Source organism: Urocitellus parryii, chromosome 15 (assembly GCF_045843805.1).
Source record: "Urocitellus parryii isolate mUroPar1 chromosome 15, mUroPar1.hap1, whole genome shotgun sequence".
Classification (NCBI taxonomy): Eukaryota; Metazoa; Chordata; class Mammalia; order Rodentia; family Sciuridae; genus Urocitellus; species Urocitellus parryii.
This window is the reverse complement of record NC_135545.1, coordinates 5,580,854-5,650,344: the sequence shown is the minus strand read 5'-3', so window position 1 is coordinate 5,650,344 and position 69,491 is coordinate 5,580,854. Positions and strand designations below refer to the sequence as shown.

The 69,491-nt window shown below is 52.1% G+C and overlaps 3 protein-coding genes and 1 pseudogene across 3 annotated transcripts; all 4 read left to right on the top strand.

Annotated features, from left to right (window-relative positions):
* Positions 1-16,562: 16,562 nt before the first annotated feature.
* LOC144250498 (sialic acid-binding Ig-like lectin 8) lies at positions 16,563-25,406 on the top strand. The gene is made up of 7 exons (XM_077793331.1): positions 16,563-17,034; positions 17,219-17,491; positions 17,709-17,756; positions 18,644-18,901; positions 19,496-19,592; positions 19,969-20,050; positions 25,221-25,406. The coding sequence occupies exons 1-7, from the start codon at positions 16,599-16,601 to the stop codon at positions 25,404-25,406; spliced, it is 1,380 nt and encodes a 459-aa protein (XP_077649457.1). The 5' UTR covers positions 16,563-16,598.
* A 1,785-nt stretch (positions 25,407-27,191) lies between these two features.
* LOC144250497 (myeloid cell surface antigen CD33-like) lies at positions 27,192-30,082 on the top strand (annotated as a pseudogene).
* A 2,925-nt stretch (positions 30,083-33,007) lies between these two features.
* Positions 33,008-37,964, top strand: LOC144250413 (myeloid cell surface antigen CD33-like). The gene is made up of 5 exons (XM_077793220.1): positions 33,008-33,518; positions 33,704-33,982; positions 35,490-35,592; positions 35,924-36,005; positions 37,561-37,964. Exons 1-5 carry the CDS (start codon positions 33,044-33,046, stop codon positions 37,804-37,806), a joined length of 1,185 nt encoding a protein of 394 aa, XP_077649346.1. The 5' UTR covers positions 33,008-33,043; the 3' UTR covers positions 37,807-37,964.
* A 21,575-nt stretch (positions 37,965-59,539) lies between these two features.
* On the top strand, positions 59,540-63,877 carry LOC113177705 (SIGLEC family-like protein 1). Its single transcript, XM_026382238.2, has 4 exons — positions 59,540-59,945; positions 60,093-60,198; positions 61,797-61,950; positions 63,812-63,877. Exons 1-4 carry the CDS (start codon positions 59,540-59,542, stop codon positions 63,875-63,877), a joined length of 732 nt encoding a protein of 243 aa, XP_026238023.2.
* Positions 63,878-69,491: the final 5,614 nt, after the last annotated feature.

Here is a 69,491-nt window from a genome sequence, read left to right as displayed (position 1 = left end):
GCTCCTACCGCACCTTTCCTGTGACCTCCCTGGAGCGGAGGTGACGGTGGAGAGAGCTGTCAGGCTAAATGTGTCCTGTGAGTGCCAGGTCAGGGTGCCCAGGTCCCTAAAAGCCAGGGCTGAGGAGGAAGGGGGAGCATCACAGACCCCATCGCCTTCCCCTTCCTAAATCTCTGGGGACAGGTATCCACAGCCACCTTCCTGTGACTTGAGAGGAACAGTCCTGTCTCCACAGAACCCGGCCATGTGAGATGGCACAGGGGGGCACAGCCACCCTCCCCGGGGTGTGATGGAGGTGGGGACTGTGTCAGCTTCAGACAAGACCTGGGTTTCACAGCTCAGGAGGAGGTCAGACCAGGTGCAGGAGCAGCACAGGCAGGAACCACCCACTTTCACCTTCCAACTCCATCCTCCTGCTGTCCCCAAGGATCCCAAGGCCACTTCCCCTCTCACCTGTCCCAGGGCTACATTCTTTTTTTTTTTAAAGTTTGGTGGTTATTTATTCATTCAATTAATAGCCACTTCTACACATTTTGCTCATGAGGATTCAAAGGTGCTCCTTTTCCTCCAAACCTTACTATTTTTTAAAAATATTACTTAGTTGTCAATGGACCTGTATTTTATTTATTTATTTTTATGTGCTGCAGAGAATCAAACCCAGTGCCTTCCACATCCTAGGGAAGCTCTCTACCACTGAGCCACAACCCCATCCTCCAGGGCTACATTCTTGTCCCACACTCTGCCCTCATTCTCCTTAGGGTCCAACCCAGCCTGCTCCCCTTCAATCTTGCAATGCTATTGTTTTATAATAGTAAGCACACAGTGTGTCTTGGTCTGTTTGAGCTGCTGTAACAAAACACTGTGCACTGGGCGACTTAACAGAAATTTACTTCTCCAGTTCTGTGGGCTAAAAGTCCAGGTTCCAGGTGCTGGCCCATCTGTTTCCTGGTGAGGGATTTCCCCCTGGATTTTAGATGACCATCTTCTCCTCTTCCTGTCTCACACTGTGGAGAAAGAGGACCAAGCTCTTTGGTGTTTGGAGGATGGCCTGAGGCCTGAGCCTAAGCAACTCCATTTAAAAACTCCAGTTGGAAACCTGCAGTGTCAGTGGCTCACCTAAGGGGGCCCTCCAGTTGGGCTCAGACAAGTCACCTCCCCTCACCTGATAACAGTGTGCAGCCCTGGCAGGCTGTCCTGGCCTGATAAGAGGGAAGGGGAGAAGCTCAGGTGGAGACCAGCAGACCAGATGTTTCTGACCCCAGGGTAAATGACGTCATGGAGAAATCCAGTGGTAGATGATAAGGGTTGAAGGGGGGGTCAAAAGCCCCAAAATTTAGTATAAATAATAGAGCTAATGAACAGGGATTCAGCCAGCGGAAACAAGGATGCACTCAGCTGGAGGGCCTGACAAGGACCTGGACTGAGGTCCATCACTTGTCATCCTTTTCCTGATCCTCAGCACCCTCTAACTCTTCATCTTGTCTGGACCCTGTGAGAGCCGCAACTTCTCCCCGTACCCTCTCCTCCACTGGTCGTCCACTCCACACCAGGAGGAGCCTGCCTTGGGTGAGGACCTGCTCACCGTGGTCTGAGTGAGTGGGCATCTGCTGGACGGAAAGCCTAAGGCCTGAGACTTTAGAACTTAGCACCCAGAGGGGATGTCTGCCCTGAGCCTGGTGATGAAGTGTGTTTGCAGAGCCTAGAATTAATTATCTAGAATTGTTTGCTGTGAATTGATTATGTCTATTGCAGTGCCTGGCATTAAGGATTGTCCTTTTCTTGGTGAAGAATCTACAGAGTGAAATTGTATTGAGTGATTTGAGGGAATAAAGCATTTAAAAGTGCAGAAGTGTGTGGACATTCTTTAATTCTCCCCTCGCCTGCATACATCGCACCTCTGCCCCCTGGTGACAGTGTTTCCTCTTACTAGTCCTCTGTGAGGGCTCTGCTCCCATGACCTCAGTGACACCAGTCACCTCCCAAAGGCCTGTATCCAAATACCACTGTATTGGGGGTTAGGGATTCAACACCTGGATTTTAGGAAAACAGAATTCAACATGCAGTAAAATTGAGTAAGAATAAGGTAATCCTCACATCTTGTGTCTATCCCTGCTTGACTATCCTTTCATAGGGAACCTCTGTGTGTACATTCCAGTACACACATGTGTACACACACACACACACACACACACACACACACACACACACACTCTTTCTATGTATGCTACCTTGATGATGATGGTGATGATGATGGTGATGGTAATGGTGATAGTTATGATGGTGGTGATGGTGGTGCTGGTGATGATGGTGATGGTTATGAGGCTAATGATGGTGATGATGGTGATGATGGTGATGGTGATGCTGATGATGGTGATGGTTATGAGGCTAATGATGGTGATGATGGTGATGATGGTGATGGTGATGATGGTGATGGGGATGGAAACTTGAAGTCAGAGCTCCAGGACTCTAATGCCTGCTTCACAGCTCCATCTCTTCCTTCTTCCCTTTGCACATCTGTAAATGGGGATAACAGGACCACTTAGCTCAGAGCTCATCTTGAGGATTCAGGAAGTGGCCCAGCAGTCTGGTGCATGTCTGGGGTGCGGTAAGTGTCCAGCAGCAGTCAGCTTTGGGGGACTGGTCAAAGTGCATTCAGTTGAGTGCCACATGCTGCTGAGGTCATTGTTCAATTTTCTAATTGACTGTGTCAGCTTTTCACTGATGTGGCCCAAACACCTGGTGAGAACAGCTCAGAGGAAGAGAAGTTTATCTGGGAATCACAGTCAGAGGTTCAGTCTGTGGTGGGCAGACTCCATTGCTCTGGGGCCAAGGGGAGGTGGGACATCCTGGCAGAGGGGCGTGGTGGAGGACAGCTGCTCATCCCAGGGCAGAGGAGAGCACATGAGAGGGCAGAGCCAGGGACAAGTAAAAGCCCCAAAGGCACACCCCAGGGACTGCTTCTTCAGCCATCCCCACCTGCCTCCCATCACCACCCAGTAATCCCTCAAATTATTATCCATCACGTGGACTAATCCACAGATCAGGTGACAGTGTCACAGTCTCTTCATTTCACCTGTGACATTCCTGCATTGGCACAGGAGATTTCCAGGGAACACCTCATACCAACCATAACAGTCCCCTAAGGGACCAGCTGTATGCTGCTCTCAACCTGCCCCTGGTCCAGTGGGTGTCCCTGTGGTCACAGGGAAAACCCCCTGAAGTCCCAGTTAGCAGATAGGAAGTGTTAGATCATGTTTCTATAAGGAGAAGTTTCCCACGTGCCTGGCCAGGGTTTTGGTTCACTTCTCCCTCTCTCTCCGTGGCCCCTTCCCACAGTCCCCAAGTTCTGATCTGTGCCCTCTTCCCCACCTCCAGGTCCACTTTGTGACCTCTGTTCCCCAGACCATTCCTACAGCCTTCTCCCCACCTCTGGGCTGCCCTCAGCCTCCAGCCCATCAGCCACAGCATCAGCAAAGGGAGCTTCCTAATGGTCCCCACCAGCCCTGTCCTTCCCCCACCCCCCTGCAGTGAGCCCCTGGGGGACTCTCCATCTCCCCTCCACCCCAGAGCCCTGTCTCAGCCCCGCCCTGCTCAGCCCACCTGGTCCTTCCTGGGACTCTCAGGGAGCCTCTCCAGCCTCCATCCAGTTCTGTCCCCTGCAGTCCCCTCCCTGTCTCCATCTTGGCAGGACATGCTCACCTGTGGCTCCAATCCCACCTCCACCAAGTGCTCCCCACCCCGCACTTTCCCACGGGGTGGCCTGGAGCCGGGCTCAGCCCCCTCAGCATCCTTCCACTTGGGCATTTGGGGCTGGTGACTCTGTGGGGTGGTGGGCTGTCCTGGGCACTGTGGGGGCTGAGCCGCCTCCCTGGCCTCCACCTACAGGACATGGCAGTGTCCTCTGTCCAGCTGACAAGCAGAATTGTCTCCACTCTGTGCAGACATTCCTCCAGTGTCAAAAAGAAGCCTGTGCTGAGAGCCTCCTGCATCACTTCCTACTTGTTCCTTTCAAGGTCACCACAGGGGACATCACTCCTCTCCCTGTCTGGTTTGCACACAGTAAAACAGTGAAGTGCATTTGGTTCCTCCTCGTCACACCTGTGAAGGAAACCCTGGGGGTGGCTGGTTCTCCTGTTTCTCTGCTCTCATGCTCTGCCACATGCATGGATCTGCCACCCCAGGAACCTCGGAGGAAGGAGCACAGTGCTTCCCTCACCTTAAGACACCAGCTTAGGGGACACACCCCTGTTACCCAGTAACTTGGGAGGCTGGGACACGAGGATCATGAGTTCACCACCAGCCTCAGCAACCTAGCAAGGCCCTCAGCAACTGCACAAGAGCTGGTCTCAAAATTAAAAAAATAAAGAAAAGGCTCAGTGGTCAAAGCACACCTGGCTTCAATCCCAGTGGCTGGGGAGGCTGAGGCAGGAGGACTGCAAGTTGAAAGTCAGCCTCAGCAACTTAACAAGATCCTGTCTCTAAAAGAAAAAAGAAATGAAAAGAAGAAAGAAAGAAAGAAAGAAAGAAAGAAAGAAAGAAAGAAAGAAAGAAAGAAAGAAAGAAAGAAAGAAGGAAAGAAAAAGGAAAAAATGTTCCAGGGATGTGGCGTGTGGCTCAGTGGTTAAGGAGAGTTGGTTTGTTCAATCCCTAGTATCATTTTTTTAAAGAAGACATTTGGTGTCTTCTGGAAAGTCCCAGTTTGAGGTTAGCTGACAGTGTCTGGTGGTTGACCTCAAGCTTACTGACCTGGAGATGACCAGTCACTATGAGTCCATGTTCATTTTCTTTACCTTGAAACCCAAGGTGCCAGAGCCAAGAGCCAGATCTGGGAACTCTAATGGTTTCCTAGTGAATTACTTCTACCAATGGGTGGGGCTCAAGTCCATGAGTGGTTGGGGTGTGGGAAGGGACAGAAATAGGTGACTTCCTAAGACACAATGTGACAGGTTCCTGTAAATAGGAGCCCAAGATATTGAACAGGTCACTAGGGCCCAGGTCTGGGGCCAAGGGCATGAGCTCTTGGGGAGGGGAGTTGTGCAGCTTTGAGACTAAGAGGTGTCTGAAGGAAAGGGCTGGTGAGCAGCACGGATGCTGGCCCAGGGGAGACCTGGTCCTGAGACCAGTCCCCTGGGCCACCAGCAGGGTGGCCAGATGGCAGCTGGGAAAACACCCACCAGAGTTAAGGGACCAGGAGGGTTTGAATGACATTATGGGGAGAGGAAATGTAAACCATCTCCCCTGAACTTACACTGGCTGTAGGTATAAGGGACAAGGTGACACAGAGCGAGCAGGATCCTGGGACAGGGGCAGTCCAGGGAGGGAAGGTGTTGCTGCTCCTTGATTGGTTGGATCTAAGAGCAGAAGGATGTCACCTTGATGGGGGGTCTCCAATCTGCAGGGTTTTTTTTGTTTTGTTTTTTATTTAGCTTGAAACTGTCATCATCACAAATGAACCCTTGTCTCTTTCCTCCTCCGTTCTCCAGCCTGTGACTAGTGACAACATCTCAGAGTCCTTTCCTGGCAGTGGAGGTTGGAGACCTTCCCTGGAAGAAGCTCCTTCCAGCTGCACCTGGAGGGGAGGCAGGAGGTGGCCAAGAGAGAGGAGCCAAGGAGCAGCCGGGTCCTGTACATCAGGGTCCCCCAGAGTCACCTGAGTCTGTGCCCAAGAGCCAGGCAGCCAGGATGAGGGCAGACGTCACCCTGCAGTCTCACGGAAAGGACAAACCTGGACTCAGAAGGAGATTTATCCACAGGATAATCTGGGGGGGCAGGAGGACCCCTGGGCCATCCACAGGTCGTCATGGATTTTATAAGGTTGGAATCGCGCGGCATCTTTTCCTATCATGATGGAACGAGACCAGAAATCCATCCCAAGAGGAGAGCAGAGAGCCACAGGGATGTGGAAATCCTACACCAACCGTGAACACCCCGTGGGCAAGAAGAACTCCCCAGGGAGACCGACAATTCCTGGAGATGAGGAGCAGGGGACACAGCGTGAGGATCCAGGGTCCAGGGGGCAGAGCTGGAGAGAAATGTGAGCATCAGAGCTGACCTGGGAGGAAAGGTCTCCAACCAGCCACCTGACGTCAGGCAAAGACCAAAGTACAAACCTAACAGAGGGAACCACGGTCACACAGACACCATGACACCGGGACAGAAAAGTCACAGAAAATCAGGCAACAAGAAACTGCTTCTTAAAAAATCAACAGAATTGACCAACGTGTAGCTAGACTGACCAAGTAGAGAGCCTCACATCATGAAAGTCGTAAGTGAAAATGAGGATACCCCATGACTTTAGAGAAATGAAGAGGATTAACTGAGCCCATGGGACAATCCTAGCTAATGAGTGGCCCCACCTGGGTGAGGGGACAGATTCCTGGAACCTGCAACCTACACAGGCTGAGCCATGAGCAGGCAGAGCCTCTGAGCAGACTCACACTGGCAAGAAGATGAGTCCCTCACCCCAGACCTCCACCAGGACAGTCCTGGCCAGATGGCCTCACTGGTCACCTCTACTGATCACGTGGGGCTAACAGGAACCTCAATCTCCCCATAAAGTGTGGAGAGAGGAGCACCAGCTCATTCTGGAGGCCAGCATCGTGCTGAGGATGTGCCAGATACCAGGACCACAGGGAAATGGAGCTGCCCACCAGCAGGAACGTCCACGCCAGGGTCCCCACCGTGACACTCCAAACTGAGACCTCTGTCTTTAATGACACTGACAATTACACCTTAAAATGGTTAAAACCATAATTATTATTTCATGTTTATTTTCTCAAAAACAATTAAAAGAATATTATATCACATTTGTATTCAATTCACCCCAAACCTTTCCTAAGTTCAATAGATTCCAATCAAAATTTATTTAATCAGGGGCAAGAACGTGGGGCAGGCCTCGAAGTTTCACAGGTTAGACATACAGTTCCCTTTGTAAGATGTGGCTGGATAAACAGGTGACACTCCCTGTCACCTGTGTGGAGTGGGGTTCACAAGCTGTTTCAAAGTTATAAGAAAATGCAAAACAGGTGAAAAGTCAAGACATTCTTGAAGTCGTAGAAAGCTGGAAGCCTGCAGATGCCTGACTTTCAGACTTGGATGAAGTTAGAGCAACTAAGACACTGGTTTTGGTGGAGGCAGAGATAAACAGGCCACTGGGTCAGAACAGGGCACCTAAATAAAGACCTGCTACACAGAGAACTGGGGGTGATTAAGGGCCACAGGGATTCAGGGGAGAAATGGTGTTTTCAATAACTGGTGCTAAAGTTATTAGAAATCTAAGAAAAAAGAGGATTAACCTGGATCCACATTTCATATCACACCCAAATATCAATTTGGTATATATAATAGACTTCAGTGTGACTGTAAAACATGAAGCTCCTAGAAGAAGCAAAGAGGAATAATTTACCACCTTGTGGGGCTCATATTTCTTAACCAGTATCAAAAATCATTAGCCATATTTAAAAAAAATTAATTTTTAGTTGTAGATGGACATACTACCTTAATTTTGTTTATTTTTATGTGGTGCTGAGGATCAAACCCAGTGCCTCATAGGTGTGAGGCAAGCACTCTACAGCTGAGTCACAAATCCAGCCCCTAATGTTTAAAAAATGTTAAATTAAATTTCACTAAAAATTCTAACAACTTTTCTCAATATTAAAAGTGTTAAGTCAGGTGTGGTGGCACATATCTGTAATCCAAGTGACTCAGGAGGCTGAGGCAAGAGGATTGCAGGTATGAGGCCAGCCTCAGCAACATTAGGAAGGCCCTAAGCAACTTAGCAAAAGTCTCAATAAATAAATAAATAAATAAATAAATAAATAAATAAATAAATAAATAAATAAAAGTGGCTGGGGATTTAGCTCAGTAGTGAAGCACGCTTAGTTCAATTCCTAATAAATAATAATAATAAATATTTAGAAAAACAACACTAAGATAGTGAAAGGCATGCAAAAACTTGAAGATATTTGAATAGTGTGTACCTAAGAAAAGTATTCCTATCCAAATGCACAACTGCTATAAAACAAGAAAAATAAAAATACAAAACAACTAAATTTTATTTTAATGAATATAGACTTTACACTGGTACCCCGCAACACAGAGACGTTTCCAAATGGTTTACACGAATAGAAAATAACATTACCTGTCTGGGAAATGCAAATTAAAATCATGGTAAGGCCCTAACACACACACACACACACAGGCCTTCATCACCTTGGCAGGGATGTGGGGCACATGGGACTGTCCTGCTCTGGTGGTGCGAGTGTCACCTGTTTGTCCACATCAGCCACATCTTACAAAGTGATCTCTATGTCTAACCTGTGAAACTCCGAGGCCCGCCCCACGTGCTTGTCCCTGATTAAATGACCACTCATGGGCGAATATGATGCCCTCAATATTTCAAGCCTGGAGGACAGAGCCAGGAAACGTAGTGACAACAATTTCTGCCCACTCGAGCTTGTGGCCTAGTGGGACAGTCAGGAGATAAAAGCAGAACTGATCGGCATAATGTTTTGAAGGGGGTCAGAAAGCATGCAGTGGGGGAAGCATGGGAGATTAGGAGGATCGACCAAGGGGAAGGGAGGGTCTGGGTTGGAGGGTGGGTGGGCTTTCAAGAGTGTGGTCAAGAGAAGCCTCCCCAAGTAAAAACTGCCCCCTGCCAACTCCCAAGCCCCCGCCCCCCCCCAGCCCCAGTCCCCCCCCCACACCCACCCCCCAGCCCACAGGTGAGCGTACCTGTACACTAGCAGAGGGGCCTAGCTTTTCCGCTAGCACACAGCTAACTAGGATTCACACTGTGGGAGGCGCCATGCCATGTGACCAGCATTTTCCTCTCCTGATTGGTTTGAGGTCCTGTTGGTCACGTCCAGTGATCTGGCCACTTTCAAGTGGCTGCAGACCCCTGTCTTGAGAGGAGTAAAAATGCCGCCAAATGTGTCTTCATGCCCAGGTGTGCCTTCCTGCAGCCTCATGGGTGGAGCTACGCTCACCTGTTCCTTTGTGATGTTACCCCCTTGCCCTGTTTGGGATGGAATGTTCCATAGAAACTCCCTTTGTGTGTCCCTTCTCTTGCTCTGTCCTTGGGTGTGGCCTTCCTAGATGTCAGTCAACCTTTGACAGTGGACATCACAGAGCTAGACTCAGCCCCTGAAACCTGACCCCTGGCCTCATTTGAATGGTTTCTCCTTAATAAAAGGGGTCAGCACTCCCTGGCTCTCTCTCTCTTTCTGTGGACCTTTAAGGTCAGAGGAGTCGTCACAGCACCCCCAAAGAAAAAGGTATCTCTGTCCCTTGTGTGGTTATTTCACGCTGCCCAGTTCACTTAAGTGACCCTGAGTGTTTTTTCGCCAAGAATGTGACACACAATCAGGCAGTTCATTTGAATTTTTTTTTTTTTTAACAAAAGAGAAGTAGTGAGTTCCCAGCGTGGGTACCACTGGTTGCCACTCTTGGGAGAGTCCAATAGTGAGGGAAGTGACTTTACTGAGACTCACCCAGGAAGTAAGGACAAAGATCAGGCCTTCTGACTTCCAGTTTCTGATGAGGAAGAATCTAGATCCCTTTGCTGGCACACTGTGTGGGTCATCTCAGGTCACAGCTGAAAATGTCTGAAACTCGTCTTGCTGTGCATTTTACAGCTCTTTCCTGGAATGTCTTACCCACCTTATAAGGTGGTCAGGACCAGCTTCTACCACGCGGCCTGCGCAGTGGTTTCATTAATGAGGTTCTAGGCATAAAGTTAGTTAGACGAGACCGAAATAAAAACACAAGACTCAATTACCTTAATTCTATTGCTAGGTCTGAGACAGCTCCCCTCTCTGGTTCGCTCCTCTAGCCGCCCAGCAGGGCAGCAGGGATTACTCAGGGCTAGCAGGAGAGAGAGAGAGCGAGCACGCTGGGGAGTAGCCTTTTATTAGGGAACCAGAGATTCAGGGGAGAATTCCATCCAATGAAGGTTGAGGGGTGGCTGCACTCCAAGGTCAGGGTCAGCGATTGGGTCCCCGGGGTCAGTGGTCAGGCACACCCCCACACGGATGGGCTCTCTCATCAGGAGAGGGCCGGGAAAAACTTCGACTTTTGCCAAAGTGCCTCAGACCCTCAACGGGAGGCACCCGATCACGTGTGAGAATGGCGCCCCACACCAGCTGATTTAGTCTCATAGCTTGTTCATGAAGAGATGGACGTGATAGAATGAACTTGATCATGCTTATATCGCAGGTTTTAAAGCTACATGAAATCCTGAGAAGGGCACTCCATTTGGAGTCTAGTTGAATCTGAAACCTGTCAACCCAATGACTCCTCCCATCCTTTGTCCAGACACAGGACTCTTCTGGGTCTATGACATTCTATGTGAAGGGATCCTGGGATCTAAGTCCCAGGGTTGCTGGGGGATTAAGTGAGACAGAGTTTCTCTAGAGTTGTAAATTGCAACAGTGATTTTTCATTAGATGTGAACTAAAAAGTAGTTCCCAGTCACAGCAGTGTGATTCATGGGTTTGTAATTTATTTCAAGGAGTGCAAATAACCAAAATGTCCATCAGTTAGTGAATGTGTAAAATAAAGGTGTTCTACGTACAGTGGGAGATTCTTCAACCATAAAGACTAAAGGGGCACTGAGAAATGTCACCAAGAGCCTGGAAACATGCTCAGTGAGAGAGAGAAGGCCCCCAAAACTAAATTTTATTTCACTTATTGAAAATGCCCAGAGCAGATGAATCCATAGTTACAGAGAGAATGTTAGTGGATTTCTGGTCCTGGGCTGGGAGCTGGGAGAGTGCAGGTTAGAGCACACTGGGGTTCTGAGTGATGATGAAATGTTCTAGAATTAGACGATGGTGATGGCTGCACAACTGGGAATACACTAAATCCCTACTGTGCACTTTAACACGGTCAATTTTTGGTGCATGAATTATATCTTAATGGAAAATCAATTTAAAAAGTATTTATCAGCAGAATAATACCTATTCGGTCTAAAATACAGTCTAAAAATTCTAGGAAAAATGATATCCACATGCAGAACAATGAAAGTGACACTTATTTTGTACCATGTAGAAAAACAACTGAAAAAGGAATAAAGAGTTAACATAAGACCTAAATCTGTAAAAGCACAACAAGAAAACTCAAGGAAAGAGTTTCTTGACCTTAATCTGGGCAGATTTTTCCATATCACCCCTCAAAGAACAGTCACTTCAATGTGATCAATCTTACAAATAAAACGTCCCGTATTTATGCACAACGAGGCTCTTGTGAGTATTCACCGCTGTGCTCTGTTGTTACCATCACTAATGTCACTCTCTTATGGACACACAGAGGTGACATCTGCTCACTGTGTGCAGCACTGAGCTGTGACACTCCCTGCAGCGTGGAGGGCTGAGCACAGGGACTCCCAGGTGAGCGCCCTCAACCCCACCAGCCCCTCTGCGCTCCACCTGGCACACCCTGTGCTGTGGGAAGATGCTCTGTGCCCGGCAGAGTCTGCCCTGTTGCTCTGTCCTGGGAGATGGGAAGGAGCTCTCTTGGCTGTGCTGAAATACGCTGCACATCATACTGTGTGTGTGTGTGTGTGTGTGTGTGTGTGTGTGTGCATCACCTCTTCATATACAAATGTCCCTAGTGGACACACAGGCTGGCTCCCTGCCTTGGCTCTTGTGGACAGTGCAGCAATGGACGTGGGCTGCAGGCGTCTCTCTGACAAGCCCATTTCTTGCTGTGGCCATTGACCCCCACAGTGGGGCTGCTGGATCCTGGGCGGGTCCTTCTCTCAGGGTTGGGGCTGTGCCCTTCCACAGGGTGGCTCTGCTGACGGACGCCCCCACAGACACTGGGCACGGGCTCCTTCCTCTGTGTCTTGCTGACACTCATCTTTTCTCTTTTTCACACTGGCTGTCCTAGCAGGGGTGTGGGGACATCCACTGTGGTTGTGCCTTGCATATTCCTGATGACTAGTGACGTGGAGTGTTTTAAGATACGCCTGCTGTTCACATAAATCTTCTTCAATGAAATATCTACTCAGGTCCATTTTAACAGGTGGTTTCTTGCTGTGAAATCTGTGTCCCTTGTGCACTTTGGATGTCCAGCCCTGATCCATGTGTGTCTATATTTGTGAACACCTTTCCCTGTCCCTTCTCTCCTTGTCACCTGCCTGGTCATCTTCTTTGGTTGTGCAGAAACTCTTCATTTTGTCACAATCTCATCTGTCTTCTTGAGTTTTTGTCACATGTGCTTTTGGGGTTACCCCCCAAATGACACCACTGTCAAAGCCACAGCGCCCCAGGGAAGCAGCTGTCTGTCTTTGTGCATTTGTGGGCTGCTTCCTTTCCCGTCCTCGGCACTGCTGACCTGGGGACCCTTCCAGCCCCTCTGGTGACTCCAGGGCATGGGATGATGGAGATGAAGTGGGAAGGGAAACACTGAGGCAGATGGAGAGGAGGTGAAGGGTTAGAGTCAGAGCTCAGCCCAGGACCCGCCCAGCCTGCTCCCATTGGTCAGCTCTGACTGACAAGCACAGGAGCCAGTGGCCATGCTGCCCATGATGTCATCTCTCAGGTCCTAGTGAGAAACTGATGTGACTCCATTTTTGAGAAACCAGCCTCTACCTCAGAGCAAAGCTTGTCCAAGGAAGGGGGCGTGACCCTTGTCGGTGGAAAGACCCACAGAGCACTCCTAGGCACATACCCACTCTGCTGAGTTGTTTGTCTGCAAATAACAGGAGAGATCTGCTGCACCAGGTGTCCCTGACTCAGTCAGGCTAGGTGGGGACCCATAGCACCCCCCTAGCAACCACCAATCAGCATGAGACAGGGAAATACCTGGGATGCCAGGTGACCCCCAGTAGTTTATGGTGGTTGATAACGTGTTAGAAAACCATGTAGTTCAGCAAGTACACCCCTCATGGCCTAAACCAATCAGTTCAAAGGAATCCCCCTCTTGCACTAACCAAACACCCCTACCCAACTTGTTCCCACCAGTGAATGTGCTAATCATGTTTTAGAGTTGTTTTATGATTTTCCCGCAGTGTGTGATGATTTGCTAAGAGATGCTATGATGTATGTGAAGTCCCTGCCTTCCCCAAAGAGTGTATAAAACTGCTGCAAACCCTGGGCTCGGGGCCTCTCAGCATCACCAGTTGCTGTGTGCGCCCGGAGGACCGAGCTAGCTCACAATAAACACCTCTTAGCTGCTTACATCGCTCTTGGTCTCTGGTGGTCTTTTGGGGGTCCCGAACTTGAGCATAACACTAGACGGGGTCCTCAGTCTTATAGGAGCCTCTGTCTTCAAGCTCCCTCCCTGACTGTCCCTCCAGGGAGACCCTGAGGCCTTTCCAGTGCGGTTGTCCCTGGTTGGGACTCTGAGCTCCTCCCCGTCGCTCTCCACTCACCTCCTTGCTGGACGGGGACTGTCCTCCAGGTCTCAGGTCAGGGAGCCCGATTCCTCCTGGGAAGAGTGAAGGTCCTTAAGTCCTGGGGACACTGAGGCCTGAAGGAGCCCAAGGTCTCACCAAGCCCCGTCTCAGGGGACCTAGGGGCTGGAGGAGATGGACTGCGGGCGTCCCACCCACTCTAGCCCTCAACATGCCCAGACCTGACTTTTAATACCAGGTTGTCTTGACGTCAGAAGAAGGATGAGCAGGATGCGCCCTGGACGGTGCCCATCCTTGTCCCAGTGCAGGTGAGGGTCAGAGGTGCTGAGGATGGTCTCCTGGGGAGGGTCCGGGACCCCTGGCCACGTGGGCTCCCTGCTTCCCTCCAGCCTCCAGCCCCTGAGACCAGGAGGGGCCTGCTCCAGGAGGGATGTGGCCTCAGGTGGGTGCCCCCTGCTCAGCGGGAAGCTCTGAGACCTGGTGTCCTCTGAGCCCTGCCTTGTGGAGGTCAGCAGCCCGCCTTTCCCCTGCCCTCCCAGGCTCCTGGGCTGCCCTGCCCTGCTCCTCCTCCTGCATCTGGACACCCTCAGTCTCCTTCCCAGCTGCCTCCTCTCTGCCCTGTTGAGGATGAAGTTCTGTCCCCACCTGGGCCTTTCCTTGTCCCATGCAGGGTGCTTTCTCAAGGGGTGGTGGGGGGGGATCATTTGTGGTTGTCTCTTTAATTTTTATTGATAAAGACGTTGTTTTTTACTCTTCAAAACATCTCGTGTAACTGGCCTAGAGCAACTGTCCAGCAGAACCTTTGCAATGGTGCAGAAGGGCTGTGTCTGTATGTCCCATGTGGTGGCCACTGGCCACAAGGGCGGCCAAGCACTTGACGGATGGTGTGACTGAGGACCTGAATTTTTTGCTTATTTAATTTTAAGCCATTTTAAATTTAAAGACCTGCATATGGCTAGTATCTGCCATATTTTTAACTCAAGCCTAGAGACCCTCCCTTTAAGGTAGTGTAAATTTAATATTCAATGAAGCCAGTACTAAAATGTTTTCAAGTGTTTAACCTTTAAATTAGAAGACCTTTCAAATAATTGTGATCTCAAGATTTACATTTCACTTAGGTTTAACTTTAGCTTTAATTTTAAAATGAAGGTTTGTTCAGTGAAGAAGAATTTTGGTGTGTGGATACCTGGGTGTATGGGCGGGTCCTTGGGGACTGAACTGAGACTGGACATGCCAATTCCAGGTGATGAGGACTGGCTGGTTGCCGTGGGTGACCAGATGCTCTACCACACACTCCTGCTGTGACATGCTGCCTCGCCACAGGCCCCAGGACAAGGGCCTGTCACTTCCCAAAGTCCCCACCTCCTGTGACCCTCCCCTTTGCAGTTAGGATGTCAACATGTGAATTTTGGAGGGACACAGCATTCAGCCCACAGCACTCACCACTCTGACCTGGGAGTCTTCTTCTAAATTGGGGAAGTGGAACAAGAGGGCTTCTCCAGCTCTCTCAGAAGTTCCTCTCTTACATGCAGATTCTCTGTGGCTTCCCCAGGTCTCTCCTTCCTGTTCTTCTGTTTTTCTTTGGACATTGGAGGCTATGGAAAACAGAGGGTGCTGAGCAGCCCTTCTGACCACTGGGCTCTGCAGTTGCTCCTGCTGGGAGGGTGTCTGGGCAGCGGGGGGCCTAGGAGGGCTGCAGGTGGGACTGCAGCTGGCAATGCAGGGGGTGGTGAGGGGGGGCTGCGTGTGGAACCCCACCCCTCCCCTCAGCCATCACAGGGCACGACCCCACCCCAGGTATAGGAGCTGGTTCTGGGGATACCATGGAATGGACAGGTCCATGGGGCTGAGTGGACGAACACAGCCCAACTTTCTGTGTGCACAGAGTCTCAGAGGAAGCCATGGTGTTGGAGGGGGTGAGCTCAGATGGAGAACTGCAGAGGAGGCCAGGGCTGCCCGAGGGGAGCAGGGGTGGCCACGGAGGAGACTCCTTTGGCCCTAATACATGGCGGTTTTTTTTTTTTTTTTTTTAGCTGTAGATGGACACACAATATCTTTATTTATTTTCATTTTGTGCTGAGGATCACACCCACTGCCTCACACAGAGGAGGCAAGTACTTTACCTCTGAGCTACAGCCCCAGCCCCACATGGAGATGTCAGTTACCCACATGACACATCTTTCCCGTCTCCCCCAGAAAAAGGTTTCAAGGAAAACCCCCACGAGTCACAGGGCCCCCCTCCCAGGACCCCCACGACCTGCCCCAGCTGCAAATCACTCTACTCAGGCGCATGCTGCTGCTCACACGAAATCCTGGCCACCCCAGGGGGGACGTCCACACTGGCATTTCGTGCTCTGTGCCTTCTGTTCCTGGGACTCCTGGGGCAGAGCCAACCAGCTCTGGAGGCCCCAGGTCCACGTGCTCTGGAGTAACCAGGCAGCAGAGAGCATGGCGGTGAGGGAGTCGTCCTGGAGGCTGGTGATGGAGGAGACGTTTTGCACCTTTTAAAATCTGCCTCTTCCCTTCCCACTGTCTTCCTGGCCAGTCCCCCCTCATGAGGCCTCAGCCTGGGTCTCTGTCCCTCAGGCCACCTGCCAGCCGGGTCCCTCTGTGTCCTTGGTGTTTTACCATAGAGAACTCAGCCCTGTGTCTCCTCTGCACAGTCCCCTGAGACCAAAGTCCAGCCAGGGTGGGAGCAGTCCTCCACGCTGCCCAGTGGATCCCACTATTGCCCAGGTGCCTGAGGACTTAGTGTCTCTCCCCAAGGTGGTAACTTCTTGGGGACAGTGTCCAGGTCTGCTGTGCAGAGAGGGTGTCACAGTGTGTGGCTGCCGAGGGAGGGAGGAGAGGGGACCTGCTCACCCCAGTGGCCTCCCTTGTCTCCTGACCCTACAATCCTCAATGGCCCTGGGGTCACTCAGGGCTCTGGTTAGAGGAAGCCCATGAGTGACATTGCAGAAAAGTCTCCCAAGAGGAAAGACGTCAACAGGGAGGGAGGGACAGGGTGACACAGGAAGGGTCCCTGTCCTCTCTGTCCTCAGGGCTGCAGGCTGGACGTGGTGGTGGGGGCTGGTCTCCAAGGGCAGAGGCCACCCTGGCAGAGGCTGGCTGAAGCTCCTCCTCTAGGAGGCCACCGTCCCCTCCTGTCCCCTTCCCGTGGGCCTCCTCCTGTGGGCTCTTAGTTCCTCAGAGAGGAGCTCTGGGGGCAGACTTCCCCTGCGGCCCTGCAGCCCCGGCCGACATGCTGCTGCTGCTGCTGCTGCTGCCCCTGCTGCGGGGCTGTGGGCGGGTGGAGGGCCAGGGGGGTTATGCCCAGCCAGGTTACAGCCTGAAGGTGCCCAGGGAGGTGACAGTGCAGAAAAGACTGTGTGTCCATGTGCCCTGCCAATTCTTCTACTCCTCGAACAGCTGGACTAACAGGGTCCCAGCTCATGGCTACTGGTTCCGAGAAGTGGACAAAATGACGGATGCTCCAGTGGCCACCAACAACCCTGACAGGAATGTGCGGGAGGAGACCCAGGGCCGGTTCCACCTCCTTGGGGACCCAACAACCGACAACTGCTCCCTGAGCATCAGAGACGCCAGGAAGACGGACGCGGGGTCCTACTACTTTCGGGTGGAGAGAGGAGACTTGAAATTCAGTTACGTACATGACATGGTCTCAGTGCATGTGACAGGTAAGGCACCAGGTCAATGCAGCCTCAGGGAGGTCACAGGACAGAGCTGGGTGGGACCCTGCCCTGGGGGAGTTGGGGTCAAGCATTAGGGGCTCAGGGAGCAGCTGGGTCAGATCCTGAGCTTCTCTCAGGACCCCACCTCCCACCCTCCCTCCTGACCCTGCCTGTCCCCTCTGCTCACCAGCCCTGACCCCTGACATCCTCGTCCCTGGGACCCTGGAGTCTGGCCGTCCCAGCAACCTGACCTGCTCTGTGCCCTGGGCCTGTGAGCAGGGGACGCCCCCCACCTTCTCCTGGGAAGGGCCCTCTGTGTCCTCCCTGGGCCCCAACATCATCCACTCCTCGGTGCTCACCCTCACCCCGCGGCTCCAGGACCATGGCACCAAACTCACCTGCCAGGTGACCCTGCCTGGGGCCCAAGTGACCAGGACAAAGACCGTCCACCTGAACGTCTCATGTGAGAGCTGGGCTGGGACACCTGGGTCTCTGATGGGCTGGTCCCTGAGGGAGAGGGAGAGGGGTCAGACCCTGGACACTGGGTGCTGGGTCCTGAAATCATGTGGGGGCTGGGCCAGGAGGATGCAGCCTCCACCCCTCCCCACCATGAGGCTCCTGAGACAGAGGCTGATGTCCCCAGTCTCCCACTGACAGGTCTGCGTGTCTCCCTGTCCCAGACTCTCCACAGAACCTGAGTGTAACTGTGTCCCGAGGAGCTGGCCCAGGTAGGGAGGGGCCTCGCTGGGGCTGGGGGCAGGGCCTGTTCAGCTCAGGGCAGGGCTGGGTCCCCTCACCCAGGTGACAGAGCCCCTTATTGGGGAACGCATTGACCCCTCCCCACCCTCAGCCCCACATGTGCCTTGAGCTCCTGTCCCCACCCTCCCGGGCTCCCTGGACTCCAGCGCCTGCCCCTCACCCCCACAGGGACAGGGTGACACTCTCACAGCAGAACTGGGCTCCCAGGCCCCCTCCCAGCCTCCTCCTGGACCCGCCTCCAGCCTCCTCTTCTTATTCCCCAACAGCTTTGATCTAAGTGCTTGTGGGAGGAGGCACAGTCCAGGGCTCACACAGAACATGCCCAGCAGTCTGTCCCCAGAGCCTAGGTCCCTCCCAGAAGTGACCAGTGTCCATTCAGGCTGCGCTGAGCCTTGGACTGTCCACCTGAGGACTGACAGGTCACTGCATGTCGGTAGCACTCAGGGTCCTCGTTCTTGGTGGTGAGGGTGTCCCACTGCCCAGATGGACCCCGTTCTGTGGGCATCCTCTGCCAACCAGCACTGAGTCCATTCAGCCCACAGGAGTGTGCAGTGGATGGTCCTGAGCCTCCGTCCACAGCTGGGTGTGCACATCAGTGAGCTCAGCTCCTGAGCACAGAATACAGCTGTGCCACATGTTCTGGTTCAAGAGCTTGAGTCAATGTAGCTGAAGGAGGTGCAGGAACACACATCCGTCACAGGAACATCAACGTGGCCATGTTCCTGGACACAGGTCAAGGGTGTGTTTTCCTGTGCTTCATTCAGTCCATGAGTGTGGGGGGTCCCCTCTCTGGACTCCAGGGTTCTCTTTCCTTTGCTCTCTTTGTCACTCTGACCCTCTGTCTCTTTCTCCACAGCATCCAGAACCCTGGGGAATGGCTCATCTCTTTCCGTCCTGGAGGGTCAATCTCTGCGTCTGCTATGTGTCGTTGAGAGCCGTCCCCCTGCCAGGCTGAGATGGTCCTGGGGGAACCTGACTCTGTATCCCTCGCAGACCATGGACCCTGGGGTGCTGGAGCTGTCTGCAGAGCACCTCAGGGTGGGAGGGGAATTCACCTGCCATGCGCAGAACCCTCTGGGCGCCCAGCACATCTCCCTGAGCCTGTCATCACAGAGTGAGTGTCACAGTGGGCTGCAGAGGGCCAGGAGGAGGGGACAGCACCTGCCCCACACCAGTCCCTGCAGCCACCTCCTTGGCTTGAGAGGGAAGCTCATCTCTGTCCTGCCCTCAGCTGGGGGCTTGGACCCAGAGCCTCGCTGTCCTCTCCCTGCTGGGCCAAGGGGTGGGTGGTGGACCTTGGAGGCCAGGTGGGCCTCAGACAGGTGTCTGGGCAGCAGGACCCTTGCTTTGTGGGCCAGGACTCGTGAGGCATTTGCCTTGGGCACAACATTTAGGATGAAGCCAGAAGCCAGAAGCCAAGAATAAAAGCAAACAAAACCCCCGTGAGAACAGAACCAGCCCAGACACTGGGCGAAAATAGTATCACGATGCAATAATCAAAAAAGTAAAAATGGATGGAAACCAATTCTATGATGAACAAAATACCAAATTTTAATAACCACACGGCGCCCCCACCCCATCCTAGTTCTCCTGGTCTGGGAGAGGGACCAGGAAGGCTCAGTCCAGGGTCCTGCAGGGAGCAGCAGGGAAGGGAGGAGGGATCCTGGGAGCTGAGTCTGCAAAGGGATTCCCTCTGGTGCGTCCACAGGCAAAGTGGGGCCTCTATCCGGAGTGACGCGGGGGGCCCTCTGGGGCGCTGGAGCTGCCTCCCTGCTCTTCCTGTCCTGCACCCTCCTCCTCCTCGGGTGAGCATTGGTGGGCGGTGAGCATTGGTGGGCGTCTGGGAGGCCGGGCAGCACCCTGGAGAGGAGGAGGGCGAGCCGGCCGGGCCCTGAGCTGGAGGGACCTGGGTGGTCAAGGACTTGAAGCCAGGGCCCCTGAGGTCCAGGTGGGTTCTGGGGGAGGCAGCCACGCAAGCCCACGTCCGAGCAAGGGGCTCCCAGGCTGTCCCCACTCTCTGAGGCCAGAGCCCGGAGCTGCCTTCCCAGTAGGAGCCTCCAGGACAGGACCGTCCTCTCCTACTCGTCCGCCCTCCTGGGCTCAGCAAGAGGCAGGGGTGGGGCGGCCGTCTGCCCTCTGCCCGCCCTGGCCCCACTGAGGCTCCTTGGTGTCCCCATTCAGAGCGCGCTCCTACAGGAAGAGGTCCGCCAGGCCAGCGGCGGGCTCGGGGGATACCAACGCTGTCCAGGGCCCGGCCTCTCAGGTGAGTGACATGGCCCATCCCCACACCTCCCAGAGATGTCCCCAGGATGCTCTGCTGAGGGTGGCGCAGCTGCTCTCCCCTCTTCCCCGGGACAGCCGGCTGTCCAGCTGCATGCCCACACCCTGGGCTGCTGACAGCGCCCTCCTCCCTGCTTTCTCCCAGGCCAGGCCCGAGGGACCCCCCTCTGTTCTGCTGTCTCCTGTTAAACCATTGTGTCACATCATGGCTCCTCAGAGCAGCGAGCACCAGCCCCACACTCCCTGACCCCCTCATGGTTAGGGGCTCGGGATCTGGTCCCTGGACCTGTTCACCTCCCGCCTCTGTCTCCCCTTCCACCTGGTGCCATCTTCAGGCGCCCAGTGTCCACTTCCTCTGCACTTGAACACCTGTCTGCAGGGCCAGACGGTAGACCCTTGGCTGCTGACCCCCTGTCCCTGTTGTGGCTACTCAGCTCTGCTACTGTGGCATGAGGCTCTGCGGTGTCACAGGGTCTGTGCAATTGGTGACCATGGCCCTGTGCAAGGCTGACCACAGGGATAGTGAGCTCCTCAGCCCCTGGTGGCCCCCAACCTCCATCAGGTCAGGAGCCTGGGGGAGCCAGGAGCCACTTGCCTTCAGTGCAAATTTAAGGGGTGCCAAGAAAATCTCAGGAATGGAGACAAATAGTGTTCTAATGAGCTGACAAAACTAGGTAACTAAAGTTAGTGAAGGTGACTTAAGGTTGTCATTCAGTCCAGAGTCATGGTGCAGCGTGGCCGCATTCCCCTGAACAGAAGGGAAGCCAAGAGTAGGTTGTAAATACCGTCCCGTGTTCATCTCTAGCAGAGCCAGGAGGCACAATGACTTCAGGGCTGGTGGGGACATCAGATCCTCAACTTAGGAAAAGGCTGTGCTACATAGTAATGAAACGTGACCATTTCAGTTATTTTAAAGTCCTCTAAAAAAGCTGACCATTAAAAATGTCACTAAAACATACAAACAGAGTGTTCCTCCAGTTGGCTCATCTGGACACTTGCACTAATGCTGGGTTTATTTTGTTTTCCATGAATTTTGGCATTAATTTTGATTAAAAAATATTTTTCATTAAAATATTTATCTCAATTTCTGACATTTTTGGCCCCCTTTTTAATTTTTCTGTCCTGGTGAGTGCCCAGTTCGCTCTCCTGGCCCCGTCCTCCCCACAGCCTGCTCCCCCCCACACACTGGGCTCCTCTGCAGAGGGCTTTCACTGGGGTCCCCAGAACAGAACCAGGTCATTGATGCCTCTGGGCCTGGGCCTGCCTGTTCCTCCCTCTCAGAGGCTCTTTGCAGTCCCACTATTCATTCCTGTCACCCTCTCTGCTCCAGGACCTGTCACCCTCCTCCTTTGTGTTTTGTATTTAGAGCCTGCTTTGGAGAGTTTGGGCAGCAGAGTAGCCTGCTCTGGAATTCTTTAACCCTCAGGGAACGTCCCTGAGACCTACCAGGGACCAGCTGTGTAGGGGCCAGGGACCCATCTAGGAGACACAGCAGCAAACCTGAGGCTCGGAGCTTCTCTTCTAGACAGAGGGGTGCAGCCAGCCACCAAGCAAACAGATGGTGGTGCATGGGCACAAGGAGAGAGAGACTTACTCTGGGGAGGAAGGGTGCAGGACTGGGAGGGGCTGAGAGGTTCTGTTTTTAGATCTGTCCTCGATGGTGAAAAACCATGCAGCGTGGGTTTACCATCTTAGCCGTGTTGAAGTTGGAGCTGGGCAGCAGATCCCCGGAGCACTTTATCTCCATCCATGAGCACAACCCACTGCCCTCCTGCCCCCCCCCACCCTGTCAGCCCCCTCCTACTCTCTGTCTCTCTGCCTTTGCCTCCTCTGGGGCCTCACTGAGGTGGACGTGTCCAGGATTTGCACTTTTGTGACTGGCTTATGTCATGCAGCACGTCCTCAAGGTTTGTCTGTGTTGTAGCATGTGACAGAAGGTCTTTCCTTTAAGGGTGAATAATATCCACCACATTTTCTTTGCCCATTTATCTGTTGATGGGCATTCTGGTTGCTTCTATTTGTTGGCTACTGTGAATAATGCACAGCTGTGTGTGCATCCTTTCAAGATTCTGTTTTCTATTCTTCTGGGTATGTGCCCATAACTAGGATTTCTGGATTGTATAGTGTTCTATTTTTAATTTTCAAGGAACTGCCTGTTTCTGCAGAAGCTACACCATCTTACATGTACCAGAAACGTACGAGGTTCCCATTTCTCAACATCCTTGGCCACACTGTTTTTTGTTGTGGTTGTTTGATTTCCTATTATTTTCCTAATACTGTCCATCTAATGCATGTGAGGTGACAGTTCTCTGTGGCTCTGATTTGCATTTCTCTGATCACTAGTGACACTGAAGATTTTTGTGTGTGTGCTTCTTGGCCATTTCTGTGTCCTTTGGAGAAATGTCTGGTCACGTTCTTTGCCCACTGTCTCCTTGGGCTGTGTTTTGTGCTGACGTGCTGCAGGGTCCCTTCTGCAGCCTGGCTCTTGGGCCCTCATCAGATGGAAGGCTCTCCCAAGTGTCTTCCCATTGTGGCGAGGGCAGTGAGGAGGGGGCTCTGGAGTCTGTGGTGTGAGGGTCCAGGCAGAGGGAGCAGTGGGTGCAGTTACTCCAACAGGAGGCTGCCCAGGGCTGAGGGCAGGGCCTGGGCTCTACAGAGGGAGGCAGGTGACCCCAGGAGATCAGCTGGGAGAGGCTGAGCTTATGCAAATCCCCTCTGCTGTGGGGCTGTGCAGGGTCTGCAGGCCTGAGCACCAGGAGGGGGTCCTCTGGCTGCTGTGTGCAGGAGAGACCCTGTGGTGTGTGTGTGTGTGTGTGTGTGTGTGTGCGTGCGTGTGTGTGTGTGGCTGTGTGTGGGGCAGGTATGTGTGCGTGAGTGTGTGTGTGTGTGGTGGGGGGCAGGTGTGTGGGGGGGTCAGAGGCCAGAGGTTATAAAGGAGGCTGGGAGGCAGTGCCAGGCAGGAGGTCATGCTGGCTGGAACCTTGACTGGCCTCTGGCTGGATCCTGAGATCAGCTGAGTGGGACCACTGTGGATGGGGAGTGGGGACTGAGTGACAGGATCCAGGATGCTTGACTCCGGGATATTTGCCCTGAGCAGTGGGAATGGAGGTGACAATCACTGAGGTCCAGTCGAGGTAGGATGAGGGGACTTGGGGAGGGAAGGAGGAGTTCTGTTGAAATGGGTTTTAGCTTCTGGACAAGGGAGGGGATCCGAGTACTGACAGCCCCTACTCACAGTGTTTCCATGGACGACTCCTCAACTTTATGAACATGCGAAGCAAAACCCACTCAGAGAAGCCACATTTCAGATTTAGCATGTGGACCTTCTCTGGGACCAGGGATGGGTGGTACATGACACGCTGTGGCCCTGGGCAGAGGCAGCGTCCCTCACAAGCCACCCCCGAGGTAGACCAGCACTCTGTGGAGGCCTGCGCTGCCCTGTTGTGGATGCGGTGTTGAGTGGCTCCGCGGCTGTTCAAACTCGCTACAAAACAGGCTTTGCGTGAGTGCTCTCCCAGTGCCAGGCTCACGTGAGTGTGGTGAGCGTGCTTAAAGGTCGGGGAGGTAACTGGTGCTCCTGGGCCATCCAGTGCACTAAGCCAACTTTTGACCTTGACCTTTTTAGTTATGTAGGTTTATTGGCTGTAACTTGAGGAGCGTCTGCACACTGTTGGCCCGAGTCTGTGGTCAAGAGGGGGAGCTGGAGGAGGGCTTGCATGTCACAGCTGTGGATGGCGAGGGGCTGTGGGGACTGAAGGTGACCACTAAGGGACGTTGCAGAGAAGAATTCTTGACTTTGAGGTTCAGGGATCAGGAGGTGTGGGCAGGACAGAGGGCTGCCAGGGCGGTGGACGGGCCTGGAGGTGTCCCGTAGCTCAGTGCAGAGGGCCTCTGCGTGGGAAGGTGTGCGGCTGCGTCCTCGGCTTCCGCAGAGTCCAGGAGGAGCAGGGCTTGGGGGCCTCAGGGTGGAGAAGCAGCTTGAGTGTGAATCCTCAGATAATCAGGAGGCAGGGGAGGAGCCAAGTCACTGTCACTCTGTGGTGCCATCTGCTGTCCAGGGTGGCAGAGAAAGGCCTAAGATGAGGGGGACCCCTGGGGGAGCCCCATGGCTCTCTGCTGCGTGACCTGCTCTATTAGCTTCCCGCTGCTGCTGTAAGACTTGCCACAGATTTAGTGACGTCAAACAAAATACGTGTCACCTTACCATTCGGGAGGTGACAAGTCCAAAATGGGTTTCCCGGGAATAAAATCAGGGAGCGGGTGCTGGTGCCCGGGAGGCTCCGGAAGATGACATTTTCTTCCTTTTGTGTCTTGGGGGCCTGGGGACCTGGGCGGGGGCGGGGCCTCTCTCCATCTGCAGAGCCAGCAGCATTGTCCAGTCCCTCTCGTCCCCCACCCTCACTGAAGAGTCCCTCGTGACTACCCTGGGCTCACCCACAAACCCAGGATCCCTCTGCACCTCCACGTCCTGGACTTAATTCCTCCTGCAAAGTCTCTCTCACAAGGAAATGTATTTGCAGGTTCCAGGACTCACATGAGGACATTTGGGGTCCTTTCTCTTCCTCTTGGGGGGATACCATCTCTTTGGCTGGCTCCTGCCCCAGCCCATCAGGCTGTGAGCATCTCGGGGCGGGCACCATGTCTGGTCCAGGCCGGCCTCTCCCAGGTGCCCTGTGCCTGCCCATCTTATCATAATGCACGATGGGTTTTTGGTTTTGATTAGTCCTTATTGTGACCACCGTCCATTAAGGAATGAGCTGCAAGAGGCCAGGCCTGTGTCTGCTGTGTCCACAGGGTGCACCGAGCCCCCAGCTTAGGATCTGGCACCGGGGCCCTCAGGAGGACACTGGGCTTTGGGGTCAGGGAGAAACAGATGGGACCCTGATTTTACCTGGGAGTTTGGGTGTGCTGCGTCCCTACTTCAACCTCGGTTTTCACTTCTATGAAATGGAGACGAAATCATCCCTCCCCCATGGAGCTGTTGGGGGAAGTTCACGAGGCTCGGTGCGTGGAGCATTAGGTGCTTGGGGAAGTGTCCATGAGGACAGTTCAACTCTGGCGCACAAGGCTGTGTGCATGAAGGACACGGGCACCCTGCAGCCCTAGCCTCCTCCCCACTGTCCACCCTGACTCTCTCCTCTCTCTCCACTCAGAGCCGCCTGGTCCAGTCCCAGGCAGAGGAACGCTGCCCAGAGCCAGCTGCCCTGGCCGTGGCCACCCGCCCCTCAGAGGATGAGGAGATCCATTATGCAGCCCTCAGGTTTCATGAGGTGAAGGCCAGCGGCCCGCAGGGAAAGCGGGCGCCCGACAGTGAGTACGCAGAGATCATGAGAGGCTGAGACCGGCCCAGCTCAAGGAGGCGCAGCCTCTTCCAGGCCAAGGAAAAGTCAGGTCCCTGTAGAGGGACGCCTCTGGGTCCTGGCACCATGCAGAACTGGAACCCAGACCTGTTCCCAGCTGCGCTCCGTGCTGTGGCCACCTCCTCCTCCCCCCACCTGCCCACCCAGGGCCTCGGCTCTCCTCTCTGCTCCTGAGCTCAACTCTTTCTGACTCCACTGCAGTGAGATCCTGCTGTGCGTCTCTCTGGGCCTGTGTCATCCACCACACTGTCCTGCAGGTCACCCAGGTGTCACAAGGACAGAACATCACACTGTATGTTGCAAGAGAGGAGTGTTGTTTGTGGTGCTGGGGACGGACCCCAGGGCCCTGTGCCCGTGAGGCAAGCACTCTACCCACTGGGCCATGTCCCCAGCCTCAAGGGAGGATTTTAAATGTCCTCCCCACAAGGGAGTGAAGGGTGTCCCAGGTGATGGATGGCTAATTGGCCCAGTGTGTCAGTGCTCAGGGTGTGAAGCCATTGAACATCACATTGTCCCCGATAAATGCACACAGTCACTATTTGTACATTAAAACAGAATAAAACTTTAAAAATCCCTACAGGTGAGGAACTGAGGGGCAGAGTCTCTCTGAACCTGGGCTGAGACGTCCGCCTGCCGGGTGGGGGTTAGGGAGTCAGGCCCGTCAGCAGGGCCTGGAGGTGGGTGCTGAGCACCTGCGGGTCCCTGTGCTCTGAGCAGCAGGACCTGCGGGCTCCTCCTCTGGAGGCAGCAGGGTGCACCTGCCTGTGCCCTTGGCCACACGTGGCCATTCCACAGCTTTCCAGGAAGTGACCATGCCTTAGGGTCAGGCCTGCGCAGCTCTGGCCCGGCCTCCTCCCCTCCTTTCACAGCATTTCACAACAAATCTTACTCCTTGTTCCCAGCAACTTGACACTTTTTCTGAGAATTGTCTCTGAACAAAATTGAAATGCGACTCTTTGGATTCTCTTTATGCCTAAAAGGAATTAACTGCATGTCTTCATGCCTTGGAGGGGTCAGGGTTGTGGAACTGGGTTCCCTTCCTTGGATCTTGTCACTGGGCTTAGCATGTGTGTGACCAATGCGTGTGTCCCAGTGTGTGCATGTGCTTTTCATTCTAAATACTAGGTCAGTTTTCCTTGAACACAGGTATCCATTCCTCCTGGAAGATGTCTCCAAAATTAAACCCAGAGGAGAATTTTAAAGTCACAAATGAAAAATATCGTCAGAATGGAATGCAAATATTTTTTTCATGATTAGACATCACTATTAAATACAAATAGGTGATCAATATAAGAGTCAGATTCAGTGTGCTAGGGGCACATCTCTGTGATGAGAGTGAGTCTGCCTCTAACAGGTGGTGGAATTGAGAATTGCTATTTATTCTCTGACCAATGATAAACTTGAACGTTCATCCAGGACCGTTGCTGAAAAGCCTTTAGCTGAGCTTCTCTCAGAGACCTGGCCCATACTCTAAATCAGTCCTTTAATTTACTTTTTTACCTGCTAAGATCCCAGATGCACGCTTGACTTCCATTTTTGAGAGAATAAAGTGAACAGCTCAATTCTTCTCCAAATGCTTGGCCCCAGTCTGAACAGGAGGAAAGCACCGGGAAGCTCCAGTAGAGGGCGCCCTACAAATCACCTGCCCCTGCAGCTCAGAACCCCCCAGGCCAGCCCAGCCCAGGGAAGCCAGGACACAAGGCTGAAGGGGATGGGGCGTCCTGGGGGGCCAGGGAGGAGGACAGTGGGCAGCACAAATCAGCTATGGACTTGACTCATGGGTAAAGGACCGATAATGATGTCTTCACTGTAGCCCATGTTCCATGCCAAAGTGAGATGTCCATCACAAGGGAAGGGGCAGGGCGAGGGGAAGGTCTGGGCCTTCCAGTGTTCTGAGAGCCAAACCAGCTATGAAAACGAGTCTCCTCTGTTTTAATTAAATCAGATGCATTTTAAACTGCCACCCAAAACATAAATCTGTAGGCACTGATGGGAACCACGTGCTGTTCAGCACCTGCAAACGCTGCATCGTGTTGGAGACGGCCAAACTCAGCTCCTGGGACCCTCAGCAAAGACCCCGCATGGGAGGAGGGGCAGGGCATGTCCAGACACTGTTAGGCCCTCACCTGGGCAGCCCTTGGCTCAGGCAGGTGACTATGACATCAACCCACAGAGAGGACCGTCCTGGGCCGCCCTGTCCACCATCACACCCAGCTCGGGGCAGAGGTTTGCGCTGAGGATGGAGGAGGCAGGACCCTTGTCCGCCCTGGCAGTGGGCAGAGCAGTGCACAGTGGGGTCTGTCTGGCGAGGGCCCTCTTGGTTCACGTGGCCCCTGCTCACAGTGGCCACCGTGGTGGGAGGGCAAGGTGCTTCTCTACTCCAAGGACAGGGACCCACTCAGGAGGGCTCCACTCTCAGGCCCTGATGGCCTCCCGAGGCCCCACCCCTGAACTCCATCACCTCAGGGTTAGGACTTCAGCACAGGAACAGGTGGGGGACGGGGACATTCCTCTCAGAGCATCAAGCAGCTGTCAGCAGCCGCAGGTGTGGGCTCCATCGGGGACAGTGTGACCACGTGGGGCAGGCCAGGGTGCTGGGAGGTGAGAGAGGAGAAAAGACCTGCAGGCGGCTGAGCACCACCTTGGTGAGAAGGGCAGGTGAGCAGGGAGAGGGCGGGCGCTGAGGAGGGCCCGCCCAGCTCTGCCCCTGGCCAGGTCACCCCCCTGGCAGGGCCCTGTCTCTGGGAAGATCCCTCCAGTCCCCGGAGAGGACAGTCCACGCCCCGTCTCACATGAGGCCTCGACCACAGCTAAGTGCTGGTTGGCAGCTTGTCTGAGTCCCGCCCTGGGGAGGCCCTCGAGGGCGTGGACGGAGCTGGCTGCTGGGCTCTGAGGCCAGAGAGCAGAAGCCACTGTGTTCACTGGGAGTGAGGGAGGATGGCTGCCTCCACCCGTCACCAGGACGCTGCCCACCTTCTGTGCCCCCGGTGCCCACACCTGGCTGCACAGGCTGCCTCTAGGGCTCCTCCACCTGGTGCTCTTGGCCCTGCTGACCTGATGCTGGGGACTGCTCTCTGCAGGGTCAGATGTAGCCGCATCTCGGCCTCCACCCACTAGGGGGCAGCAGTTCCGCCATGTCCCAGTCAAATATTCTGAAGTGCCTGCCCAGGGGGCCAGGGGTCCTGGGCTGGAATTGAGCAAGGCTGAGAGACAGCCTGGACCACCCTGTGACTTCCTCATGCCGGCCCAGGGAGGGGCCACTTCCTGGTGCATAATAAGGGGCCCAGCAGCACCTCCTCCTGGGCAGGAGCACTCCTAGACGTGGTGTCCCGTCTCTTGGGCCTCAGGGGACCTCAGAGGTCCCTGTCTGACCCCAGACAGGATGTGCATGGCTGATCCTAAAGGAACGGTGGGCCGTGCACACATTTCCCGCCCAGGCCCCTGGAATCCAGGAAGCCCAGAGAAAGGGGCAGAGGGGGCCCTGGTCCCCCTCTGAGTGGGTCTCTGGGCCCTGGAGGTGGGGTTTCCGTCCATTCTGTGCAGAAGGGCACGTTCCCCTGGAGGGCGGGCCTGAGGGTCCTCTTCTGTCATTGCCCAGGCCTCCGCCCCTCCCCAGCTTCCGTGGATCCTGCAGCTTCCCCTCTGCAGGCTCTCGCTGCTCTGCTCAGTCCCAGGAGCCCACGACCCTCTGCCTCCCGATGCTGTGGCTGCTGCTGTCCCTGCTGTGGGCAGTGGAGGGGGCCTGTGCAGAGGGACCAGGAAGGGGACACAATGATGGCCCTCAGCTTCCCCCGTGGTGCCTGGCTCAGGATCCAGGATTCAGTGTGGATGTGCTGAAGTCCGAGACGGTGCAGGAGGGTCTGTGTGTCCTGGTGCCCTGCAGCTCTCCTACCCTGGCTCAGGGAGCGGCCCCGTCTCTGGTACTGGTTCTGTACAGGGTCCAATACAGACCAGGGCTCTCCAGTGGCCACCAACCACCCTACTCAGAGAGTGCAGGAGGAGACCCAGGGCAGGCTCCTCAGAGGTCCTCCGGGATCCAGGAACCAACAACTGCACCCTGAACATCACATGCACAGTACTCTGTGCATCTGACAGTGGCATGTGACAGTGACAGTGGCCTGTACATCTTTCAGATGGAGAAAGGAAGGTTCAAGTGGAGTTATTGTGCAAACCAAGTCTCAGTGCATGTGACAGGTACGGCTCCAGCTCTGGGCCACCCTCAGGGAGGTCACAGGACAGTGGCACCCTGCCCTGTGGGGAGCTGGGGCTCAAGCATTGGGGGCTCAGCGAGCAGCTGGGTCAGAGCCTGAGCTTCTCTCAGGGCCCCACCTCCCACCCTCCCTCCTGATCCTGCCTGTCCCCTCTGCTCACCAGCCCTGACCCCTGACATCCTCATCCCTGGGACCCTGGAGTCTTGCCATCCCAGCAACCTGACCTGCTCTGTGCCCTGGGCCTGTGAGCAGGGGACACCCCCCACCTTCTCCTGGAATTCAGCTGCCCTCACTTCCCTGGGCCCTGGGACCAACCACTCCTTGGTGCTCACCCTCGTCCTGTGACCCCAGGACCATGGCACCAACCTCACCTGTCAGGTGAAGTTCCCTGCAGCTGGTGTGACCACAGAGAGAACCATCCAGCTCAATGTCACCTGTGAGTGATGGGCCAGGACACCTAAATTCCTGGGGGTGTGAGGGACAGGGAAGGAGGCTTGGTTCCCAGGGCTGGGGATAAATTGTGTCCATGTCCTTTTGACCTAGTTGAGTCAGGGACCTTGGAGGGCACAGGCCCTGTCCCTCTGTGTGTCTGTGGTTATGGGGTGGGTGTGGGGAGTGCTGCCTCATCTTCAATCCAACTAAAGGGGAAACAAACCACCAGAGTGGGTCCTGGGTGCCCAGAGAAGGGGCCACGCAGTCTCCTGAGGAGCTGGGGAGGCAGGACCAGGCAGGGTGTGGGGAGGATGCGCTGGGAAGAGCTGGAAGGTCAGAGTGTCCAGGGATGTGGTCAGTGTGGGGAGAAGGGCAGGGGTGGGGGCAGCACGCTTCCCTGAGCAACCAATGGACACAGAGGGGCAGGGCTGTGGGAGGAGGGGGGTTCTGAGAGGCTTCTGGCCCCACAGGGATCCTGGGAAGGGAGCTGGCTGCACCCTGGGGACAGAGGAGAGAGTCCAGCCTTTGGATGTCACACTGTGTCACTGGGGAACAGTGAGTCACCTGGGCAGGTGGAGAAGAAGCACAATTGTCATTAGTGACCTTCACTGCTGTCCCTGATCAGTGGCTGCAGCTGAACTCTGGTCGCCATGGGAATCTGCAGGGACAAAAAATAAAACACAGACACAACTGACCTTCACACAGGCTTCAGGACAGTGGGGGGTGGGGGAGAGAGAGAGAGGGAGGGAGGGAGAGGGGGAGAGGGAGACAGGGAAGGAGGGAGAGGGAGGGAGGGAGAGAGGGAGGGAGGGAGAGAGAGGGAGGGAGAAGGAGGGAGAGAGAGAGGGACAGAGGGAGGGAGCTAGAGAGGACTTCAGAAGTCAGCTTTTATGTGGGGGGACACTGTGCTTAGAAAGTTCTGTCCATAAAAGGCAGAAGGGGCAGGGATACCAGGGAACAGGTGAGTGGAACCTGTTCATTGTGCTGCGATCCCATGTGTCTTGTTCAGTTCTTGTCACCTGTGCTTTGGGGATACCCAGGGAATGACACCCCTGCCACGGCCAGGGTCAGGGCGCTGTCCCCGTGTTCCCTCCAGCGTGTGACAGCTCCAGGTCTCACACTGGGGCCTTCCATCTGTTGTGGTGGCCTTTGTGCAGGGGAGGATGGTGGGCAACAGCAGTCCCAACACAGCGATGGGGGAGGGTGTGGAGACTTCCCTGGAGAACGTTCAGGAAACCTGGAAGGAGGGGCGGGCTGGGAGTACAGGCCTCCTCAGAGGAGTTTAGTTGCAAAGAGGGACACACAAATGGCGCTGGGGACAGAGGGCATTACTTGGATCCTGCTCCACACCCTCCAGAGCTGCCCAGTGAATCCTCTCCACGTGCCCATTGGTCTGTGATGGCCTCGGGGGGACAATTCCCACACTGTCTCTGCAGAGCTGGGGCGGGGTCCACCCTGCTTCTCCCAGGGTGTACCCTGGACCCCTGGCTGCTGTCCCCCAGTCTCTTCCTCTGCGGATGCCTGGCCTCGTGCCCTAGAACATGTGCCTCCTCTCCCACAGAGAGACCCTGATTGGATTCAGGCACCCCTGGATAATCCTGGAGGATCAACTCTGCTCACGGTCATTACCTGGTCTCATCTGCAAACCCCCTTTAACAGCAAACATCTACAGCTCTGGTGGCTAGGGCCTGGGCCTCTTTGGATGGCTCCCTTCAGCCCACAGCCATGTCCTGTGACCTTCTGCTCCTGAGGTGGCCCCTGTCCTATGTTCCTGACCTTTGCTTGGCTCTTCCAGCCCCGACACACTAGTGGGCTCCTGGTGTGCAATACCCACGCTGGGGAACAGGGACCTGCTCTGCTGATGAGGTCATTCAAGGGGGAGAGAAAAAGTCACACATGAGAGGACACTCTGGGACTAGGGCGTGTCCTGTGTCCAGAGCATGTCAAGGTGGACCCTCTGGGATGGGCTGGAGCTCAGTGGTGGAGTCATTGCCCAGCACGTGTGGGGCACTGGGTTCAGTCCTCATGGAAGGACCTCAAAACCAAGCCATCTACAAATGACAAGGAACAAAAATGGTCCCCACTTGATTGATAAATGGTCACTCTGTAAGGAAATCACACATGGCTGTAGTTAAACACTGGGAAAAGGAGTTGGAGACATTTCTCGAAGGTATACAAATGGTGGCTAAGTGTGTGGACACACACCACCATCAGGAATCATCTGAGAAGTGCAACCTCAAACCTCCACGTCCCGCTTCACACTGCACCTGTTAAATACGTGCCCCTCACACCCATCATGAGGGTCCTGTTTTAAAATGGGCAAAGCCAGGGAGGAGGAGGACGTGGGGCTGGAGGCCTGTGCTCTGTGCTGAGAAGGAGAAAGGGGCAGCCGCTGTGGAGGGCAGCGCCATGGTTCCTCAAAAGACCAGGAACAGCTGATCCGGTCACCAGAGGTTCCACTGTGACCACCCCCAGGGGACCCACACAGACCTGGGAGGCAGTGTCACCCCAGGGTCACTGTGGCAGCATTCACTGTAGCTAAGGGGAAGCGGCCACCTGTCCCTCAGCAGCTGCTGGATCCACCCAGCCTGCCCTGACCTGCAGGGGAGGAGGACCCAGCAGGAGCCTCAGCAGGGTGCCCCCTGAGCACAGGAGGCCAGGCACAGGGACAGCACCATCTCCACTGAGGGGCCTGGAGCAGGAGAGTTCACAGGGGAGTGGGGTCTCCAAGACAGGGCAGGGCCTGGTCTCCTCTCTCCTCTGCCCCTCTCTGCAGGCCTCTGGGTCTCTGGCTGTGGGGTGTCCCTCCTCAGCACAGAGCAGATGGACTGCAGTGGTGAGCGGGTCTGAGGTTCCTCTTCTGAGAACCGCCCAGGCTCGGCCCCTCCCCAGCTTCCGTGGGTCCTGCAGCTTCCCCTCCGCAGGCTCTCGCTGCTCTGCTCAGTCCCAGGAGCCAGGACCCTCTGCCTCCCGATGCTGCGGCTGCTGCTGCTGCTGTCCCTGCTGTGGGCAGTGGAGGGGGTCTGTGCAGAGGGGCTGAGGAGTGTGCCACGTGATGACCCTCAGCATCCCCAAAGGCACTCCCTTCAGGATCCAGAATACAGTGTGGATGTGACCAAGTCCGTGACGGTGCAGGAGGGTCTGTGTGTCCTGGTGCCCTGCAGATTCTCCTATCGCAGCTCAAGGAATGGCCAAGTCTCTGTCTCCTGGTTCCGTGCAGGGACCAATACAGACCAGGGCCCTGCAGTGGCCACCACCAACTCTACTCGGAAAGTGAGTAATGAGACCAAGGATCGGTTCCAACTCTTCAGGGACCCAGGAACCAACAACTGCTCCCTGAGCATCAGAGACGCCAAGCACAGCGATAGTGGCTCCTACTTCTTCAGGTTGGAGAAAGGAAAGTTTAAGTGGAATTATTATGACAAGATGGTCTCAGTGCATGTGACAAGTAAGACTCCACCTCCAGGGAGCCTCAGGGAGGTCACAGGACAGGGCTGGGTGGGACCCTGCCCTGGGGGAGTTGGGGTCAGGCATTAGGGGCTCAGGGAGCAGCTGGGGCAGAGCCTGAGCTTCTCTCAGGGCCCCACCTCCCACCCTCCCTCCTGACCCTGCCTGTCCCCCTCTGCTCACCAGCCCTGACCCACACCCCTGACATCCTCGTCCCTGGGACCCTGGAGTCTTGCAATCCCAGCAAACTGACCTGCTCTGTGCCCTGGGCCTGTGAGCAGGGGACACCCCCCACCTTCTCCTGGGAAGGGCCCTCTGTGTCCTCCCTGGGCCCCAACATCATCCACTCCTCGGTGCTCACCCTCACCCCGCGGCCCCAGGACCATGGCACCAACCTCACCTGTCAGGTGAAGTTCCCTGCAGCTGGTGTGACCACAGAGAGAACCATCCAGCTCAATGTCACCTGTGAGTGATGGACCGGGACACCTGGGTCCTTGGGGCTGTGAGGGGCAGGAAGGAGGCTTGGGTCCCAGGGTTGGGGAAACTTTGTGTCCATGTCCTGGGGCCTGGTTGAGTCAGGGACCTTGAAGGGCACAAGCCTGTCCCTCTGTGTGTCTGTGGTCATGGGGTGGGTGTGGGGAGTGCTGTCTTATCTTCAATCCAACTAAAAGGGGAAACAAACCACCTTCCTGTCCAGATGCTGCAGAGAGCCCTGCAGTCAGTGTCTCCCCAGGGGCTGCCCAGGCAGGGGGGGCCTCCCCGGGGCTGTTAGTGCTGTGCTCTCTGAGCCAGGCTGGCTGAGACCTGGCTTCCAGGTGTTGGAATACTGGAGAGGTGCAGGTCCCCAAAGGAAGCCCCCCTCAGGCCTCTGTCCCCAAGTATCTTCCTATAATTTTGTAAGGACATTTGGGGGTGACCAGCAACTAGAACTTTATACCCCAAATAATTTTCTATGTTTCCTTTCAATCACTGTGATGTTGGGGACAATTTGAAAATAGTCTTTCTGTTTTTGAGGAGTTGAAGGGTCACTACAAAATCAACCGACAGGTGCAGAGATTTCACTCTTGCTGACCTGTGTGTGCAGCACCTCTGGAGTCAGTGACATCCTGCTCCAGAAGGGTAATTTCCTACAGTCCACGAACCTACGTGGACATGTCACTGTCACCTGGAGTCCTCAGTCTCGGCAGGGCCACCCTTGCAGTCGTACGTTCTGTGGGATGTGACCCCATAACACAGTCACACAGAAGAGCCTTGACACCTCTCTGGGACTTTCTTGCTTTTCCTGTCAATCCTTCCTCCCTGGGCCCCGACCTCTGCCCAGAGATCAGCACCACGGCCTGTTCCCATCGCAGTGGCATCTGGTCCCCTCGCTGGACAGTGAGACCCCAGGGCAGGGCTGGTTCCTCAGGAGTCCTCCTCAACCGTGGACCTCCACTGCCCAGGGACACCCCGACTCCAGGTGTCGAGGTCCCGGGAGGCTGCCCAGGTCTGACCCGAGGCCTGACATGGATTCCCTGCTCCACCCTGCTTCTCGTCCCTTCTGCAGGCCCAGGAAGCCCTCTGACCCTGAGTGACAGGGCCAGCAGAGACCAAGACAGGAGAGTAGGGAAGAGGGAGGGATGAGGTCCGTCAAGGTCCTGCAGCTTCTCTGTCCCGTCCCTGTCTCTAATGGAAAGTCCTGTCCCCCATAGCTTCATGGCCCCACTGTGGCCAGGTCTGGGGTCTGTGGTGTGGAGACCCTGGGTGGAGAGAGACTGGGGTCCCAGGTCTGGGCAAGAGCCTGGGTGGACAGGAGGCACAGGGTGAGTTGTGTCCTTCTCCTAAGGTTCCTGACAGGCTGACGTCTTCTGAGGGGTGGGAAGACTTAGGGGCTGAGCCCACGTGGGAGGTGAGGGCCCCCGAGTGCTGGAGAGGAGGGGACACGTGCCTGGTCACCAAGATTGCAGTTCACCCAAGTCTCTTCTCTCTGCAGGGAGTCAGGGCACAAACGCAGCAGCAGGAGTGCTCTGGGGGGCCATCGGGGGGGCTGGCGTCATGGCCCTGGTGGCCCTCGGTCTCTGTCTCATCTTCTCCATGTGAGCCCCAGCCTGGGGTCGGGGGTGGGTCGGGGTGGAGGGGGGGATCCAGGGTTGGAGGGACCTGGAGGGGTTCTGAGGGCCTGGGACCAAGATGGGGTGCAGTGGAGTTGAGGATCCAGGCTGCAGCCTCTGGGCAAGCCTGTCCCCTCCCAGCCCCAGCCTCAGATGGCCAGGAAGCAGGGTGGAGAGGGGACCTTGTCACAGTGTCCTATGGTGAAGGCCACCAGGCGACCGCTGACCTAAACCTGCCATAGTCACACACTCCAGGCTACGACAGTGACCCCACCGTCTGAGCAAACCAGGCTCAAAGACTCCCGTGTCCCCTCAGAGTGAAGTCCCACAGGAGGAAGGCAGCCAGGGCAGCAGAGGACATGAGTGACACCCAGCCCACCCTCCAGCCAGCCTCCCTGGTAAGTGCCCTGGGCACCCTGGGATCCAGCCTGTCCCCAGGGCATGTCCCCAGGTGGCCACGGTGGTGCCCACTCAGCATGCCTAGAACTGAGCTGGTCGCCTGTCCCTTGTTTTAGAGTTTAGGTCTCAGTGTTGAGACATGGCAAGGCCAGTCTGCAGGGGACGATGGCCTTGTGTGAAGACAGTGTGTGACTCCCAGTTCCTAGAGGAACGGGCAGGCCACGCCACGCAAGGCCACTCGTGGAGCAGGAGGGCTGGTCAGGGGACAGGGTGAGGGAAGACGGGGCAGGAGCCCATGCTGAGGGCCTGGGGGAGACCGGGCGGGCAGCGGGTAGGACTGGCTGCTCTGTGTCAGCAGAGCCTGGGGTTGGGGTGTCTCTGCTGCCTGGCGCCTTGCCCTAGGTTATTAGGGTACGTGAGGGTCGTCCAGAGAGGAAGGGCTCCAGGAGCACGGGGTTGGTCTGGGGTCTGGTACCTGGTCTGCAGGGACAGGTGCATAGTGGGCGTGTCCTCTGCTGTCCCTGGGGAGGGGCTCTGGGAGAGGCAGTGTCTGGGTGGGCAGGGCCCTGATGCCAGAACCTCAGAAGTGCGTGGCCAACACACCCCTGCACCCTTCACTCGCTGGGTTCCCCATCTCTGATGGCACTCCTGTCCCCACAGCCCAACAGAGACCTGGCCCCTCTCCAGCCCAGTCCCCCATCCTTCTCCCTCTGCCCACCTGCACCAAGGTACTCCTGTTCCTCTGAATTCAGCCTAAGGCAGCCTTCCCCCCAGCCCAGCTCCCCCCCACTCCTTCCTGCCTCACACCCCTCCCCCAGCCCATCAGCAGGACCTGCACCAACTGTCCTTGTCCCCACCCAAGTTTGAAAAGCTCTGCTCCTCCTCACTGCAGGAGAGGAGCCCCTGAGCCGCCTGCCCTGGCATTTGGGGCAGGAAAGGCAGGGTCAGGGTCAGCGCTGCGGACCTAGAGCCCAGAACTGGGCCTCAGCAGAGAAGGGCTGGTCTCCAAACCCTCCAGGCAGCTCGGCCCCTCTCCATGGCTGCCCAGGCTCCTGTGGGCACAGCTGGACCACACCTGGTGGCAGCCGCAGTCCCCGAGGCCTCCCACCTGAGCTCCACAGGACAAGGACCTCTGTGGTCCACCTGTGCCCTGTCCTCTGCAGTCGCCATTGGTCATCACCTGCTACTCAGCAATCCACACTGGTCCCCTGTGACACTGACCCACAGGGCCCCCTCTGCACTGCCCCCTCCTGTGCACCCAGTGCTGGGCACAGAGGCCCAGGACCCCAGTGGCGTTTGGGTTGGAGGGTGCGTGAGGGGAAGCCCTCCTCTCTGAGTCAGTTCCCGTGTCTGTGAGACAGCAGAACAGGGGTCTGCACCCAGGTCTGGGAATGCAGAGCAGGACTGGGAGCAGCAGGGGACTCCTGTGTTGTGAGGCAGCAGGCCACCTGGGCAGGAGGAGGAGGGGCAGGAGGGTCCTGCCAGGGTGGACCCCGCCCAGCCCCTCCAGCTTCCCCACCCTGCCCTGTGTGACCCTCTCTCCTCTCCACACAGGGGTGTCGGCAGGAGCCCCCGCTGCCTCGCCCTGCTGACCCCTGCAGCTCCTCAGGAGCTGGCCCTGGCTTGGGGCAGGAGCAGGAGCTGCACTACGCCACCCTCAGCTTTCACTGGGCCTCCCGCAACGTCCACGGGGCACGTCCTGCAGAGGACACCTCCACCCAGTGCTCAGAGATCAGGGCACAGGGAGGGACCAGCAGGGGCCTGTCTCAGCAGAGGACACCTGCTGTGGAGCCACACTGAGTGACCATGCCCTCCAGTCCTGATGCCCCAGGCTCTGGCCAACCCTGCATTCCTGTGGCCTGGTCAGAGACCCAAGGGGACAGCAGGGAGGGCTTCTGTGTGGGGCGTGTCCCTAGGGTGGAGTCACACTCACCTGTTCCCTTCTAGTCCTGCCCCTCTGCCCTTTTATGGATAGAACTTTCTAAGAACAGAGTCCCCCAATAAAAGATGACTCCAAATGTTCTCTCTCTCTCTCTCTCTCTCTCTCTCTCTCTCTCTCTCTCTCTCTCTCTCTCTCTCTCTCTCCCTCTCTCTCTCTCGGCTATTGTGAATTTCTCTTGCTCTCTCCTTTGGGTATGTATGAGGCCAAGGACTGGGAAGCAGTCCTGAGGCTTGTGTGAGGGTAAATTCTGTTTTATTTTGTGTCCCTGAAAATTCACAGGAGCCATCTTAGTTCAGCTGCCCGAGCTGTTCAGGGCTGCAATCCTACCCTTTGTGGGACCAAGAGGCTGATAACTGACATCACATAGAGAAGGGGTCCATAAGCAGCCATGAGTGTGTTTCCTACTGTAATTACACTATCTGAGAATTTGCCACCAGAGACCTGGATCACACCTCTGCTCCCTCCTGATGAACCGTGTGACACAGGCCAGCCACTCTGCCCCTCTGTGTACCAGATTCCAGGTCTGCATTAGTGTAACAGTGACTGTGAGGTCAACAGAGGTGCGTGCAGCATGCACCTGCAGGAGCCCATGACTGTGCATCCTGGTCCTTCCTGCTGACCTTAGTCCAGAGGCCCCTGAGCACAGACACTGAATCAGCAGCTCAGGCTCCCTCTGCCCACACCCTGCAGGGGGCGCTCTCCCCCTGACCTGCACCCCCTCCCTCCACTCCAGCCTCCTTCTCTCCATCCCTCCTCTCTCCTACTCAGCCTTCCCAGCTCCTTTATGTCCTGCCACAGGCAAACTGCAGGCTAGCACTGAGAGAACTTTCTAGAACTCAGAGCTGACCACAGGTAGGCTAAAACCTCCGTGCCCTTCAGAATGAGCTCAAGGGCAGATGCTGGGTAGAGTAGTGAAGGAGAGCTCATGACTGTCCTTCTAGAAAGCCCAATTATAACAATGAAAGCTAGTTCAGGTCGTACCTGCCCAACATGCACCAAGCAGCACCAAACCATGGCAGGGACAGCATTACCCAGAAATTCATGAGGACCAGTAAATAGTGGTGGGCTCTGGCCCTGAGTGAAAAGCACCTGTGGCCTGGACGCCACTCCCAGGTCCTCAGCAGGACGGCTGAGTCAGGCTTCTGTCCAGGCTGGTGGCAGGTGTGACCAGCTCAACTTCACTGCGGAGACACTGGGAGGTGGCTGTGAGGCTTCTGGTCCTGAGAAGTTGGCATCGTCCCATGTCCCCTGCTCCTCCCACCTCAGCACAACTAGGAACCTGTAAATGGTGCAAGAGACAGAGGGACTCTGAGAAGTGGGCGAGGCCAGCTGGTCTGGGACCCTGGACTGGAGACACACGGAGGCAGAGCCTCTTCTGCCCCTTCAGCCGCCACCACCCCACAGGGGCAGGTCCCTCCGGACCCTGTCCCCACCCCTGGCCAGCAGCAGAAGGCAGCCACGTGGGCTCCTGGTAGAAGAGGATCCTCTGATGGCCTCAGGCAGGACCGACATTTCCTGGAAGGGGAACAATCAGAGCTGAATCAGTGGCCACAGGTGGTCCCCTCCCCATCAGGCCTGCGCCATGGCGACTGGTATTTCTGACCCTCAGTTTTCTTCTTGGTCCAAGTCATGAGGCTGGTGTGAAGCAAGATGGTAAAGGGGCAGCTCAGGGGCCAGCAGAGGGCCTCATCAAGCGCAGCTCCTTCCCTTTGGCCCAGCCAGGGGGGCAGATGACCTTGCCCTCAGGAGGACATGGCCTGAGGGGGACAGGCAGCTGCAGGGGGTGCTCAGCACAACCCACCTCTGATGTCTGGTCCCCCGTGACTCCTCCTGGGCCTCTGCAGCAGGCCTGGCCGTCCCCTCCTGGGCCACACTGGGCTCCTCAGGCTCTGGGCTCAGCCCTCTGCAGAGCTGGGGCAGCTGAGCTGATCCTGACCCTGTTTCAGCACCACGGTCAGTGGCAGCCCCTCTGCAGGGATGTCCCTGGGCAGAGTCTCCTGGTGGATGAGGTCCCTGAGCAGAGCCTTGGCCACACTCCAGTGCAGAGGTGGGTTACAGAGGGGCCTGGTGACACGCTGTCTGTGAGCTGGTCAAGGATGTCCAGGACCCTGTGGGTGTGTGTCCAGGCTGGGGCTTCTTGGCCCCGGGGGTGTTAGCTAGGGATTCAGGCTGTCCTGAGGTGAGGGGGGGTTAGCCAGGGACACCTCCAGTGACCAGGTGGGAGTGGCCGTGCTGTCTTGGGACAGCATTGGTAAGGAGCATGAGTGGCATTTAGAGCACTCCCAGACCCTGGGAGAATCGGGTTGGCTCTGGTGACAGCCTGCTCCAGGCAGCCCACACCCGCAGGGCTTCCCCCTCTTCGTCTGAATTTATTCCCCTTTCCCCTCAGAGGTTTCCCTCTGTCTTCTCCCATTTCTGTCTGGAGAGTCCATCTTGCCAGGTGGCCTCAGGCACCGCAGGCCCCAGCCCAGTTTCTGCCCAGATGCTTCCTGCAGGTTCTTCTCAGCCCAGGCTGACCTGAGCCCAGAGTCCTGGAGGGGCAGGGAGTCTGGGTGCCACTGAGCCCTGGGCATGGGACCTCATGCCTGCATCCCCCACCTCCCTGTGCCCCTCTCCTTCCTACCGCACCTTTCCTGTGACCTCCCTGGAGCGGAGGTGACAGTGGAGAGAGCTGTCAGGCTAAATGTGTCCTGTGAGTGCCAGGTCAGGGTGCCCAGGTCCCTAAAAGCCAGGACTGAGGAGGAAGGGGGAGCATCACAGACCCCATCGCCTTCCCCTTCCTAAATCTCTGGGACAGGTATCCACAGCCACCTTCCTGTGACTTGAGAGGAACAGTCCTGTCTCCACAGAACCCGGCCATGTGAGATGGCACAGGGGGGCACAGCCACCCTCCCCGGGGTGTGATGGAGGTGGGGACTGTGTCAGCTTCAGACAAGACCTGGGTTTCACAGCTCAGGAGGAGGTCAGACCAGGTGCAGGACCAGCAAAGGCAGGAACCACCCACTGTCACCTTCCAACTCCATCCTCCTGCTGTCCCCAAGGATCCCAAGGCCACTTCCCCTCTCACCTGTCCCAGGGCTACATTCTTTTTTAAGTTTGGTGGTTATTTATTCATTTAATTAATAGCCACTTCTACATATTTTACTCATAATGATTAAAAGATGCTCCTTTGCCTTCGAACCATATTCTTTTTTAAAAAATATTGTTTGTCAATGGACCTGTATTTTATTTATTTATTTTTATGTGGTTCTGAGAATCAAACCCAGTGCCTCCCACATGCTAGGCAAGCTCTCTACCACTGAGCCATAATCTCAGCTCCCAGAGCTACATTCTTGTCCCACACTCTGGCCTCATTCTCCTTAGGGTCCCAACCCAGCCTGCTCCCCTTCAGTCTTGCAATGCTGTTGTTTTATAATAGTAAGCACACAGTGTGTCTTGGTCTGTTTGAGCTGCTGTAACAAAACACTGTGCACTGGGTGACTTAACAGAAATTTACTTCTCCAGTTCTGAGGGCTAAAAGTCCAGGTTCCAGGTGCTGGCCCATCTGTTTCCTGGTGAGGGATTTCCCCCTGGATTGTAGATGACCATCTTCTCCTCTTCCTGTCTCACACTGTGGAGAAAGAGGACCAAGCTCTTTGGTGTTTGGAGGATGGCCTGAGGCCTGAGCCTAAGCAACTCCATTTAAAAACTCCAGTTGGAAACTTGCAGTGTCAGTAGCTCACCTAAGGGGGCCCTCCAGTTGGGCTCAGACAAGTCACCTCCCCTCACCTGATAACAGTGTGCAGCCCTGGCAGGCTGTCCTGGCCTGATAAGAGGGAAGGGGAGAAGCTCAGGTGGAGACCAGCAGACCAGGTGTTTCTACCCCAGGGTAAATGACGTCATGGAGAAATCCAGTGGTAGATGATAAGGGTTGAAGAGGGGGGGTCAAAAGCCCCAAAATTTAGTATAAATAATAGAGTAATGAACAGGGATTCAGCCAGCGGAAACAAGGATGCACTCAGCTGGAGGGCCTGACAAGGACCTGGACTGACGCCCATCACTTGTCATCATTTCCTGATCCTCTGTGTGGTCCTCACTGCCCTCAGACTACCAGCTCATCTGGACCCTGGTGAGAGCCGCAACTTCTCCCCGCACCCTCTCCTCAACTGGTCGTCCACGCCAGAAGCCTGCCTTGGGTCAGGACCTGCTCACCGTGGTCTGAGTGAGTGGGCATCTGCTGGACGGAAAGCCTAAGGCCTGAGACTTTAGAACTTAGCACCCAGAGGGGCTGTCTGTCCTGAGCCTGGTGATGAAGTGTGTTTGCAGAGCCTAGAATTAATTATCTAGAATTGTTTGCTGTGAATTGATTATGTCTATTGCAGTGCCTGGCATTAAGGATCGTCCTTTTCTTGATTAAGAACCTACAGAGTGAAATTGTATTGAGTGATTTGAGGGAATAAAGCATTTTAAAAGGGCAGAAGTGTGTGGACATTCTTTAATTCTCCCCTCGACTGCATACGTGGCACCTTTGCCTCCTGGTGACAGTGCTTCCTCCTCCTAGTCCTATGTGAGGGCTCTGCTTCCATGACCTCAGTGACCCCAGTCACCTCCCAAAGGCCTGTCTCAAATACCACTGTATTGGGGGTTAGGGCTTCAACACGTGGATTTTAGGAAAACAGAATTCAATATACACTAAAATTGAGTAAGAGTAAGGTAATCCTCACATCTTGTGTCTCTCCCTGCTAGACTATCCTTTCATAGGGAACCTCTGTGTGTACATTCAAGTACACACACACACACACACACATACTTTCTATGCATGCTGTCTTGTATCATATATCTTATTTTTATTTCATTTTATTATTCTGCAGAGCTGAGGACGGTGCCCCAGGTCTCATACAGGCTAAGCAGGTGCCCTACCCCTGAGCCACATCCCCAACCCTTTCTTATTTTTAAATAAATTTTTAATTTTGGAGGAATTTTATATTCACAGAAGAGTTGCTGAGATGGTACAGAGAGTGACTATAAATCCCTCACTCAGATGCCCTTGTTGAAATCTGAGAGCACCTCAGGACATCGCCACATGAGGAGGTGACAGTAGCAAATGCACTCTGTCCTATATATAGGCCAGGTGGGGTGGGGGGGGATTGTTCTCTGCATCCAGCTCTGATTTACCACTGAACGTGATCCCAGGCCTGTCACTCACAGGACCTTGTGGGACAGGTCTCACCGTGTCATCCTCCAATCTCTCATGTCCCAGTTGAGGGCCTCTCTGCCTGTTTCTGTAAGGGGCCACTGAGCCACTTCCTGATCTGGTGAGTCTTCCCCTCCTCCTGCTTCCCTGGGCCTGGGAGCTCTCTGGTTCTGTATAAAGAGCCTCAAGACCCAATGACAACGTTCTCTGCAGCATGAGCTTCTTCAAGTCCTTTGTACCACCCTGGGAAAATTGTAGAACTCCCCCTTCTTGGATCTCATTCATCTCTTCTCCATAGCTGTATTTACAGGATCTAGAGAGTGTCTAAATTGTCTGAGGGAAGCAATAGAGAACAAAGGGTAAACTTTAAACCCCTTTGTAACATCCAGAAGGTGGAGAAAAACCAAAATCCCATCAACTGATGAATGGATTAGCACACTGTGACCTACCCATATGGTGGAGCATCACTCAGCCATAAAAGGACTGAACATGGATGTCCACTCCAGCATGGATGAATCTCAAGAACATGATGCTACATGAGAAGCCCGACACGAATGAGGAATGATCACATATTGTGTGATTCCAACAATAGGAAATGTCCAGAGGAGGTAAAACAATGGAAACAGAAATTAAATTGGTGAGTTCCAGGAAGTGGAGGAGGAGGAAATGGATACCAACTGCTTAGTGGACACAAAAGGTCTCCTTTTGAGGTTATGAAATTGTTTTGCAACTAGATAGAGGTGGTTGCACAACATTGTGAATGTACTAAATGTCATTGAATTGTTTGCTTTAAAATGGTTCATTTTATGTCATGCAATTTTGCCTCAATTAGAAAAATAATAGGTTTGTCACAGTGGTATGTGCCTGTAATCCCAGTGCCTTGGGAGACTGAGGTCCAAGGATGACAAGTTCAAGGCCAGCCTCAGCAATAAAAGAGGCAGTGAGCAAAGTCACAACACCCTCTTTCAAAATAAAAATTGAAAAGGGCTTGGGATGTGGCTCAATGGTAAAGTGCCGCTGGGTTCAGTCCCAAAAGCAAAATGTGATGATGATCATAGTGATGATGATGTTCGTGATGGTGATGGTGATGATGGTGATTGTGATGGTGATGGTGATGACTGTGTTGGGGATGGTGATGGTGGTAATGGTGATGGTGATGGTGATGGTGATGGTGATGGTGATGGTGATGGTGATGGTGATGATGGTGATGATGGTGATGGTAATGCTGCTGATGATGGTGATGATGGTGATGGTGATGGTGATGATGGTGATGATGATGGTGATGATGGTGATGGTGATGATGGTGATGGGGATAGAAACTTGAAGTCAGAGCTCCAGGACTCTAATGCCTGCTTCACAGCTCCATCTCTTCCTTCTTCCCTTTGCACATCTGTAAATGGGGATAACAGGACCACTTAGCTCAGGGTTCATCTTGAGGATTCAGGGAAGTGGCCCAGCAGTCTGGTGCACGTCTGGGTGTGGTAAGTGTCCAGCAGCAGTCAGCTTTGGGGGACTGGTCAAAGTGCCTTCAGTTGAGTGCCACGTGCTGCTGAGGTCATGGTACAATCTTCTAATTGACTGTGTCAGCTTTTCACTGAAGTGGCCCAAACACCTGGTGAGAACAGCTCAGAGGAAGAGAAGTTTATCTGGGGATCACAGTCAGAGGTTCAGTCTGTGGTGGGCAGACTCCATTGCTCTGGGGCCAAGGTGAGGTGGGACATGGTGGCAGAAGGGCGTGGTGGAGGACAGCTGCTCATCCCAGGGCAGAGGAGAGCACATGAGAGGGCAGAGCCAGGGACAAGTAAAAGCCCCAAAGGCACACCCCAGGGACCTGCTTCCTCCAGCCATCCCCACCTGCCTCCCATCACCACCCAGTAATCCCTCAAATTATTATCCATCATGTGGACTAATCCACAGATCAGGTGACAGTGCCACAGTCTCCTCATTTCACCTGTGACATTCCTGCATTGGCACAGGAGATTTCCAGGGAACACCTCATACCAACCATAACAGTCCCCTAAGGGACCAGCTGTATGCTGCTCTCCACCTGCCCCTGATCCAGTGGTGTCCCTGTGGTCACAGGGAAAACCCCCTGAAGTCCCAGTTAGCAGATAGGAAGTGTTAGACAATGTTTCTATAAGGAGAAGTTTCCCACGTGCCTGGCCAGGGTTTTGTTTCACTTCTCCCTCTCTCTTGGTCCCTTCCCACAGTCCCCAAGTTCTGATCTGTGCCCTCTTCCCCACCTCCAGGTCCACGTTGTGACCTCTGTTCCCCAGACCATTCCTACAGCCTTCTCCCCACCTCTGGGCTCCCCTCAGCCTCCAGCCATCACCCACAGCATCAGCAAAGGGAGCTTCCTAATGGTCCCCACCAGCCCTGTCCTTCCCCCACCCCCCTGCAGTGAGCCCCTGGGGGACTCTCCATCTCCCTCCACCCCAGAGCCCTGTCTCAGCCCCGCCCTGCTCAGCACACCTGGTCCTTCCTGGGACTCTCAGGGAGCCTCTCCAGCCTCCTTCCAGTTCTGCCCCCTGCAGGCCCCTCCCTGTCTCCATCTTGGCAGGACATGCTCACCTGTGGCTCCAATCCCACCTCCCACCAAGTGCTCCCCGCCTCCCCACCCCGCACTTTCCCACGGGGTGGCCTGGTGGCCCCCTCAGCACCCTTTACTTGTGCATTTGGGGCTGGTGACTCTGTGGGGTGGTGGGCTGTCCTGGGCACTGTGGGAGCTGAGCCGCCTCCCTGGCCTCCACCTACAGGACATGGCAGTGTCCTCTGTCCAGCTGACAAGCAGAACTGTGTCCACTCTGTGCAGACCTTCCTCCAGTGTCAAAAAAGAAGCCTGTGCTGGGAGCCTCCTGCACCACTTCCTACTTGTTCCTTTCAAGGTCACCACAGGGGACATCACTCCTCTCCCTGTCTGGTTTGCACACAGTAAAACAGTGAAGTGCATTTGGTTCCTCCTCGTCACACTGTGAAGGAAACCCTGGGGTGGCTGGTTCTCCTGATTCTCTGCTCTCATGCTCTGCCACATGCATGGATCTGCCACCCCAGGAACCTCGGAGGAAGGAGGCACAGTGCTTCCCTCACCTTAAGACATAAGCTTAGGGGACACACCCCTGTTACCCAGTAACTTGGGAGGCTGAGACACGAGGATCACGAGTTCACCGCCAGCCTCAGCAACCTAGCAAGGCCCTCAGCAACTGCACAAGAGCTGGTCTAAAAATTTAAAAAAAAAAAAATAAAGAAAAGGCTCAGTGGTCAAAGCACACCTGGTTTCAATCCCAGTGGCTGGGGAGGCTGAGGCAGGAGGACTGCAAGTTGAAAGTCAGCCTCAGCAACTTAACTACCGTGTCTCTAAAAGAAAAAAAAGATAAAAAAAGGAAAAAATGTTCCAGGGATGTGGCGTGTGGCTCAGTGGTTAAGGAAAGTTGGTTTGTTCAATCCCTAGTATCCTTTTTTTTTTTTTAAGAAGACATTTGGTTTCTTCTGGAAAGTCCCAGTTTGAGGTTAGCTGACAGTGTCTGGTGGTTGACCTCAAGCTTACTGTCCTGGAGATGACCAGTCACTATGAGTCCATGTTCATTTTCTTTACCTTGAAACCCCAGAGCCAAGAGCCAGATCTGGGAACTCTAATGGTTTCCCAGTTAATTATTTCTACCAATGGGTGGGGCTCAAGTCCATGAGTGGTTGGGGTGTGGGAAGGGACAGAAATAGGTGACTTCCTAAGACACAATGTGACAGGTTCCTGTAAATAGGAGCCCAAGATATTGGACAGGTCACTAGGGCCCAGGTCTGGGGCCAAGGGCATGAGCTCTTGGGGAGGGGAGTTGTTCAGCTTTGAGACTAAGAGGTGTCTGAAGGAAAGGGCTGGTGAGCAGCACGGATGCTGGCCCAGGGGAGACCTGGTCCTGAGACCAGTCCCCTTGTCCTTTCCTCCTCCGTCCTCCAGCCTGTGACTAGTGACAACATCTCAGAGTCCTTTCCTGGCAGTGGAGGTTGGAGAGGTTCCCTGGAAGAAGCTCCTTCCAGCTGCACCTGGAGGGGAGGCAGGAGGTGGCCAAGAGAGAGGAGCCAAGGAGCAGCCGGGTCCTGTAACATCAGGGTCCCCCAGAGTCACCTGGGTCTGTGCCCAAGGGCCAGGCAGCCAGGATGAGGGCGGACGTCACCCTGCAGTCTCACGGAAATGACAAACCTGGACTCAGAAGGAGATTTATCCACAGGATAATCTGGGGGGGCAGGAGGACCCCTGGGCCATACCCAGGTCGTCATGGATTTTATAAGGTTGGAATCGCGCGGCATCTTTTCCTATCATGATGGAACGAAACCAGAAATCCATCCCAAGAGGAGAGCAGAGAGCCACACGGATGTGGAAATCCTACACCAACCTCGAACCCCCCGTGGGCAAGAAGAACTCCCCAGGGAGACCGACAATTCCTGGAGATGAGGAGCAGGGGACACAGCATGAGGATCCAGGGTCCAGGGGGCAGAGCTGGAGAGAAATGTGAGCATCAGAGCTGACCTGGGAGGAAAGGTCTCCAACCAGCCACCTGACGTCAGGCAAAGACCAAAGTACAAACCTAACAGAGGGAACCACAGTCACACAGACACCATGACACCGGGACAGAAAAGTCACAGAAAATCAGGCAACAAGAAACTGCTTCTTAAAAACCAACCAGAATTGACCAACGTGTAGCTAGACTGACCAAGTAGAGAGCCTCACATCATGAAAGTCGTCAGTGAAAATGAGGATACCCCATGACTTTAGAGAAATGAAGAGGATTAATTGAGCCCCTGGGACAGTCCTTGCTAATGAGTGGCCCCACCTGGGTGAGGGGACAGATTCCTGGAACTTGCCACCTACACAGGCTGAGCCAGGAGCAGGCAGAGCCTCTGAGCAGACCCCACACTGGCAAGAAGATGAGTCCCTCACCCCAGACCTCCACCAGGACAGTCCTGGCCATATGGCCTCACTGGTCACCTCTACTGATCACGTGGGGCTAACGTGAACCTCAATCTCCCCATAAAGTGTGGAGAGAGGAGCACCAGCTCATTCTGGAGGCCAGCATCGTGCTGAGGATGTGCCAGATACCAGGACCACAGGGAAGTGGAGCTGCCCACCAGCAGGAACGTCCATGCCAGGGTCCCCACCATGACCTCCAAACTGAAACCTCTGTCTTTAATGACACTGACAATTACACCTTAAAATGGTAAAACCATGATTATTATTTCACATGTATTTTCTCAAAAAATTATAAAGAATATTATATCCATTAGTGAATAGTTCACCCCAAACTTATTCCTAAGTTCAGTAAATTCCAATCAAAATTCTGGCAGGGGTGTGTGTGGAGGGGGGTTCACAAGCTGATTCAAAGTTATAAGAAAATGCAAAACAGTTGAAAAACAAGACAATATTGCAGTAGTAGAAAGCTGGAATCTTGCAGATGCCTGACTTTCAGACTTGGATTAAGTTAGAGTAACTGAGACACTGGTTTTGGTGGAAGCAGAGATAAACAGGCCACTGGGACAGAACAGGGCACCTAAATAAAGACCTGTGAACACAGAGAACTGGGGGTGATTAAGGGCCACAGGGATTCAGGGGAGAAATGGTGTTTTCAATAATTGGTGCCAATGTCATTAGAAATCTAAACAAAGAAGGATTAACCTGGATCCACATTTCATATCACACCCAACTATCAATTTGGTATATATAATAGACTTCAGTGTGACTATAAAACATGAAGCTCCTAGAAGAAGCAAAGAGGAATATTTTACAATCTTGTGGGGCTCATATTTCTTAAGCAGTATACAAAAATTATTAGCCATATTTTAAAAAATGGTTTTTAGTAGTAGGTGGACATAATACCTTTTTTTAATTTTTATGTGGTGCTGAGGATCAAACACAATGCCCCATAGGTGTGAAGCAATCAATCTGCTTTGAGCCACAAACCCAGGCCCTAATTTTTTAAAAGTGTTAAATTGAATTTCACTAAAAATTCTAATAACTTCTCTCAATTTTAAAAGCATTAAAATTTAAAATTTAAAAGCTGTGGTGGCACACATCTGTAATCCAAGTGCCTCAGGAGGCTGAGGCAAGACGATTGCAGGTATGAGGCCAGCCCTCGCAAAATTGTTAAGGCCTTAAGCAACTTATCAAGACCCTGTCTTTTATTAAAAAATAAAAGGAGCTGGAGATTTAGCTCAGTTGTGAAGCACACTTGGTTTCAATCCCTAATAAATAAAATAAATAAATAAACAACACTAAGAGAGTGAAAGGCAAGCAAAGACTTGAAGATATTTGCAGTTTGTGTACCTAAAAAAAGAATTTATATCAACTGCATAACTGCTATAAAACAAGAAATATAAAAAATACAACACAACTAAATTTTACTTCAATGAATATAGAGTTTACACAATCACCACACACACACACACTCACACACACACACACACACACTCACACAGGCCTTCATCACCCCTTGGCAGGGATGTGGAGCACATGGGACTCTCCTGCTCTGGTGGTGCGAGTGTCACCTGTTTGTCCACATCAGCCACATCTTACAAAGTGATCTCTGTGTCTAACCTGTGGAACTCCCAGGCCCGCCCCACGTGCTTGTCCCTGATTAAATGTCCGCTCATGGGTGAATATGATGCCCTCAATATTTCAAGCCTGGAGGACACAGCCAGGAAATGTAGTGACAACAATTTCTGCCTACTCGAGCTTGTGGCCTAGTGGGACAGTCAGGTGATTAAAAACAGAATTCATCAGCATAATGTTTTGAAAAGGCTTAGAAACCATGCAATGGGTAAAGCATAAGAGGTTAAGCGATCAATCAAGAGGAACACAGTGGTCTGTGCTTTCAGGAGAGTGGTTAAGAAAAGCCTCTCTTGAGTAAAAACTGCTCCCCATCAGCTCCCAAGACTCCGCCCCCCCCTATTGATTGGCTCCTTCCCACCAGTCACAGAGAGGCGGGACATGCAGGCTCAGCTCCTGATTGGTCCTGGTGACTGTGCCTCAGCTCCCAGAGGACTGTGCCCCATCTGCCTGACTGGCTGGGGGTGTGGAGTAGGCGTGTGTAGCTGCTGATTGGCTGATGAAAAGACCGCCCAGCGCTGATTGGCTGAGGGATGCGTGTGCCCTGCGGGGGGTTTTTTTGGCCCCTTTTGAGCCCTACACTGCCTTCCAGCGCATCAAATGGATGGTGGTGACCTGTCCCTGGGCGCAATTGCTTGTGGCCTCCCTGGAGTGGCAGAGGGGGCCTGCGTGGGGCTCTGAGGCTGAGTTTCAGGAGGCGGGGCTGCTCTCCAGTGGGCAGTGGGAGTCAGTGATCCAGTCACAGGCCATCGAGGCCCTCCCTGCACCAAGGCCTCCCAGGCCTGTAGGGGTTAACGGCCAGCGAGAGCTTGGAGCCCTGGTCAGTTCACCTGGAGCCCGTGTCTGTGCTCCCTGGTCTGTGCTGTCCTATGTCACTCCTGACACCTGGTCAGCCTGCCTCCCCATCAGTTCCCTGGTCGGCCTGTTTCCAGGTCAGTCACCAGGTCAGGCAAAAGGGCAACAAGGGAGTCACCAGTCTGTTGAAAAGGCAACCAAGCGGTGTGTCAGTGAAGGATAAGATTAGTGCCCGAAGGAGTCAGTGATTAGCCCCTTGTGAATCAGTTCATCAATTATTGAGACAACTCACCCCTTCATGCCCTGCTCATTAGTGGGTTAATTAGGCTCCTCTACATCAATCTCTTAGGAGAAGGCCGTCAGTTATTAGTCTCACAGTCATCCCACCCATAAAGACAGGGTATCAGTCTCCCTGTTAGCCTTGGGCTCCTCTAGAAACCAGTTTTTCCATTAATGTAAGTCAGAACTTCCTTTGTAAAGGCAGGAGAGCATTTCCACCCTTCTCCCTCTGCTAAGGAAACACACAGAGGGAAGTGAGCCCCAGACAAAGAATTGCCTGCAGCCCTGGAACACAGACCAAGGTGAACTTGAGAAAAGGGGTGGTCAGGAGCCTGGCAGAGAGGAACAAGAAGAAGTCAGAGTTTTAAAACTAGATGGACCCTTAATCTTCAGGAATAAAGCCCACTCCTGTCATCGATGAGAAAAAGGAAACCAAGAGGGGAAAAAATACTTGATCCAAGGTCTTCAGTGATTTACTGGCAAAGCCTGAGCCAAAACACAGGTAAGGTTCATCCAACAGCCCAAATGAGGTTTTCTTAATTTTTATGACTTGATTTTGTTTATTTTTTTCTTCTGGGGTGCTGAGGATCCAACCCAGGGTCTCACACATGTGAGGCAAGTGCTCTACCACTGAGCCCCAGCCCAGCCCAGAAGGAAAAAAGCAAGGCAGCATGTGTTTGGTGTGAGAGGCTCCTGACAGGGAACTTGGCAGAATCTTCTTTCTGTGAGCAGAAGTAGGGCAGTCAGTTTGGACAGTGAGGGTTAGCTCTGCAGGTGAACTCCACTCTGAGGGTCCTGTCAACGTGGAGAACTGTGGAATAGGGAAGAGGAGGGCAGAGTCTGCAGCATGTCAGGAGTAAAGGGGACCTAGAGCACATCCAAATCCAAGGCTGACGGAGCCAGGCAGGCGGTTCACTAAGAAGTAACTAACATTATAGGGCGTCACTCTATGTGAGGTTGTTCTGTTAGCTCATTTAACCCTGAGCCACAACCATATGAGATGGGGGCTGTTATTACACGTTTTAAACACAAGGAAACAGGCCCAGGGAGATGAGAAGCAGCTTGTCTGCTCCTATACAGCTAACTAGGATTCACACAGGCAGTGCGCTTGACTTTTTCTTTTTTTAACAAAAAAGAAGTAGTGAGTTCCCAGCGTGGGTACCACTGGTTGCCAATCTTGGGAGAGTCCAATAGTGAGGGAAGTGACTTTAGTGAGACTCACCCAGGAAGTAAGGACAAAGATCAGGCCTTCTGACTTCCAGTTTCTGATGAGGAAGAATCTAGATCCCTTTGCTGGCACACTGTGTGGGTCATCTCAGGTCACAGGTGAAAATGTCTGAAACTCGTCTTGCTGTGCATTTTACAGCTCTGTCCTGGAATGTCTTACCCACCTTATAAGGTGGTCAGGACCAGCTGATTTAGTCTCATATCTTGTTCATGAGCAGATGGACGTGATAGAATGAACTTGATCATGCTTATATCGCAGGTTTTAAAGCTACATGAAATCCTGAGAAGGGCACTCCATTTGGAGTCGAGTTGAATCTGAAACCTGTCAACACAATGGCTCCTCCCATCCTTTGTCCAGACACAGGACTCTTCTGGGTCTATGCCATTCTATGTGAAGGGATACTGGGATCTAAGTCCCAGGTTGCTGGGGGATTAAGTGAGACAGAGTTTCTCTAGAGTTGTAAATTGCAACAGTAATTTTTCATTAGATGTGAACTAAAAAGTAGTTCCCAGTCACAGCAGTGTGATTCATTGGTTTGTGATTTATTCCAAAGAGTGGAAATAACCAAAATGTCCATCAGTTAGTGAATGTGTAAAATAAAATGTTTTCTACATACAGTGGGAGATTCTTCAACCATAAAGACTAAAGGGGCACTGAGAAATTACACAAAGTGCCTGAAAACATGCTCAGTGAGAGACAGCAGGCCCCAAAACACCATAGATTATTTTATTTAATTTCTAAAAAATGCCCAGAGCAGATGAATCCATAGTTACAGAGAGTATATTAGTGGATTTATGGTCCTGGGGCTGGGATCTTGGGAGGGTGAATGTTATTGCACACTGGGGTTTTGAGTGAATGATGAAAATATTCTAGCATTAGAAAATGCACAACTTTGTGAATACACTAAAATCCCTACTGTGCACTTTAAAACGGTCAATTTTTGGCATGCATGAATTATATCTTAACCGAAAATTAATTTTAAAAGTAGTTGCCAGCAGAATTACAGCAAATAAAGTCTAAATATTGTAGGAAAAATGATGTCCATCTGCAGAACAATAAAAGTGAACACTTAGTTTGTACCACATAGAAAAACTGACTCAAAATGGACCAAAGACTTAACATAAGACCTAAATCTGTAAAACTATGAAAAGAAAACTCTCAAGGCAAGAGTTTCTTGACCTTAATCTGAGCAGATTTTTTTATATTACCTGAAAGAACAAGGGACAAAAGAAAAGTAGGCAAACTGCATCACATCAAACTAAAAAGCTTCCATACAGCAAAGAATACAATCAACAGAGTGAAGAGAACCCACAGAATGGGAGAAGACTCTTGCAAACCTTGCCTCTGATAAGGGCTTGGAATCTGGAAGATAAAGGAACGCAAACAAATTAGCAGCAAAAATCTACTCATCTGATTTGAAGTGGACAAAGGACCTGAATAGTCATTTTTGATAGATGACATGTGAGTATAAAAATGCTCAACATCACTAATCATCAGAGAAACAAAAATGAAAGTCACTGTGAAATATTACCTCACACTTGTTAGAATGGCTCTTATCAAAAAATTAGAAAAATAACCAGTTTTGAGGATGAGGAGAAAAGGAAAACTTGCACACTGTTAGTGGGAATGTGAACCTCTATGGTGGTTCCTTTAAAAAGTCAGGAATATGATGTGATCCAACAATCCCTGTACCATATGATCCATACCACCTCTGGGTACATATCCAGAGAAAACAAAGTCTGTGTCTTGAAGAGACATCTGCCCCCTGATATTCACTACATCATTATTCACAATAGCCAAGCTACGGAATCAACTTAAGTGTCCATTGGTGAATGAATGGATAAGGAAACGTGATTCGTGCACACAGAGTGGAGAATTACTCAACATTAAAAAATAAGGAAGTTGGGCTGGGAATATACCTCAGTTGGTAGAGTGCTTGCCTTGCATGCGCAAGGTCCTGGGTTCAATCCTAGTACCACACACACAAAAATAAAATAAAATAAAAAATAAGGAAGTCCTGCTATTTGCAGCAAAATGGATAAACCTGGAAGATAATTTGCTATGTAAACCAGACGCAAGACAAGAGCTGCCTGGCCTCACTTACCTGTGGAATCCAAAAAAGTCCGACTTATAAAAACGGAAGGTAGAATGGTGCTTTCCCATGGCTGAGGGGTGATGGAGACATATTGGTCAAAGGATACCAAATCTCAGTGAGGCAGGATGAGTAAGTTCTGGGGACCCAGTGTACAGCATGGTGACTGTAGGTAATAACTTGAAATTTGCCAAGAGAGCAGATTCTGAGTGTTTTTACCACAGACACAAAAAGGTTGTTGATGGTTACATTTGGTTGTCAACCTGACTAGATTGAGGGACGCCTAGAGAATTGGTGAAGCACACTTCTGGCTGTGACTGTGAGGGTGTTTTCGGAGAAGATCAGGGTGGGAGTCAGCTAACTGAGAGGAAGACCCACCCTGAACTTGGAAGTACTCACCCAGAGGCGGGGGCCAGGAACAAGAACGTGTGCGTGCGAGGCCCTTCTTGCGCGGTGTGTTCTGCTGCTGGCCGAAGTCAGACCCCAGATTCTTCAGCCTCCAAATGTTGAAGCACCAGCCGCTCTCGGAGGTGGTGGTGGTGGGCGGTGGGTGGTGTTCACACCTCCAGCTCGGACTAGAGCGGCATCGTTGGTCCCCTTGTTCTGAGGCTCCCAGCTTTTGGGCTGAGCAGCCCCCAGGATTGCTGGCCGCTGCAGGACTGTCCATCCTCCGATCCTGTAGGCTACTCTAAGACATCTTCTCCTGTAGTTGCAGATCTTCTATTTCTCCTGTTCTTCTGGAGAAGTCTGACTGACAGTTACTCTGTGAAGTGACAGGTATGTTAATTCACTTGATGGTGTAATCGTTTCACTGTGTGTGATATCAAATCATCACGTTGTAAACTTTAAATATACATAATTTTATTTGTCAGTTATGTCTCAATAAAGCTGGAAATAAAATACCTAAAATTTCTACTTCTTTTCCCTAATTTGGCTATAACCATAAGTAAGCACAAGTACCAGCTTATTAAACATTTCATTTTGATTCATTCTTGTATGTACATTCATGAGCATATTATATGTGAATTTACAGGTACATACACTTACATATAATACACATGTGTAAAGCTTTTACATAAATGACAAATGATCCAATTTTCACTTAATTATATAGAAAGGCATAAAAAAGGTATCACAAGAGCACATGCCCACAGTTCAGCTCAAAACTCAAAACACTACCCCCTGCTACACTCCTCCCTCAAACACATCTCCCACTCTTGAACTGCTCTCCTGAATGTGGAATTCATCATTTGGTGTAGTAACAAATTTAGCCTTTCCTGAAGAAAGGTCATTGCCCTATTCTGGAAACAGTGTCTAAATTTTTGAGTGTCATGTCTGATAGGACTGTCTTTTCCTGGGGGCCTAAGTCATACTGGATAATCTAAAAATGTGATTTAGTGCCCAGGCTGTTGATATCTTTAACAATGTGATTCAGAGTGGAGCAGGCCACAGCAGATCGTCTAATCATGTGACTTAGAATGTGTCTGTCAGGTGGTGTCAGCTCCACGTCAGGAAGAGCCAGGTACTGTGGTCAGACATGGAGGATGTCAACCACACCTATGTGATGGAGGCCCAGGAAAAACCGGACACAAGGCTTGGGTGAGCTTTCCTGGCTGTCAAACCACCCCAATGCTGAAGAAAACAAATGAAGTCTGCTCTATTTACTCTCATCTGGAAGGATAGAAAAAGCAAAAAAAAAGTGCAATTATGACAAGAAGAAATCTGACCTCAAATCTCCTGAGGCAATGAGCAGTCCAATAAGATAAGTGACACAAGGGCTTGGATCCCTTGGCCTGGCCACCAGCCGGGGACCATTAGTGGTAGAATGGTCTGGGGATGAATGTGGAGATATTTATAGGACTCCATGGCATGGGGATCCCATACATGGTGATTCAAAACCCTGTGGGTGAAGTCCTAGTTGGAGCTGGGAAAGTACTGAATTGTGGGATTAAAGTTTGCATGAGCCAGGCATGGTGATGCGCACGTGCACTTCCAGCACCTGGGGAGGCTGAGGCAGGAGGATTGCAAGTTGGAGGGCAGCCTCAGAAACTTAGCAAGATCCTGCTTTAATATAACAAAATAAAAATGGCTGGAGATGTGGCTCAGTGATAGAGTACACCTGGGTTCAATCCCCAGTACCCCCACCTCCCAACTGGGTGAAAATTGGAATGGTTGAGGAGACTATGTAAATCTGTTTCCCTGAACCCAGTATGGGGATGGATATTGTTTCTGCCTGGAAAACACTCCCCCTACCCACTGTGGTAAAACAGAAGGCATGTAAACCTTCCCTTCAATCAACACTGATTTAATGTGCTAAGTGAGTACTAGTCAAGTTGCCCAAACCCACTCGATTATTAATTTGAAACAGTATAGGATATACATATGATGGGCCAGTTAGGACCAAATGTTTGGCTTATTTGGATTTTGGAGGACATAAATCCCACTTAGACTCTTGCTAGCTCCTGTCCATAAAACCATGCAAGTCCCTCGGAGTCCTTAGATACAGAGCTATAGCAAAGAGCTAGTGAGCCACCCAGTGGTGAATGCTGGGATTTGGGGCCAGAACGTTTCCATTTGAGAGAGAGCTAGTTGGCTACTGGGTTTAAAATCGCACCTATCACTAGAGGACATAAAGTAAGGACCCAGTGATGTGTTTTGTAACGTTGTAAAGAAACACTCTAGTAAGGAAGGTCATTGCAGAAGAGTCCATAATACAATGAAAGTGGTTTATAAGGAACATGCTACTAGGGGAATGCAAGGGGTACCCATTGCATCCATGAGTAGGTGGCCTCGTTTCCCCCAGGATCAGCTTTGGAACCACCTAAGGGGCTGCCAGATCCCCCCATTACTTAGACGGTGCCTAGAAATAGCTCTTGATTGGTCTGTGGATGGAAAATCCAAAGGGGATGAACAGCATCCCGTTTGGAAGCCTGACACTCAGATTGAAGGAGGTAAAAACAAGTGAGTTCAGTGAACTGGACTGCCCTATCTTTGGGTTTTTACCAAAGATATGGTAAAATATGGGCAGTGCCCAGTGACCTGGTTGTGTAGTCAGATGGACGATGGAGAACTGGGCTACTGGAGGGTTGCCTGTGGAGGGTTAGGGTCTATGGAATCGCCCCCTGCCACCTACCACCTCCTTCCTCCCCACAAGTCCTCCCTGACCTTTATAGTGGGCAATTTTGGCAATTTTTAAAAGAATTTTACTAACTATGAGTGTATACATGAACACTATATTCTGATTTAGCCTTGTGTTTTTCCTGAACTTTAAAATGGATACACTCCTATTTTATTATTTACTTGTATCTGGCTTCATTCACACAACACTTTGTGAAATTGGTCCACATTGTTCTTCTAGCATTTACTTATGTTTTAATTGCTGTGTAGTATCTTATTTTTCCATTCTATTTTTAATGATATTTGAATTGCCTAACTTTGGGCTGTTATAAATACTGTTGCTACAAACATTTTTTCACTTGTCTTTGGTGTTTATATGCAAACATTGTTTTTGATTATACATCTAGGAGTAGAACACAGGGTCATAGAGTATATGTATCTTCTCCTTTGATAAATAATGTGGTTTTCTAATTTATATTCTCACCAACGGTGTATGAAAGTTCAGCATTATACATCTTTGCCAACCCTCGATATTGTCAGTCTTAAAATTCTCAACTGGATATGCACTTAAATCTTAATGATAATGAAAATTTATGTATATAGAATACTGCTTATCAAAACTTGGGATGCAGCTAAAGCTGTGATCAGCCAGAAATAGAAAACCAAATTAAACATAAAGTAGTGGTAGTCAGGGAAAAACAAGTGAGATACACTCGTTCCCCTCTTTGGTATTGCTTTTTCTTCTTTATTTCTTTCTCTGTTAGCTTGAAAACTTTATAAATCTTTTAGTAGATAGCCTGGGTCTTACAATATGTGGACTGAAGATTGACAGTTTTTTGGACAAGGCAAGGACCACAGAAATTCCACTCAGGCACCAACACGAATGCAACCTTCTCTCCCGACCACAGCCACCGTCTCTCCTCTGGCCACCTGGTCTGCAGACATTCACCATCCAGGCCATTTCTCGTGCGGTGCCAATGGAACTGTCCAAACATCCGACCCTCCTGACCCTGTCCCTCCCTGTCGCACAGCCCTTCCACGGATCCCATTAGTTTTAAGAGAGAACTTAAAGAACCCAGGGGAATGGGGAAGGGGAGTGAGAGACAAGGGAAGAGACAGGAGACATGGCACTGGGGCTACCCATGGCAGAGTGTCCCAGCTGTCCTGGCTGCTCCTGAGATCTCGTCCTATAGAATTCCTGCTTCTCCAGGTGAACAGGCCCTCGGATGACCAAGGAGACAGACATCCCTGCCTTGCCAAGACACATCTGATTCCCTCCACCACATCCTCTTGTCCCTTCCGGCATAGGGAAGGGCTCTCCTGTGCCTGAGAATGTCCCCACTGCTCAGGGGGCTGCCACAGCTAGAGCCAAGTGAGTGAGATGAGAAGCACGCTGGGCAGTCTAGGGAGCCAGGGGAGGGGCGGGCTACGGTGGGAGAAGACAGAGGAGGTGAGGGAATAGGCACCAATCAATGCGGATTAGTGTCTCGGCTGGGCCAGGGCGTGGCGTTGCAGGTGAGGGTGGTGTGGGGGCTCACTCAGGCAGGCTGGAGACAAGTGAGCACAAGGAGCTGATTCGGGGGTTAGTCAGTTCTCAGCATCTTCGTATCCCCTTGGGCACTCTTTCCAGGTGGTAAAGACAGTGCAGAGGGCAGCAGGGGACGGGGGTGTGCACTGGAACCCTCTGAAAACTCCCCATGCCCACAGTGACCCAGATGAAAAGTCAGAGATCAAGGGATAATGCTCCCTTTCCTCTAGCAACTTCAAACATCAATGAAAACACACATAAAAGTGTAAAGACTTGTTCCTCATTAGCGGAGTCCTTGTGAATCCAAGGTATTTAGCACATGGTCAACGTGTCGTACCTATTCTATGTGGAGTGGGGGCATTTCAAACCTTCCTACCCAGAAAGTGCCACAGCAATCTTGGCTTCAGGTGGAGGCTCCATGGGAGGCCACCAGGGACTGGGAAGAAGGAAACAGAAAGGTGTTCTACTTGTCAAATGGGTAAATACTTCATCACACACTGAGCTAGAAGCACTACAAATTCACTCTCAGATAATAACGAGATAGTTCTGGTTACTGCCCCAATTCACCAGCCTAGAAACAGCAAAGAGAAGGGAAGCGATTTGCCCAATAGCAGCCAGACACAGATTGATCACAGAGCCTAAGGCGGAAGGAAGCTGGGGTGTGAGGAGCCAAGGAGGGGAGCTCAGGCTGGTGTCTAACCTGGGGAACGGGGACCGGAGGCAAGGCAGGAACTCAGAAAATCACTCGCCATCATCCCAAGGCCGAGCACCCCAGGGGTGGGGGATAATGGGGTACTGGTTTGTGAGGCCTAGATCCTGTGGGGTTCTAGAAAGTCTACCTGAAGCTCCCTGGGTCCTGGGGGGAGCAGGGAAGTCGGGGTGCCTTGCTGACTCCCACTCCCTCTCCACAGCACCCACCAGGCTGCTCAACGCCTCCTGCTCCTTGGAGAAGACACTGCAGTGCAGCTGCTCCTTCCACGGGATCCCCACGCCCTCTGTGCAGTGGTGGGTGGGCGGTGTCCCTGTGGGTGTGAACAGTGTGGATGGCGGCCTCCAGGTGACTTCCACCACGCTTGGCCCCTGGGCCAACAGCACCATCAGCCTGGCCAAGGAGCCAGAGATGGGCACAAGCCTTCTCTGTGAGGGCAAGAACCAAAACGGAACCCATGCTGTGAGCACTCTACTGATGTCAGGTGAGTGGAGGACCCGGTGACTAGGTGGGTCAGTAGTGAGCAGGGTGGGGCTGGGGGTTGGTGGGGGGACTGGCACTGCCACCAGAGGAGGGCTCTGAATCTGAGGTCTTGGGAGGGAAACCTTCCCCACGTGCTCTCTCCTTCCAGGAAGGAGTCCTTTGGCTCCCCAGATCTTTCTGAAAGGGCTGCTCCAGGGTGTTGTCTATGGATCTATGGCAGTCACATTGCTCTTCCTCTGCCTCCTCCCCTTCATGTGAGTATGCCTTAGTCCATTTTCTGCTGCTGTAACAAAATACCTGAGACAAGGGAATGTACAAAGAAAAGACATTTAGTTGGTTCACAGTTCTGTCCAAGAGCATGGCATCTGTCTGCTCGGCTTCTGGTAAGGGCCTTTTTGCTACATCATAAGATGGCAGAGGGCACTCCTTGGTGAGACAGAGCAAGGGTGCTACCTCAGGTCTCTTTTCCTCTTTGTAAAAGTCACTAATCTCATCATGGGGGCTCCACCCTCATGACATCATCTAACCTTAATTTCCTCCCAAAGGCCCAGCTCCAAACACCATTAACATGTGAATTGAGGGACTAGGTCTCTAACACAGAGACTTTTGGGGGCACACAGCAGATGCCAGTACTGTGGTTAAATTCTCCCTACTACCAGCTACCTACCTGCCTGCTACCCTGCATATTCTAGCTCTGGTACCAGCACAGAGAGGACAAAGTCAATGAGCTCAGGGTCTGAAAAGGGTCATTACAGAGACACCAGGGCTATACCATGCCATAAAACACACCCACAGGACTCAGTTTTCAGTGAATTTTACAAAAGATAAATCTGGGAAAGAAGTGGTGGCCCTGGAGAAGCCAACTGAGAGACCACAAGATGCTGACAGAGCTAGTTGTGGTGGCACACACCTAGAACCCCTGCTACTCAGGATGCTGAAGCAGAAGGACTACAAGTTTGAGGCCAGCCTAGGAAAATTGGTGAAACCTTCTCTCAAAATAAAAGGGCTGGGGATGTGGCTCAGTGGTACAGTGTTTGCCTAGCATGCATAAGGCTTGGGGTTCAATCCCCAGTACTACAAAAAAGGCGTTGTCTGAAATGGGCCTGCAAGACCAAGTACTCATTTTGGTGGAAAGTAGTATATAGAAGCCCAGCAGCACATTGAAGCATTTCTCAGTGTCTGTGTGAAGTCAGGTACCTTGAAAGTGACAGATAATGGTTAAAAGTGAGTTGGAAAAGGTCCTTGGTGTTATTTCATAAAGACCCTTGTACTTTGCTGAAAATACTGGCTAGAAGCCCAGAGTAAGGCAGAGTTGCTGGAGGTCAGGCCAAGGTTCGGGCATCAGGGCCTCTGGCTGCTTGGATGCTAGATGCCTTGGACTGAATATTTGTTTGGGAGCCATGGGAGACTGCTAAGGTGGGAATGGAAGCATAACCTTGGGATGGGACAGATCAGACAGCAAGAGCCCGGAGGCCAGAGCAGGCAGATGGTGCCTCATCGCTCAGGAAAGAACCAAGCCTGTGCAGGGGCAAGTGTCGAGGGGCAGCGAGAGCAGTGGGCTTGGGAATGACTGGCCATCAGAGGAGTGGAGGAGAAGGAGTGAGTGGCGGGGAAAACTGATGAGCTATTTTGAAGTATAGTCAGCTGGACTAGTGATCTCCTTACAGTGTACAGGGTATCCCCATTCTATAGGGTATGAATTCCCAACGAGGTTATGTGGCTTCCCATAGATAATACAGCAAGCTGGTAGTGTTGTTGGGGCTCAAAACCAGAACCTATGATCAAGACCAGAGTCCATTTGGGGATGCAGAGAGGTAGAGAGCCAGAACTGATAAGACGCTCATTTCCTTAGAGTGAAGCATATCAGAAAGAAGAATGCAAAGAAAACTGCAAAGATCAAAGCACAAAAGAACCCTGAAGTCAGTAGGCCAGAACCCAAGATGTCGCCAAAGAATGCTGAGCCAGGGAAATCCATAGCTACCCCATCTTCTGAGAACCAGAGTTTGGTAGGTACTCATTATGCTTGGAATCCAGTCTATCATGATGAGATAATTAAGACTCAAAGAGAGCCAGGTGCAGTAGCACATACCTGTATTCTCAGCAACTCGGGAGGCCGAGGCAGGAGGATTACAAGACCAGCCTGAGCACTAAGCAAGACTTTGTTTCAAAATAAAATTTAAAAAAGGCTAGAGATATAGCTTGGTTGGTAGAGAACCACTGGGTTTAATCCTCTGTACTGCAAAAATAAAAATAAAGTCCTACAGGAAGAAGTCAATACAGGGCTTAAGAAGAATCTACCTTACTCAGTATTGATATATAAACATAGACTGTGCTTGCAGATCATTTTATAGGTGGTGAAGTTAAGGCCCCAGAGAGCCTTATGAAAGATGAAAATTAAGAGACATAATTTAAAGAGTAATCAGGATTGCAACAAACACACATGCATGCACGCACACACCCAGCACACTGAATCTCCACTGGGAAGAGAATTGGAGACCCCTAGCAATGGTTCTAGCATCAGAGTGGAAACTAAAGGTTGGCCTCTGGGTGTTTAGCAAGCAGTGTTCAGCACCTTGTAGATGCCACAGGCCCACGACAGCCTGAAGTGCTTGGAGGCAGGCCACACCTCGGTTACTCCTTCATTCACACTTCACTCCCATCTTCTGCAGCACTTGAAAGGGAAAGTGCTGGAAGGTGCTAGACATCTATTGTTTACCATATCTTACTCTCTAAGACCAGAAATCCTCTTCCACCCTCCAAGCACCCTATGTGAAGAACTGGTGTCCCTTTATAGATTATATCTATTAAATACTACCAATGTTTCCTATCAAATCTCCTAATCTCTGCGCTGTGCAATGCTGGTGTCTCACCCAGGTCTTGCCCTCAGTGAGCAAACAGGATGGTAGAAAAGGCGCCTTCACACACACACACACACAAAAAAAAAAAAAAATCCCTGGGGTTATGGTGGCCCAGAGGAGGGAAAGACCAAACCTATCTAAGAAAGCCAAACAAGATGTCCCAGAGGGATCTGGGGAATAGTTTGGTGACACCTGGTACAGGGGATGCACAGGGGCAGGACCAGAGGAAGAAGACAGGCTGCAGGTTCCAAGCATGGGATTATGAGCAAAGATTAAGCCAACACCTGATCCATGTTGCTTAACTCTGTACTCAAAGAGCTGTCCTTTTAAGATTTGGATACTCACCTCTAGGCTTGTTCCAATATCCTTCTTTCTTTGCCTGACTGTTCCATAGCTCCTTCCAGGAAAGCAAGCTAAACTGCAGACAGTGAAGGCTATGAAAACTCCATGACACCCGGAGTCCCCTGTATCCATGGAATTACAAAAGTCCACAAAACCCACTGAGTCCCTAGAAAGCATGGAGTTGATAATAAATCCAGAGCCTTCAGAATCTCCACAGCTCACAAATTCCTCTCCACCCCCACCTATCCCTTGTGCTGTTCTCCATGGATTGAGGTTTACTCTTAAACCTGGTCTCAGAACCATTGTTGACAAACTGTGATTTGTTGTTTGGTTAGCCCCATTCTGTGATGGTGTCACAAGAAGGAAAAATACATGTGAAATGATGAGATAGCTCCATCAGGAAGGTGTTTTGAGCCTCTATCGTGGGACAAGAGATATATGTACAAGAACACCAGGCATCTTTGGATCAAATCCCAACTTCAATGCTTAGTGACTGTATGTCTTTGGACAAGACCTCTCATCCCCCTTGGAACGTCAGTATCTTTACATGACATACACCTGGGTGAGCAAAAAACACGAGAATGAGCAAAATATCCAGAGATGAGAATGGAGAAGACACCACATGGGCCTGAATGCCAGGACCTGGCACTGGAGCTTGATCTCATAGGGCGTTATCCTGACTCTGAGAATGCAGTTCCATGGGAAGAAGGTCTTCATCTCTCTTGCTTTCTAGCTGTATTTCCAGTACCTATAATTGTGCTTAAAATAAAAGAATCTCTCAAAATTCTTGTCAAATAATTACATGAATTAACAAGTGAATTATAAAGCATTGTTAAGGTTTGAAACAAGGAAGTGGGATGATCAGATATGGAAACAGATCCTGAAACACAGAGATGGAGATAAGAGAGAGGCAAAGAGAGTCCTCGGGAGATTATTGCAAAATTTCTTGGCCAAGCTGAAAAGTAGGCAAGCAAGGAGTGAGAACAGGATTCTGGCATTAGGATGTACTATGGCTATGCACTGTTCCCTTCAGAATGAAAGACAATCCTCCTTCTGGATCCAGATGTCAGTAGTTTTCAGTAATTGAAGGAGGATCATCTCTTCCCTATGAGTGAACAGTGATCAGGCAGCACCAGTGAGAGGCATCTTGTACTCAGAGTAGATGCTTTTATAACTCCCACATGTACAAGCAGCTGTCACATGCAGTTCACATTCTCCACAGAAGTATAAGCACTCAGTTTGTGCAAGATAATGGCCACGTCCCCATGGAATTGTGGTCTGCATGAATATACCATGAAGACATACACACAAATTTATAGTGTAAAACATTGAGCCAGACATGGTAGTGCACACCTGCAATTCCAGCAACTTGGGAGGCTGAGGCAGAAGGATCTCAAATTTGAGGTCAATCTCAGCAACTTAACCAGACTGTCTCAAAATTTAAAAGGGCAAGTGAGAGAGAGCTGAGAATAGAGCCCAGTGGTAGAGTGTCCTTGGATTCCATCCCCAGTACCAATAAATAAAATATTGATAAGTGCTAGGAAAGAAAAGGACAATACTGTGAGAAACTACAGGAGAGGAAACTTGTTTAGATTGCAGTATTAGAGAAGGCTTCTCAGAGAGAGAAGCAGTTGTGTTGGTCCTGAATTATTATTAGGAGCTAGCCTGAGATGGGGGAGGTTTGGTGAGTTCAAAAGCCCAGGGCAGGCTCACGTGACTGGAGCTCAGAGGAGCAGAACTTACAGGGACTCCAGTGCTCTAGTGAGTTTAGCCTCACTCCTGGGGGGTTGTTTCCTCTCTTGCTTTGTAATTTTGGAAAATGGGTTCATATCCAGAGTGACTTTATCTATACGAATCTTGCATAGCAGAAGTCTTCAGTTATGATCCTCTTTAAAGGTTTAATGAGGACAAGGTTGGGGAGAGGAAGCGTGGTAGGCGTGGGAAGCGAGAGGAGAATGAGATCAAATGAGTGGGAGAGAGGACCGGGTCTCAGCTGGAGCTCGGTCAGGGCTGGGCTGGGCACGGGAATGGAGAACAGGGCTTCCTCACGTGCCTCGGTCTGTTGGCAGCAGGGGCCTGGGCTGCAGGACAGGAAACAAGGGGATGGACAGATTGCCTTCTGGTCCTGAGGGTGAAGCGCTGGACTCCAGTTCCTCGGTTGACGGCTTTCAACCAGTCCCTCACTCGCTTGCCCACTGACTGGGTCGAGGGAGCAGGGTCCTTTAACAGCTCATTGGCCAGGGCTGGCAAGGGTCTAGAACCATCTGGACCACCGGGAGCCAGCTGAACCACAAAGCAGCCTGTCAGAGCGCTGGCTCCGGCGGAGGAGACCAGAGCGTCCCCCGCGGCCCGGCCCCGCCCCATCCCAGCGGTCCCCGCGCTTCGCCGGCCCTGATTGGCTCTGCACAGCGCGCGCATGCCCGTTGGACGCCCGTGGGCGGGTCGTCGTGGGCGGGGCTTAGCGGGCTGGTATCCCTGGATGACCTCCAGGGGCCGAGGTTGGTGGCGCTCCGCGGGACTCTCAGACGGACTAACAAGCTGATCCGCCGATCAGTTAGCCTTCCGCGACCTTGGTCCCTTGCCCTGTGTGACAAGGACATTGACACCGTTACTCCGCATGCCAGTTCATTGGGCTGAGTCCTTAAATCCTGGACCAGTCTGTCCCTCTTGAAAGTAGTGTCTCCAGGCAGGGTCGCTGTAACTGTCACCTGTGCTTTCAGCCCAGCTGCGGAACGCAGGAAATAGCCAGGGGGAGACCCCGAGGAAGGGCCAGGCTGGAGCGCTCGTACCGGCCAGGAGATGAAGTTGGTAAAGGAAACGACTGTGAAGGGGAGGGGAAAGAGGCTGCTGTGAAGCCGGCCCGGGAGCCTCAGCCCTGGGGAAGGAAGAGATAGAAGAGATCAGACTGTTGGGTCTGCAGGACGGTCGCAGGCTCCAGTTTACAGATGAGGAACCCGAGAAGGGAAGGACTTGCCGGAGCTATCCTCCGAGTCACTGGCAGAGCCCCAGCTGGAACCAGCCCAGCCTCTTCCCAGCCTTCAATCTGAGGTTTTAAATTAGAGGAAAAGGAAAGAATTGGACAGTGAAAAAAAACTTGAAAAGCGGAAGTTGGGTTTGAAGGAGAGAAACGGTTGATCCTCTGGAAGCCTGGGGCACGCCCTTGCTGAGAGAAGGAGGAAGTTGGTTCACTGACCAAAGCATCACTAAAGAGTCAAATGCCTGTAGTGACCAGACAGGGTAAAGTGAAGGATGATGGACACTTGGTTATTCAGTGCTTACGTTTACATCCGTGAACTCATTTAATCTTCCCAGTGATTCTACAGGTTGGGTACTGTTATAATCTACCAGTTACAGGTGAGGAAACCCAGGCCTAGAGAGGGGACATAACTTGCTCACAGTCACACAACTGGCAAGTGCTGGAACTAGGCTTACACTCAGGCAGGCTGACTCCAGAGCCACAGTCTTCACCACTGTGCTTTGTACACCTCCCAGGAGTGGGAAGGATGGGAGAACATGCTACTCCTGTCAATCTAAAAGAAAGATGGCAACACAGTATTGGCAGAGGGTTATAAAATACCAAGAGGTACCATGTAGAAAAACAGTAGCTTGAAGGACAGGAGATGACATAGAAATATAGTGTTACAAAGGATTTTTGTTGTTGTTGTTGTTGTTGAGAAGGAGGTTCCCAGGGATTGAACCCAGGTGTGCTCCACCCCTGAGCCACATCCCCAGCCTTTTTTTAAATTATTTTTTATTTTGAGACAGGGTCTCACCAAGTTTTTGCTTACAGCCTTGCTGGGTTGCTGAGGCTAGCTTCGAACTTCTGATCCTCCTGTCTCAGCCTCCCAAGCTACTGGGATTTCAGGCATGTGCCCCTGAACCTGGCTAAAGTTTTTTCACTATATGTGAGATAGTGTATTATTTGAAGATAGATGGTGCTAACGATTTGAAGAGATATATTGTATTCCTTTAGCAACCACTTAAAATTATCAAAAGATATAACCAAAAGGCCAGTAGTGAAATACAATACTGTCTTAATCCAGTACTAGACAAGAAGAGAGAAAAGGATGAAGAGCAGATGGGACAAATAGAAAACAACAAGGAAGATAGTACATTTCAAGGCAACCGTATCAATAATTGTACGAACTATGAGTAATGTAAGCATTCCAAACGAAAAGCATAGTTTTCTGATATTCATAATTTGTGACTTCTTTTTTTTCTTGGTCAGTTTATTCAAGGTTTATCAATTTTATTGGATATTTTTCAAAAAATGAATGTGAGAGTTTTATGTGCCAACTTGACTGGGCTAAGGGATGTCTAAATACATTCCTGGTAAAATGGCAAAATATTTCTGGGGGTGACTGTGTGGGTATTTCCAGAAGAGATTGATGCTTGAATTGGTGGACTGACTAAAGAAGACCCCCCATGAGCTGTGTAGGTGGACATCATTCAATCCACTGAGGGTCGGAATTGAACAAGGAGGCAGGAGAAAGTAAACATCCTCTCTTCTTGAGTTGGGCACATCCACCTTCTCCTGCCTGTGTTGGAGCTCCTGGTTCTTGGGCCTTTGAACTCAGATTGGATCCCACCCCTGGATTTCCTTGTTTTTCAGCTTGTAGAGGCAGATCCTGTGACTTGGAGGCTTTCCAAATCACATAATTGGCAAAAATTTTAAATATTTTTCTAATTTCCATTGTGTTATGGATTAAATTGTGTCCCTAAGAAAAGATATATTCCTCTCCCAAGTAAAATTTCAATAAATTTAAGAAATGCCAAAAGAGAAGAAAAGATATACTGCTGGGTGTAGTAGCTCAGAAGGCCGAGGCAGGAGGATCTCACGTTCAAACTCAGCCTCAGCGGCTTGGCAAGGCTGTAAGCACTTTTGTTCCCAGCTTATAAAGAACATTTTTCTCCAGCAAATATTTAGTAAGACCCTGTCTCTAAATAAGATATATTTTTAAAGGGCCAGGGATGTGGCTCAGTGGTTAAATGCCCTGGGTTCAATCTCAATACAAAAAATAATAATAATAATAAGGAAAGAAAAGAAAAAAGGTCTAAGAATGTACCTTAGTGGTAAAGCTCCCTGGGTTCAATCCAAGTAAACAGTCCCAAAATAAACAAATAAATAAATAGACTTTTCAGAGCTCTAGCCAACTTCCACTTGTGCAGTATTGATCACAACTGTGTCACATGCTCACCAGTAGCTGCAAGGAAAACTGGGAGAGCATCCATGATCCCTGGTCTCCTAGTAGTAGCTGGAAATGTCCATCAGGTCAGCCAGAAAGCAGTGCTGGACACAAGGAACAGCTGAAGCTCAAACTCGGCCATCCCAGGCCCAGGCCAGTGCTCTTTACAAGCCGGGAACAAATATTTATTGGACAGGAACCTGTCTTAGCATGGAGGACCCACAGATCTATAACGTAGGCCTTTCCCCAAAGGAGCCCACTCTTGGGTGGATTCCCTAGATAGTTATTTCACCGATTTTCCTACTAGAGTGACAGCCAGATGAAGGGGCATGGGGACGGCCTGGAGGATGGTGTAGCAACTCCACCAGGCCATTAGGGCACCAGGCTCCCTGTGTGGGTGTCACCGCATCCTCGCACCTCTGGTTTCAACCTCGTGGTGGCCCGATGGCTGTTCCACCTCCAGCATCATGCCCATATTTCAGGAAAAGGGAGAAGAAAGCAACAAGGAAGAAGTAGTGCCAACATCAGAACAAGTGAAATCTCCAGCAGGGAGCCTCCTGGGTTTGGTATTTTACGTAAAAACGTCTTTCACAATCCTTGCTTGATAATCTAGCAGGAGAATGCAATGGAGCTGCAGACAGCACGTGATTTAGGAAAGCCGAGATGTCAGGTACGGTGCTACTGTCACCTGAGCCATCACCAAGGAGGACAACCCATCAGAATTCTGTTTTGTTTGGATCGTTTTCATAAGACATGGAATGATTTCTAATGTTTTTGGAGTCTCGTAAGACCATTTTATTTAAATTGTTCTTCCAAGGGCAGATTTGTATTAACAAAGACTAGAAGCTGTCAGTAATAGTCATGAATATTCATACCAAACTGCATATTTGCAGAGGAGAACATAAATGATACCCTAATAAATGTTCTCTGTTTTGCACAGTATCAAATCCAATTCCTTGAGCCATTTTATAACACCCAACAAAATCTGTTGATTTATTGCTGCAGGGAAAGGAATGTCTCCTTCAACTCTTTCTGAGACTAGTTTACTTTATTGTGAAAACTTAGTTGTTTTTTTTTTTTTTTGAACCAGCTCTGGGATTTTATTAGCTAATATTCCAGGCAAAGAACAGGCTTTCAAAGCTCAATCTTGATGGCATAAAG

Coding starts and splice junctions, on each gene's coding strand:
- LOC113177705 (XM_026382238.2), top strand. CDS start 59,540: ATGGGGTACTGGTTTGTGAGGCCTAGATCCTGTGGGGTTCTAGAAAGT. Junction 60,199..61,796: donor CTCTGCCTCCTCCCCTTCAT/GTGAGTATGCCT, acceptor TCATTTCCTTAG/AGTGAAGCATATCAGAAAGA. Junction 61,951..63,811: donor CTTCTGAGAACCAGAGTTTG/GTAGGTACTCAT, acceptor TTGATCTCATAG/GGCGTTATCCTGACTCTGAG.
- LOC144250498 (XM_077793331.1), top strand. CDS start 16,599: ATGCTGCTGCTGCTGCTGCTGCTGCCCCTGCTGCGGGGCTGTGGGCGG. Junction 17,492..17,708: donor CGTCCACCTGAACGTCTCAT/GTGAGAGCTGGG, acceptor TCCCTGTCCCAG/ACTCTCCACAGAACCTGAGT. Junction 17,757..18,643: donor GTCCCGAGGAGCTGGCCCAG/GTAGGGAGGGGC, acceptor CTTTCTCCACAG/CATCCAGAACCCTGGGGAAT.
- LOC144250413 (XM_077793220.1), top strand. CDS start 33,044: ATGCTGCGGCTGCTGCTGCTGCTGTCCCTGCTGTGGGCAGTGGAGGGG. Junction 33,519..33,703: donor GGTCTCAGTGCATGTGACAA/GTAAGACTCCAC, acceptor TCTGCTCACCAG/CCCTGACCCACACCCCTGAC. Junction 36,006..37,560: donor CCCTCCAGCCAGCCTCCCTG/GTAAGTGCCCTG, acceptor CTCTCCACACAG/GGGTGTCGGCAGGAGCCCCC.